Raw genomic sequence first — 72,089 nt, 5'->3', positions numbered from 1 at the left:
GCCAAAATTTTCTCTGCCCAAACAGTGAGTTTAGTGTGTTTGGCTTTGGGATGTGAATATTTTTACACAGCTTCTAATCTGCTGTTATTTAGTAACAGTTTTTATAGTGTTATTTTCCTGCACTACTTGGAGACTGCAGACAGTTCACAAAGATTTTTGGCAACTTTTTGAGTGGCCTATTCTTTACTGTGTGCATTTGTGCTTGAAAAACCAAGAACAAATCAGCCTGGAGGATAGAAAGCCTTTAGCACTCTTGGCTATACAGAAAAGCTTGAAAATATGGGCTGATTTCATCTGAAATATTCAAAAGCTAGAAGGAAATGAAGACTCACATATATTGTATTTAACATTTTATCATTTGGAGTTGGGAATAGCTGAATTCATGAATTTTGCATGTTTGGAAGAGCTCTTGTTATAATCATAGCTTAAATCAAATGTAAGTAACAATAATCAGATCTAGTTTGGGGAGATCACATAAAATGAAAAAAAAATTATACTACTTGTAAATGTGCAAATGAAAGCTTTCCAAATGACCAGATGACTGAGAGAGACAAAAGAATGCTGCAAAACACTTTTAAATTGGATCTGCAAGTGGTTTGATCATATATTTCAGGCATGTCCTACCAAAGCAGCTACTATAAACCCTCAATACAGAAATGAAATGTACAGCACAGGTCTGCACATCTCCTGCTGAAAATCAGACACCTCCTTTGATAAATGCCTGCCTTTTTCTGGAGTAGCATTCACTTCAAAGGCTAAACAAAAGAATTATTCAAAATAAAAACAACATCCCTAAATTTTCTGCATCTGCAGAGCTAAACAGCACCTCTGAGCTGTGTTTAGCTCTGCAGATGCAGGGTGTCTGCAATCATGCCACACACCTCAGGCTGTTGCTGTAAAACCTGAGCTTTCACCTCTACACAACACTTCTCTAGTTTTGATTTATTTATTTTGAACATAAAATAGCCTGTCAGTTGCAAAAATTAAGGGTATTGGAACACTGCTTTCACAACATTAATAAAAAACCCTTCAAGGATCTATAGAGGATGTGTTTGGAGTGTACTTCTTTCTAGGTTTTAACTGAATAGCTTTTATGTGCTAATTAATTCCATCACTATTTTAAGCTAAATGCTAAAATAGTTGCATGCTCACAAATGCTACATTTTTCATCATTGTCTCAGACAAATATCATACTATTGTGGAGCTTCAGAAAACCCCATCAACAGACCAAAACACAGAAAGAAAGAAACTGGTATAGATCTGAACATAATCACAGTGCAGGCTGAGAGCTGTGAGAATTGTGTCACCCACTTGGTGATCCTACAGATCTCCCAGCAGTGCAGGGTGGCTCAACCCAAGGAGAATTGTTGTCCTGCTATCCCAAATTGTTTTCTGGATGCTCCAGGCTGTTAGATGACTGCTATGCCCATCAGGTCTTGTGCTCAGCCCTCCTCACTTCCCTGTTCTCTTCCCAGGGGTGATAGGACATCACACCAGCCCTTCCCCATCAGCCCAGCAGTGGAGGGGCCATGGGGGGAGTGATGGGGAGCAGACTGACCCTGCAGGTGGAACTTCTTCCCTCTGTTGCTCATTTGTAAAATAATGGAGTAGAGGATAGCAGCACTGTCCTCCTACAGGAGATGTCCTGAGGAAAAATAGATTAATGGCCATAAAGTGTTTGGGTACTGTCATGGGCACAGCAGCACCCAACTCCCCAGCCTGCCTAAGGCTGCTTTAATCCTGCACACCAGTGGAAACAAGCCTCTTCTGCATCTGTTTCCTGTCTCCTTCCTCTGCAGCCCAATCCCAGCTTCCCTCCACAAGCCTTTGTGTCCCCACTCCTTGTCCTGCCCATGAGCTAGGTCTGTATGGAAATAACCTCAGCAGCACCTAATTCACCCCATTTATAGTGTGAAGAAAGTGCTGCTTTACAACACTAGCATTTTTTAGTTTAAAAATGGCATTTCAGTTATTGCAAATGGTCAGTAAACTGACAGCCATGTTGTTTTTTCTGTCTTACTACTTTCACCCCAAAAGGCAGATAACATTCTTGTTCTGCATTTAGAGATTTTTAAATTATGTGTCCTGAGGTCAAATTGTTGAGCTTTTTTCCAGTAATTAGCTATAATAGCAACCTGAAATTCCACTTCCAAAAATAAGTTAATTATTGAATTTTCTATATTATGTTAATAATTCAAATTTTTGTAAGAAGAAACTGTAATAGAGTTCTGGGAGCTTGATATTGCTGAAGTAAAATGTATATTTGATCCTGCTCAGGAGATTTTTCAAGTGCTGGAAGGTGGTTGAACAGGTACTGGATAATTGTAGACCCAAAAAGAAATAGTGAAACATTCAAAAATCTCAAAGTGAAACATTCAAAAATAAATGTGAAACCTTAAGACCATTTTTGGAGTGAAACAACAAGCCAAATGTTGCTGCCTTCAGCAGCAGGACAGAGGTGTGTCATGCCACTGCTATTGGAAATATCACAGGAGATAAGCATCTCAGATCTCTGAAAAAAAAAAGAAGGATATTTTAACAAAATGAGAGAGGAATGTATTCCTTTGAATTCAAGGGCTTTGAAAAACAAACAAACAAACAAACACCCCCCCCCAACCACAAAATAAACAGAGTAAACAAAACAAACAACAAAGCAAAACAAAAAGCACATACCAATGACCCTGGATTTCTTCTTACCTTATTTTATAAAAAAAGCATCTTCTAGATGATGCTGTATGAAATTTCCCAGTTCCACACTTCAAATCTGGCCCTGTGGATCACCAGAGAAAACCAAATCAAATTCCCAGGCAGATGCCCAAAAGATAAAGATCTTGTCCTTTTACCCATATTTAAGGCACCATGATACAGACAGCATCCAAGGCCAGTGCCTGAGCATCCAAGGGCATGCTCAGAACCATCATTCAGCCACCTCAGCAGTGTTGCTAAGACCTGTTCTTTGTCTTTTTTTCTTAGCCAAAGCTCATTCTGTTGTCATATCCATTTCCATAATAGGAATTACTTTACCAGACTAGTTTGCAATGTTAAGGACTGTGGATGGATGTACTTTCCTGTTTCTTACTGCATTAGAAGATTCAGTGCCTGGGTTTAGCTCTGCTGCCTTCTCTGCACATTAAATCCTTTTTAAGATGTCTCTTTTCCTTCCTCTGCAACTTTGACTTGCTTCCTTCTCCCAGCCCGGCAGATACCTCTTGATCCTTGCAGGCATTTGTGAGCTCCCTGGTCCTTTCTTTCTCCTTTGCACAGCCCCAGGGGCTGCAGGCTTCCCACCAGAAGGGCACATTAATGTTCTTTCCTCACTCTGACCTGAGGCACTCCCCAAGGCCTGTAAGTGGAGAGGATATTGCCAACAGCAGCAGACTCTGAAATGCCAGTTTGGCTTTGTTCGTCTCACTTCTGTCCTGGCATAAAGCAGGGTTCAGATCAGAGCTCTGCATTTCTTTTGGGTTTGTTGGTTTCTTTCTCAGTTTGTTGTTAGTCTGGATTCTCATTCAGAGGCTGCAACAATTCTTTTTAAACCTCTGTGAAAGAGCTTCTCTGATTTTGGGAACAGCTGGGTTCAATGGTTCAGAGTGGAAATCCAGACATAAATCATCATTTTTATGTTATCTTATCTCATGTTATTTACAGACCAGGTCTGCTACTCAGCCATGAAAGTGGAAGATAGTGTTGGTGCATCAAGGTGGTTTGGCTGCCAGCTGCAGAAAAGACCCCATCCCAACTGGTTTACTGGGGTCACTGCTTTTCATGATCTTTAGTGCAGTTAGCACTGAAGTTTCCTCTAGAATCAAAGTCTCACCAAAATCACTTGCTGGGGGCTCTGCAGCCTCTCCAGCTGGGACAAGACATGCACAGAGGGAGTGAAGGCAGCACTGCATTCAGAGTGAAGCTGGCCAAGACATGGCTTAAGGGGCACAACTGGTGAGAGAAATATTTGAAAGCCAAGATATTTTTTGGAACAGGAGACCGAAGAGCTCAGACTCCTTTTGCCATGGAGGGGAGGATCTGGGTCTCCTCTTTCACAGCCAGCCATTGCTGTCCCACACGGTGGGTCTGCAGCCTCACCCTGACACCCTGCATCCTTCCACAGCAAACCCTCCTACTACCTGTGTGGACAGTCTGCTTTTGGAGGGATATTTCCCATATTCACTCAAGTTTACTAAGAAAGTGGGTGTTTTCCAAAATTTGATGAATTGTAGGTGAGGAGGGTTCATTCTTTTATTTTATATGAAAGATCTCTAAGCTTTAAGTTGTACCCCTAATAAAAGATGCTTGCCTTTTTTATTTGTGGAGTTGACTCTGGGTCCTGGTCCTTCCAAATGCACAGAAGTTATTCTGAGAAACTGTAACGCTTGTTTTAGGGCAGACCAGCTTCATCCATTTTCACTGATGTCCTGGAGAAAACAATTCACTATTGTCCTGGCTTCAGAAAAAAAAACTCCAAACCTTTCTTGGACAGAAACAAGTGATTTGAATATTGGGGTGAACACTGAAGGCAGCCCACTGAGACATGCTGCTCAAAGACTCCCCTAAGGGGTGTGTTAAACCAAGAAGGGCACATTCTGACCTGACCCAATTCAGTGCCTTTGCAGGAGGGCCACCCTGAGCAGGTTAGGTGACTGAAACATCAGTACCAAAATCCCTACTGATGAAGGAGGAGCTTTTAGCAGAGCTTGGCAACCAAGCAATTATGTTTTAGCATCACCAGCCTGAGGCTGCTCAAGCTGGCAGTGAAACACGTTGGAGGCAGACTGTGAAAGAAGAACACCAAGAACTGAGGGAATGGGGGCTGGACGGCGGTCCCAGGGACACAGACAACCACGATGGCATTTTCACAAGTGCCACCAGAGGGCAATAAGAGGCAGAAAACGAGAGAACCTCGGGCTCTCTGGGGCTGGGCAACTCCCGCCTCCGGGCATGGAAGGTCCTTTGACTTGTCCTAGAGAAAAAATGTTCCCTGTGATTTCCCTGCATGGGAATGCGGGAGGGCTTTACCCCCCAACCCTTGGTAAAGGTTTCTGTGTGTCCGGGCAGTGAGCGGGGCGCAGGTACCGCAGAGCCCCCCGGCCCCGCGCTGTGCCTGAGGACGGAGCGCGTCCCTAAACCCGCCTCGTCTGGGGCAGCAGCACACGGGCTGCAACGGGCACAACCAGTGTTCTGCTGGTTTCGTTTCTTTCTTTCTTTGTCTTGTTTTCTAATGAGGTTGGGTTTAATTCATTCCCAGGAAAAGTTGGTTGGATGGCTGATGTGGGGAGTGAGGCTGCAGAGGGAACCAGACTCAACCTCAGGCACACAGGGCTGATGTGTCTGTGGAGCTGTGGAGCTGTGAGGATTTTCCATGTCAGGAAGGAGGCCATCACCTGCTCACATCCCTGCATCCTCCTCATCTTCACATCCCTGCACTGCCCTGCCTGAGCGCAGCAGCCCAGACCTTCCCTTCCCTTCCCTTCCCTTCCCTTCCCTTCCCTTCCCTTCCCTTCCCTTCCCTTCCCTTCCCTTCCCTTCCCTTCCCTTCCCTTCCCTTCCCTTCCCTTCCCTTCCCTTCCCTTCCCTTCCCTTCCCTTCCCTTCCCTCCCCTTCCCTTCCCCGATGCAGCACATCTGCTCCAGAGGGGCTTTCCCCTTTGGACACTGCCCTCAATGAGTGACTTGGGAGCAGCGATTCGATCATTTCTCACCATGGAATCCAACTGTGACCATAGCAAATGTTGCTTTTACATCACCCTTTTTTTCTCTGTTCCTAAAAGTTTAAAAGTAGTAAATAAACCAAGAGATGGATTTTCTGGAGTACAGCTAAGAGGACTATTCTATTTCCTATGCCTTTTCTTTGAGGAGGAGGGAGGAAAACAAATAACTTATCCTTTAAATAAAATAATTTAGAAGCAGCAGATGCAAATTTGTGAACTCATACAGAGATTTTTTTTGAATCATGGGGAGACTGGGATCTGGAGCCTCCCCCTCACTGGGGTGTCCTCACCCTCTCAATGATAAAATGATCTTGTTACCTAGTCTGTAAAGCTGAGCTTATGTCAGCAAGACTCAGAGGATCCACCCAAGAATATTATCACAGCTGAACATCAGGATATTTTCCTGGAGGGAGGGACAGATTCGGATATGCTGAAGCAGAGGAACGAGTTGTCTCCCACGCTTCATGACAGTCACTTTTGTTTCATTGCTTTTCATATCAGTATTCAAAAAATTAATATTTCTCTCCAACTCAAAGCAGCTCTTCCATTCCCCTCCATTTTTAATTTTGCTTTTGCTTTAAAAAAAAAAAAAAAAAAAGAGAGAGAGAGAGAAAAGCAAATGAAGTATTTGGAAGCAGCTTAGCCAAATTTTTCTCTCAAAACAACCCATGAGCTGAAAAACCATTATCTAGACTTTTTAACCCCATACTGAAAGGTGTCAAACAAGGATGTTTGAAAATAGAAGATGCCTTGTTTGTGGGTAAAAAACCATGCACACACAAATTCTAGCATAGAGGTGGAAAGAGTAGTTTAGCTTGTGTAGAAAATAGAGGGAAGTGGTCAGAAAGAGAATTAGCTCTTTGTGTATGTGGTGGCATACAAGTGGAAAGGTCAAGCCCTGCTCCCTTTCTATGGAATATGTATAGAGTTCCTTGGTGCACTGATGGACTATGGAATTCCATTCATTCTATGGAATATGATGAGTTCCTTGTGCTGTGTTGGAGGGGAAAAAAATAGTAATTTTAACCAAGAACTTAGGGGGAAAAATTACCTCTTTTATTTCAAGTGCTGTTCTAACCCATTTGATGTCTCGACCCATCCTAAAGTTACTGCTTCTCCTTGCACTGAACTGGCATCAGGAGAGGACCTGGGGATGGGAGCAGCCTGTCCCTCAGTGTGATGGCCTCTGGCCCTGGTGCCACTTGCTGTAGTGCCAGGTCTGGATGGCTGAGCAAGTCCAGGGAAGTGCCCACCTGGGCACAGTGGGGTGCCCTGCTCCCTCCCAGCTCACTGTCGCTGATGCCGCTGGGATTCTCCCTGCTGGCTCCAGCAGCAGCTTGACATGGACAGGGTAACACCCCGTCCAGGTGGAGGTTGCTGTTTATAAGATCTGCTAAAAATAGCAAAAATGCCCTATAGAAGTGGTTCCAGTTTTCAGGTGTTCCATTCTCACTGGAAGGACAGGATTTTAGAGGCTGAGAGGGCCACTAAAGAATGATCATTAAAGCCACAGTTGCTTTCTCTGCATTGGGGCCATTTGGGAGCCAAAGCAATTGTGTCTCAAAGATTACATGGGATTCCACTCAGGTCCTTCTGTGCTAGCAGAGCAACCCTTAATGAGCCCTTTTAAATGTGCCACAAAGAGGCACAAAAACACATTAGTGCAAAAAGAGATCAAGTCCATGACTTCTTAGCAATTCCTAATGATGTAATTCTTTTGCTTTGCAGCACTAATCCTCCTGGGTTGTTTGGCTGGAGTCACTTAGGAAACTTCAAGAAACTTTGGAAAACAGCACTGCGGAAATTGGAGGTTTCTCTCATATCTGTGGGGATAATATATTCACAGCAGAATTAATTGCTCTGGAGTTAAAATCATGTCCAGAAAATATAAGGGGTGGAGAATGGGGACATTCTGGAGCAAGAGAAAAAAGATATTTGGAAACATTTAAAATAGAAATCCTTTAGAAAACAGGTCACCTGGGACACAGAAATGATATCCTCATTTTTCATCATTTGAAAGAAACAAGACTGTAATTAAAAACACATTCCAGAATACTGATCTGCTTATTCACTATAGATGGTCTGAATTAGCAATGGGTTAGGAAACACAGACGCACAAGGATAAAAAAATAAGGGTATATAAGACTGGGTTTTTCCTTTTTGACTTCCATATCCAAGCGCAGACAAGTTTTTAATCTAATGATGCATGTTCTTCTCTTTGCTGGAGTGAGGTAGTTTACAGCTCCCAGCCTTAGATGGGAACAGGGCATGACTGTGATGGCCTTTGCAGCTTTCTGGCCTTGTTACCACTCCAACTTCTGCTGCGTTCCATGGTTTTCCAAATTCCTTTCTGCTCTTCATATTACATTTGTACCTTCATTTCCAAGTGGTGAAGGCTGAGCTGGGGGCTGGGTGAGGACAGAGGGGGGAGGTCCCAGCCTCTGGCAGTGTCCCTTCCTGGGCAGTAAAGCTGCAGAAGCCCTCGTTCCTGGCAGCAGCAAGGAAAGCGTTAGCACTCCTCTGCTCCCCTTTGCTCCTTTTTCCATGAACACCACTTGACCACACCTATGGACTGTTGGACCCTTGGCCTGGCTGAAACCACATCACTCCACCAGCCCGTTTTGGGCTGCCCCTCACTGCTGCTTCAGCACCTTCCCTCCATCTGCACCATGCTTTGCTTTACCCAAGCACCAAGCTTTGCTGTGAGAGCAGTGGGGTAGGAAGGAGCAGAGTTTCCAAGACTTTTCTCCCAGTTCAGTGCTCCACCAGCCAGGCTGGGCAGCCTCCATCTCTCCCACAGAGAGGGATGCTGAGCCACAGAACCATGGGAGGTGGCTGTAAGATTGATGTATCTTCTGCTTGAGGCACTCCAATAAAAACCTAGAATGGAGCCTGGTAGATTCTAGTCTCTGTTTCTTTACTTCAATGAAATATATCCTTCAAACCTAAATCAAACCCCATTACCCAGGTAAGTTTGTGCTCTCCCTGTCTCAGCAAGTGGTTGCAGTACCACTGCCCCCAGCCACATTCCTGAAAACTGGACCTGAACTGGACTGAAACATGAACTGCAGTATCTTGTACAACCCAGCATAGACAGGCCACTATCATTTGCTCTGGGCTAGGCAGCCTGCAGAGAGGAGGGTGATGATGCCAGGGCATGGCAACATATTCAGCCACTCAAGTCTAACCTGCTGCCTGATATGGGTGGGCACATCCCTACAGCATCCTGCTGCAGGGAGTCACTCCATCACTCCATCCCTGCTCTGTCACAGCCCATTCACCACCTCTGATGCACTCTTGAGCCCTCCAGTGACTCTTTCAGCTTGTTAATTAGGCAGGTGAAAGATCTAACTTCATGCTGGGAGTCCCAGGTTAATGGGCTCCACCAGCGAGGTGTCCAGCAAGTGGGAGACCAGCAACAGGAGCACACAGCTGAGCAGGACAGGGTGCTGAGGGGCAGACACCCTGTTCTTGGCATCAGGGATCTGCCAGATAAGGTCAGTCTGTCTTTTGGATTGTACCCAATGATAGCTGGTTCCCCAATGCCTGTGTGTTTGAAACCATAAGTGCGTGGCCCACCATGAGCTCATCCCCAATCTCCTGTTAGTAACAACACTCAGTTGCACAGAGGTAGCAGCAAATCTCCACCATGGCAGAACACCCTGAGGATTCAAGATAGGCATTAAACCCTTCAGCTGTGCCTGTGGAAGCTGCTAACTTAGACTTCTGGTCTTTCTGGTACATCTCTGAATGCATGATAGGCAGATTTTTCTGCTAACCAAAAATAAATGTTCCAGCTTTTTAAGATAAATTGCTCATTCTGGTCACTGCTGCTATGCTACCTCAACAGCTTTAAGTAGTCAAGCTAATTGTGACAGCAGTGATTTGTTTGTTCTGAATCAGAAGTTTCATTACAGAAAGTTACTGGCTATATTTTGTTACCATTAGTGTCAGAGAACTTGTATAAGTCAGGAAATGCGGAGAGCCAGCAGTCTACTCACTTGGAAAGGTATCTGCAGACAATAAAGTTTTATGAACAGAAGTTTAATGGCATGGATCTCTCCAGACTTTCCAAAGAGGCTAAACATAAATGATTTTTAATGCTGAATCCTTTTAGTTAAGTATCTGCTGGTAGCACAGTCTGCATCCTTCTCCACTGCTGTACAATGAGGCCATTCTGTACAATGGGGCCATCTGTAATTAATGAACCCTCAACCTTCCTGCATTAGTTTTGTCTAAGCTTTGGAGGAAGTGTCAATTAAAAATTAAAAGAACCCTCTTTCCATTAAATTAAAGAGCATTTAAAAAAAGAAATGCCACCCTCTGATAGCAGTTTAGCAGCCAGGAGGATCGTCTATCAGGCAGCCAGAGGAGGAACAGCAGAAATGAATATACATGCACATCCATATGTAGTGCTCGGTTTTCTTGAGCAATTGCCATTTTATCCTGGAGTAACCCTTGAATCATTTGCAGGAGGGTGTCAGATAATGCTTTCTTCAAACCCAAGCCAGCTGTATGTGCAGTCAGGGAGAGCCATATGGTGCCTCGTGTGCAAGGCTGATATTTGCTGGGTTCTGAAGATAGTTCTAAAGTCTGTCTCATGGCATGAGCCCTGAGCTGCACTTCGCAGCTGCCCTTTCTGCCTGGGAGACTCATGGATCCAGGGACACATTGGAGGGGTTGGAAGGCAGGACATTTTCTGAATTATGTAGAAAAGCTGTCCGTCTTCAAGGAGGAGATTTTTTCAGTTTTGCCATTCATACAAAACACTCTCAACAGATAAAGTAAATGTGCAATTTTTTAATGCTTTTGTCTTTCTGGTTACACAGTTCATTAATTCAGTACAATTCCTGTCCTTCTTGGAGGTATGCACCCTTTTCTTATCCAATTTTTTTTTTTTGTAGTGACTAAGAGTTAGAATTTAATCATGAGTTTTGAGACTGGGTAACTGTGCTGAGACTCATCTAAATGCTGCATTTCTGTCTGGACAGGTCTGCCAACATTTCGGCATAAATTGTTTTGCACGTACACTTAAAAATTCGCTTTTTTGTTGTTTGAATTGCTTTTGCAGTGAGTTCTTTCACATATGCTCGAGGCCAATAGAGTTTGGCCTTTCATAAACACCATTTTTGAGAGGTTGGTGTTCTCTGCACTTCCTTTACTTTTGAAGGATTCTCTCCTTGTAAAATGTTAGTAGAATAGATGCATCCCTTCACATCCATAGACTTAGTTCTTTTTTTTAAATAGCATTTTTCCAGGGGAGTTTTATATGCAGGTGAGCATGAGAGAGTTCAAGTCTACACCTCTTACTGTTCAGGACGGTGCCTGACCATCAGGCTATGCCCAAAGGACATTCTCTACCCACCTGTGTCACACTGCAGTGGAGAAGCTGTGGATCCAAGGATGACTGAGTGAATGGAAGCTTTATTTTCTCTTTAGCCCTGTGTTCAGTGTCCTTGTTTGGAAAAGGCATATCTTCATTCCAACAGGTGCTTTGGTACCCATTCCTAGCACTAGCAATGCTAGCATCAAAATAAACATAGCACCGACTCCTGCATTTGTTGAGGAGTTTGGAGCCGAAGACGTGGTAGATCTGAACAGGTACATGGCACAGCAGAGTGGGCATACTCTGGAGAACCTTGCCTGACAGCTGTGATTAAATTCCTAACTCTGTATCAGCTTGTTTATTGTAGGGGGATACAGTATGGATAAATGAAGGTGGTATAGAATGTAATCTTACCCCCTAAAGATTTGCAGCTGAGCCAATTATTAAGGATTAGGAGCAGGCCTGACTTCAACAGGCTGCAGCTGTAGCCAATAAGAAGAGTGTTATAAAAGGGTGGGTTGGTTGGTTTAGGAGAACTAGAGTCAGTTGGCTGCTGTGAGAAGAAGGAAGAGTCAGTGCCTAGAGGAGCTGCCTGTGAGAAACATCAAGGAGGTATGAAACTCTAGCAATATGGAACCCTTGCACTATAATGACAACAGTTTATCTCTACCTTTTTTCCCCTATTCGTGTTCCTGGGGAAAAAAATAATGGGTTAGAGGAGTAAAAATGATAGGCTAGAGACAAAGAAAATATGGAGTTTGGTTTTAGCCATGTTAAATTAAAGGAATTGGCAAGATAGTTTAAAAGTGTAGAGACCAACAGTAGAAGTTAGATCATTGTGCAAAACAGGACTATTAACTGCTTTGTACAGGGGTGATGGGATCACATGAGATTATTATTTTCCCCAAAAAGATTTATCAAAGTATTGTAATATCCTCATAATTTGTCAGCAATTGTGAAGCCTGGGCACCTCAGCCAACTTTTCAAATCTCACATAATCATCAATATCTATGGGAAATACAATGAAATATGTCCTGTTCTTAATTGATTCCTTTTGCACCACATTTTTCACACAGACTTGGCTGTTGGCCTTTCTTTGCTAAGTGAGGGTTTCAACAAGTGAAGAAGATGGATGGCCAACCCAATCAACTCCAGAATATGAAAAGGTCAAAGCACTCAGCGAGCACACTGCGGACTGCTTCCAGATAGACCAAGCATAATGAGTCAGATAAGTTTCTCTTAGAACAAACAAAATAAGGAAACTAGAAGTAGTTCAAGGCAGTAATGTTTTCTTTATGACCACTATGCATAGCACTGTAGAGTACAAAACAGGATAAAACTCCTTTCCTGATCTATCTTGTTGAAATAGAAGAGAACAAAACTAAGTAGTTTGCATTTGCAATGATGAATAGATTTGTGTCAACATTTAAAGTAAATTAAGACTGATGTGTGCAAGCAGAGAGATGTTGCTAACTTTTTTTGTGTATGGTCACAGCTTCCTTCTTTGTAAGGGTTTCAAATGGGAGGCTTGTAGAAACATGACCTCTGTGTGTCCTTAGCTCCTGGGCAATGGACACAGCTGAGCAAAAGGAGCACAGGAGGGCTGCCATGGGCTCTCTTTGTGGTCTCCAATGCCAACAGCTCTACACTGCAATAACTGAATTGAAGCCCAAGATTTAATGTTTTGGTGGGTAGTGCTGGGGGTTCAGCAGGGCTGTGGGAACTCCACTGGTGCCAGCAGAGCACAGATGAGACCCCCATAATGGCAGAGGTGCCTGGCTGCTGGCAACCCAGGGCCAGCAGAACCTGCCTTCTTACCTGGACAAACCCAGTGCACCTCGGAAAGGAAAACTGGTCAGAATGATCAGAGGAAGTATTTGGTTGCCAAATCCTCCTAAATCAGTATGTGTGCTAATTTTTAATGGGTTTCTGTTACTTTCAGGCTTATCTTTAGCTGCTGCTCTACTGCACTTGGCAGGAGAGAAATAAATATGAGCCATTACTGCTGCACTATATTGAATACCAAGCATGTTTTCATTCCATCTAGCTAACATGAGCAGAAGATAAACTGGCAGCTTATTCCCACTTTATGTACCAAAATAAAGGAGAGTGATAAGTGGAGACCTCGTGCAGAGGAAGCTGTGGCTCTGGAGGGTACATCTGTACCACCACATATGAGATAAAGACAATAATACTGCTCTGAAAGGGACATGCCTAACAGATGTGTATTATTTCTATTTTCATCGTGAACAGTTTGTGGGGATTCAGGAGAAATAAAAGCCTGGGTATTTAATGAAACATCTCTAACCTTGTGAAGGAGCTTCACCTCAGCCCACCTCATGTCCCACTCAAGTAATGTGGAGGTAGACCTTGTAACTTTCAGGAGGAACCTGTGCCCAGTGATATTACCCTGGCACTTTCTGAGAAACACAGATGCCCAGCTTTGGGAGAAGAAATACTTGGATCTGCATTTGATACAAAAGCCACTCTCTCTGCTTTGGGAAAACAGACTAATGAACAGAAAATTAATTAGAAGTTCTATACAAAGCATTGCTTTTTGCGGATATTGTCAGCTTACAATAGCCCCCACTCATTTCAGGAGCCTTTTAAATGTCACTGGCTTTCAGTGATGGACTGAGGTGTCAAAACAGCTTTGCAAGTCTGGGCTCTGGTATTTAAGACTCCTGCTGGAAAAGTGTGGTTGAAGGCACAAGGGAGGGGAGGTGGGGTGGAAAAACCCTCATCATGTGGAGGTGTAGGTATGTCAAGTGAAACTCCAACTACAATTTTAATTGCAAATGTGTAATGGAGGAAATGGAGCTGTAATGCTCTGCTCTGTTAAGACTCCAAGCCCTAACACTGGGGTGATCTGACTCACTGGAGGGTGAGAAATTTAATGTGCTGTACTGCTTGCCACAAACAACATTTGATTTCAAAACAGTAAGTCTACCAGAGTTGTCCCAAGCTGTTTCTAGCAGATAAGATTTAAACCCAGCATGCTAGCTTTACGTTGGTGACTAATGATTGAATGGAGGTGCAGAACAGAGGTATCTTTAGGTAGGCAATCTCACTGGGTAAATGAGATTTGGACTGTGTTTTCTAGCAAATTTAGTCTTAGAATAAATTATTCTGTTTTGAAAAATTACAGGCCCTGTTGCAATTGCACTTTGCATCTCACAGAGGTAAAAAATGCATGTGTAGTTAACCCATTAGTGCCTAGCTGCCTCCCTCAGGTACACAGCCCCAGCACCTGCAGCCATCTGGACATGAGCTGTTCCCATGGATCTGTTCCCATCCTTCAGCCATTCACTGGATCTCCAGGTGGAGGCACCAACTGAAAATCATAGAATGGTCTGGCTTGCAAGGGACTTTAAAGGTCAACTACTTCAAATTCCCTGCCATGGGCAGGGATGCCACCCACTGGACAGGATTGCTCAGACCACATCCAGCTGGTTTTGGACTCCTCCAGGGATGGGGCATCCACAATTTCTTGGTAAACTGTGCCAGTGCCTCAACACCCTTCCAGTAAAGGATTTCTCCTTAATATCATATCTAAACCTCCTCTCTGTCAGTTTAAAGCCATTCTCTCTTGTCTTATCATGACATTTCTTGTAGAAAGTCCCTCCCCAGCTCTCTTGTAGGCCTCTCTAGGTACTAGAAGGTGCTATATGGTTTCCCTGGACTCTTCTACAGGCTGAACAACCTCAGCTCTCTCAGCCTGCCTTCAGAGCAGAGATGCTCCATCCCTCTGATCAGCTTTGTAGCCTCCTCTGGACTCACTCCAGCAGGTCCATCTCCTTTGTATGTTGTGGGCCCTGGAGGTGGATGCAGAGTTCCAGGTGGGGTTCCACAAGAGCAGAGAGAGAGGGTCAGAATCAGCTCCCTTGACCTGCTGGGCATGCTGATTTCTGGGCTGCAAAGGCACATTGCCAGATCATACTGAGCTTCTCATCAATTCAAAAGCAGCACCCTTTAAAATGTGCCAGGACTCATCACAAAAGGAGAACCCCTTAAAAGCAGTGCTCCCATCCCTTCCTCTTCCATGGAGCTGTGAGGGCCAGGAAACTCAAACCAAACTGAAAGAAACAACAACAATGAAAAATCCCCCAATGCTCACCCATCAAACTAAACAAAAACTTCCATGTTCTTTGACATCTTATTTCTATGTAACAACCAATTCTTCTTCTCATTTGGGGCCACTGGACAATGACATGTTTTTGTTTACCGGGATGAAGCCCATCTTCTGTATGGGGGGACAATTAGGCTTCTGGGTTTTAGCAGCTCTGTGACCTCCTGGAGTGCACTGTGCCATTTATACCTGCCCACTGTCTCAGCACTGGGGCAAGATGAATCCTGAGCCCTTACACCCACATCTTGGCAGCTGAACTGAGCACTAAGTGGATGTGAATGCATTCAGCCATAGCTCAGGAAAATCCCAAATCCCAGCATCAAAGGATACTTCTCTTTTTAATGCCACAACATCATAATTCCTTCTTGCCAACAAAACAACTTCTTAGGGGTTCACAGATGAAGGATTTTGTTTGATTGTTGGTTCAGATATTTGTGTTGGAAACATCCTTTATATTTATTAAAGCCTGCTGCATCTTAAAACATTTTGTTCAGAGAAGGGACTTAAAGATGTAACCAGGAAAAATTATCAGCTGCTTGCCACATGAGAGGATTAAGGACCACAATTTGTCAAGGGTGTGACAACTCTATTCCTTAGAGCACGTGTAATCTCATGCAACTCTTATAAACATTCATGTGTTTTGTCTTCAAGATGCAACAATCTGTTATGCAACAAATGTCCACACATACAGGGCCATATGAAGACTTGCACCCACAGGTGAGCCAAGGGGCATTTGCTTTCCCATTGAAATTTCCCCAAGATGACTGATTTCTTTTTTCCTAACCCCTTTGTTGGCTGTTCCATTGTACCTGTGAGGACATGAATGCCAAGTTACCTTCCTGGTTCAGCTGCTGCAGCAGGAAGCTCAATCCTACCTCAGCTGTGTCTGAACAAAGCCAAAAGCCAGAAAATCACTGATCTGGAGAAGTGCTAAAATGTGAAATAGTTGCCGAGAATTGTAACTTTAGAGGGATTAAAAATGAGCCTATCACAACCACCAGTGAACAACCCTATAAAAATAAAATCTTTCTTCCAAAAAAAATTGAACCTGTGTTTTCTGTTGAACATTTAATCCTCCAGGGCCTGCAGAGGTCTTTGCAATTTCTCCTTCATTCTTACCCTTGCCTCCTTCCTCTGGTCTGGAAAGTCTGGTAAGCAAATGAAATGGATTCAACTTCTCCCTTTTCAGACTTTTTCTATGTTGGAGCTCACATCCCTCTCCCTCTGACAAAGCTTTAACTGCATCTTCCCCCTTAAGAAGAGGGAAGATGTAACCTAAGAGTGGAACTTCCAGCTGGTTCTTTAACTTGGCATTGTGCACCACAGAAAACTATTCAGGTAGACTTAGTGGGGATAAAATGTTAACATATTAAAATAAATATTTGATTCTAGTTATTGCTGCTATAAAATTAGTGTGAATAATCTTATGTACTACTTCACCAATTGCTACTTAGCCTTAGTCACATTCATATGAGGCAAGTAAAGAAGTGGCATTGAGGAAAATTCCCAGACCAGATCTAGGTATGAATCAGTGGCAAAGCCTAAGTTCATAATTCCCACCAGAATTCTCCACAGACCATTAGAAAACATGGGGTTTTTTTTTTCCAATCTGATGGGCAACATCCCTTGCTTCCCCAGAAAGACTCATCAGGAAGAGGAAGCACCATCTCATGCTTCCCTCAACAGAATCAGAAAGAGATCAACTGAGGGAATGAGGACAATAATCTCTGGGTAATCTTTAAAACTTCTGTTTGATTCCCACAAGGATGCAGGGCCAAGTTTCCAGAGGTGCCAGTACCTAAAAAGACATGCTTAATGCAGGATCACTAAGTGAAAATTAAGATACAAACCAGGAATATTGAAGTGACCATGATAGGATGGTATTTCTATTTTCACTATTGCTCACTGGTAACTAAGTTCACCAGCATACCCATAAAGCGAAATAAAAATAATCTGATAGAAATACTTTGGGGAGAAAATGAGACTTGTAAAATCATATATTGAAGTTTTCACAGCACCATATTATGTAACAGAGTTTTCTATATCCTGGTTATTACCATCTAGCACTGGAATGAAAATCCATTAGAAGAAAGGAAAAAAATTGGTTTTCCTTAAACCCTTTATCCCAAAACTGGGTAGTATTTTATCTACATTTTTGAATGCACAGGACTATTTTTTAAATTGCCTATTCAAAATATAAAATACTTAATATTTCAGTGCCATGGAAATTAGAACATTCAAACAAACAAGATCTTTCTTAGCTATATCACATGTGGCATTCCAATGTTGACTTGATTTTTCACAGAAGATTCATTTCCTCTTTTAGTGGCATAAAGCACCTTTGAAAATTTCAGTCTAATGTTTCTATCTTCACATTCATTAGTTTCACAAGAAAATATGGCTTACAAAACTGAAGCACTTACTAACAACCACATCACCCTCAGACCACCTCAGCATCAGCAGGTCAGTGGGATGAGTTTCCAAAGGTGCTGGAAGATTTGGAGCACAGCCTAAGGTGGGCTTTTCAGGACCCTCATTGCTTAAACAAATGTTTGTCATGGTACCCATGGAGAAATTCAGAGTCTGAAATTCTCCAAATCACAATATTTTATCATTTGTTTATTAGTTTGCTTGCTTTTAGCTTCTCTGCAGAGAAAAGTCACATGTGCAAAAGGGGACCTTTCCCTAAGTTCATAAATGCACACCATGTGTGTCAACCATAACTGGTTGAAATAAATTCCTTGCAAAGAGAAGGAAAGTCAAAATGGGTGTAGGCAACTCTCTTCTATGAACAGCACTTTACATGCTTCAGTGTCTTAATTTGAGCAAAGCAGGACAGAGCCATGCCCAGTCAGTGGGTGCCTTTGAAAACCATGCCTCTATCTTTCAAGTCTCTATTACTCAAGTGTCTGCCTCTGTTATTGACACTGTCTCAGAAGGAAGGATCATTGCCAGGAGTGTATTTTGAAAGTTTCCAAAGCACTAAGTTTGAAACTCTTCAAAATCAAGACATTTGTTATTTTGCTTGGCCACGACCCTCATCTTGGTGTCCCAGCCACCCTGTGCTGGGGGCACCCTGCATTGCACTGTAGAGAAAGCCCTGGAGGAAGCCCCTGGACCTCTGCCCAAAGCCTCAAAACCAAGGACTGGTGACTTGTGGCCACTGTGAGGACCAGGTTCCTTTGGGAGCTCTGAGCACTTCATGCATTTGAGGCCGTCACTTCCTGCATTTTGAAGCAGATGCTGCTCCTCCCAAATCCCATGCTGAGGGGACTGTATGCCAAAAGCAGCTTGGTTTTTTCCTCTTTCCTGTGCTTTTACCAAGAAGGAGACAGCTTAGCCTGTGATGCTGTCCAAAGATGATATAACATTACCTCAGGGAGGCTGTGCCCCCAGTCCTGTTAGGACTCTGTCACACCACATCAGTCTGGAGCACAGGCTTGCTCCTTGCTCCACGGTATAAAAGAAGTTCCTTCCAGCAAGAGTTTTACAGCAAGCTCACAGTTGCTTTAAATTAGAAAAGTTGGCAGGTGGCCAAGGAAAGGAGCAGGAGCTTGTTCAGCTGAGACAGACAGTTAGAAAACTCTGTAAGAGCATCAAGCCTCAGACAGGTTTTCACAAAGTACCTTTTTTTTGTCATCCCAGCATTTAAATTTCTTTTAAAGGATTTTGAATCACCAAAAATTACCTGCTGGCTTGAATCTACAACTCTTACACTACCCAAACAGAGTACGTTGCTTTCCCTGAAAAATCAGATGTCATCTACTCAACTGTGAAGGTAAGTTGTAACTGATTCTACTTTCCTGAACTGACTTCTCTGAAATGCATTTGGAGAAAGGAATGCAATAGAAAGATCTTTCAGAAAAATGCATATTTTTTCTGAGATACATGTAATTCTGTTAGAAATAGACTGTTGTGGTGTCTCGGTGAAATCTGCTTATGTATCTTCTCTTGTAAGAGATGAGTAATAAACTTGGACATTTATTGCATATCAGAAAGTTAGCAGACAGATTGTTTAAAAAATCAAAGATGTAATATTCTGGCAAAAAAAAAAAAGTTTAAAATGTCTACCTTTCACAGGGTTTAGGGTGATTAAATTACCTAAAACATTTTTAAATTATTCCTCTCTATCTAGCGTTAATCTTACATTCCACCAACCCAGACCAGAGATTATTTGGGTTTTTTTGCTCATGAATGATTCCATCATCATTCCAAATCTTCACTCTAACTGCAGTTGCTATGGTTTCATAGAAACTCATTTTGCAAAAAAAAAAAAATCTATAAATACCAAATAAACAGTTTTGCTTCAGACTTGCACTATTGCAAAGTTAAGCTCCTGCATTTACCTTATTAAACTCTTGAAAATATATCCATTTGTTATTTTGCTGCTGTGTTTCTTCTGCTTGGTTGAGTTTTTTTCCAGATCATTTTACTTTTTGTGTTTCCCCTGCTACCAGCAGTGTGCTTTGTGCCTAAGAGTAGGCTGGTGAGAGACTGTGTGCTGTTAAATACAGATGAAATGCTGAGTGTAAGTGATTAATCACAACCTTGGGCTGGGTAGGTGAGAGTATAAGTGGATTAGCAGTTTCAAGCTCCCTTTTTTCTGCTGGGTCTCTGGTTACCATTAGCCAGGCAAGGCTGAGGCAAGCATTGCCTGCTGCCCAAAACCTGATAGTCACAGTGGGGGCTAATTCCTCCATCCCACTCATTTGCAAGGAAATGATGAAGCTTTTCAGGCTGAAGTTTTAGGAAAATATGGGTGTGAGCACAGCATTACCCACAGCCCTTGGAGCTGTACAAGCTATGGAAATTTAATAACAGGAACCTGCTTCAGAAATCACACAACTCTTGTGTTCTGTAGCATGCTGTGTTTAAGAAGCAGAAAATCCCTTCCTGTAGTGCCTGTCCCCTGTTTTGCCTTGACGTGGGACAACTTCAGCTGTGCTTCTGGAGCAGATTTACCCTGGTGAGAATGGAGGGCTGTCAATGCCCCTATTGCTGTGTTCCCATGGATCACACTGCATTTAAGAGCAGAGAAACACAGAGCAGGGAGGGCAGGGAGAAGAGTGCAGAAAATCAAAACTGGAAGTGAAGGAGCTGATATGCCTGCCCACTAAAAGCCTGTTGACTTTGGAGCCACTGTGTTAAGTTTGTGCCAAAAGGGAAGCCCATTTTTGGGGCTTCCATCTTTGCTGAACTCTGGAAGGGTGGAGCTAGGAACACCTCCATCAGGTGTCTCCTGGGAGAGAACTACACAGTGTAGGGATTGGGAAGTGCATTGACTCTCTCAGTGCTTGCCTATTCCTTGTCTTTCCTCCACCATACCCCACCAATCTGATGAGTAGGTGGGAGTAAAGGTGGTAAAAACTGCTCTGTGTTGCTTATTGATCCTGGAGACAGGAGAGTTTCTGAAGCTGAATATCTCAGCCAAAGGGACTGCTTCTGGCTCAGCAGCAGTGACAGGGAAGGATGCAAACAAAGAAGGTAATATTTTGTTATTTCATCCCCTTCATCATCTCCACTGTTGCACTTATCCATGGTTCAGTCACAGTGGCAAGGTGAGGAGGCAGATGGAAATCCACATTTCTGAGGGCTGGGTTTGAGTGCCTGCAGGAGAAGTTCTGTCCCATTCACATAGCAAACTTATATCCTTAATTCTCTGTGACATGCCCGTTCACAGGTCCATCCCATGCACTGGTAAGCCTGATTTCAGAGTCCTTAAACAGATGCTGTATGAACATTATATATACTGTCATTGCATGATCAAATAACATCCCTGTTACCAAAGGATCACCTTGAAATGATGAAACTAAAATTTAGATTTACAGAAAAATATAACCTCACAGGGAAGCAAAAATCCTAAGGTTTCAACTTTTTACACAAGTAATGGTCATTAAAAAAGTGTTTCTGATTCAGAGACCTTGCTTGTCACATATAGAAGACAGTTAAACTCCATTTTCACTGCTGAAGTGGATTCTCTGTTAGCAAAAAGGACAGCAAAGTGATTATGTGATTGCCTTGGCAGAGAATTCTAGAGTCTTTTCAGGCTCATCTTCATGGTGCTACCTGGAAAACAAAGGCTGCAAATGAAATAACCACTGGGCAGAATTGTATTTTAGTTACAGATATTGGGCTGCAACTATCTGCAAAGGGTATTTATTTCTGCTCCCAGTCTCTCTAAAGTAAAAGGTGCAAATCACCTCTCTGCATTTCTCTGTTGGGCTGAAGAAGGAATCTAGATTACTCTGATTTCCCAAAGCTGAAATAAACAGTTTGTTTTCTTCATAAATTAGGATTCAGCTTTCATTTTTTGAAAAGCAGTGTGAAACTGTCTTGGTTGTCTGAGACTCACCTGATGTTGGATGCAGATGGGAAAGCCCAAAGTGATGAAAGCAGAACAGCAAAGCACCTGATTCAAGCCTTTAGAGATACTTTACAGTTTCATTACTCCTTCAAGCTGGGATAGGGCCACATGACAAGGAGTTTATACATTTCTGTGAGGTTTAGGTGTTGGGAAGAACAGAACTGTTTTAGTATAAAATTAATTCTTATCACAAAAGATAATGGCAACCTCCTTTAAAGGGGAAGAATAGGGTATGAATAATGGGAAAACACATCCTGGCAGTGAGAGATATACAGTTATAAAATAATCCAGAGGGAAAGAAGGGAAAAGTCTCACTGGCTGGGATGTTTCACTTACTCTGGGCAAACTTAGTAGAAATCTGTGGGGAGCAATCATTCCTAGGCTGAGAGATGTGATAGTCCATATGTTGTGCTGGCTTAAATATATTGGCTCATCTTCAGTCTATCTACTGTATTTGTCTTCCTCATCCATGTGAGTATCACGTCTCTCAGACCCAAATGGGGCCAGATCTCAAAAATTTAATGGAGATAGTTGATTATGTTTGGACACCATCAGGCCACCCATCCTATTTTCAACTCACATTCTCCCCTTCTCTTTTGGAGAGACCCCAAACCCAAAATCAGACATCCTGCAAGAAACAGGAACATCTCCTTGCCAGGAGTCCAAGGTTGAAGTTAAGGGAAGGGATAAAGAAGGTTTAAGGAAAGGAACTGTTTGGTTAAGGGAATGGGGGGGTTTGGATGCATTGTAATTCATGCACTTTGTTTTATTTCTCTCTCTCTTATTTTTTTTTCCCTACATTCTTCAATAAAGATATTTTTCTTTCAGGAAAAAATGAGAGTGGGGAGAGCATTAATAGCTGAGGTGGGACCTGAAATGTAGTTTAAAAAATGTGCAATAAAAACAGGGAGTGTCTTGCTATAAACCCAAGGAGAGCTGGACAGGCAGAGCTGAAGAGATGAGTGTCCAGCCTGCTCACCCCACCTCTTCCCATTGCTATGATGGCCTCGTGACTGGATCCAGGCCAGCATAGGAGCCCCATCACTGCAGCACAGGGAAAAGTGATTTGTGAGCTGCTGAGAGACAGACCTCCCCTGGGTTTTTTACCCCTTGGAAAAAAACAGAGAAACTTGGTTTTCTTCTGGATTTGTCCAGGAAAACTCTCCCTTTTCTTGGAGGGGGACTCTCTTGGTGCTGGAACATACATCTGCTATTCTCACTAGCAGTTACGACTCAAGACCAAAAGTCCTTTTCCTTTTCAGGAGTCTATAAAAACTTGATGTTATGCCAGCCTTGCTAGGCCTGCACTGATATTCCTGCTCAGCGCCAGTCTGCTGCCTCTCAATGCACCTGGGGATTCAACCTCCTTCCCCAGCACACCCCAGTCTGCTACTTCCAACCCTTAATCACTATCACTTAGGAGTAGTGGAAATGCAGAAAGCATGTAGATTACTCTTTGCATCCATTCCCCATTCTAGACACCATGTTGGTCTTTATTTTGCAGAGCAATTGGCTTCTTTGAGTCTCTGTAATTTCCAGCTCTCCACAGATGTGCTCTGAAAGTTACCTCCCAGAGACTGTCCTGTTTTGACCCCTAAACCTGAGATCATAGCCCTGCATTAGCAACCCCCACAGTCCCACACAGCTTTGCTTGTCTTCTCCTGTGAACAACCAACCTGGCAGCCTCCTTTTCACAGACCTTCCATTTTCCTGTCTGTGTGTTTCCCCAGGGTAAACCACTTTACTGCTTCCTCACAGGAGGTTCCTGAGGGGGGAAGCCCTTCCTCCCAAAACTACAGTGGATGATGGGCCATCCTGTAGCCTGCTCAAATGACCAGGGCAGGCACTCTCCAGCTTCTGGACAGCTGATTTCTCAGTGGAAAGACCAAGGCTGCTTTGTCCTTTCCTGAGTTATTGTTTGTGCCATTCATATTCCTGCTAGAAACTGGTGATAGGTATCTGCAGATGAACTCTGAGCACCAGCTTTGATGTGGGGCAGCAAGAAACTATTCCAGGGAGAGGCAGCAATTTTGGGAGTGGGAATAGGATGGCCTGCACTCCAGCAAAACAGCTTGCATAAAGCTGTGTGTCCTGGTGTCTGGATCACAGCTCCTGCTCCTCTCCTTGAAGAAGGGAATTTTCATTTCTTTCCCTATCTTGGATAAAGGGAAAGGAAAATAAAGAAAAAATGTTCCCCTTACTGACTCAACTTCATCATCATTAACTTCTCCACGTGTCTGAAAGTCCAAAATGGGAATGCAAAGATCAAGTAACATCAATAGTCAGACAGATGGGAACAGTTTAGGCAGGATGAGCAGGACCAGTAGTCCTGGCTAACTGTGAACCAGGTTATCCTATGCCCTCTCCCCTCCTTCCTGCACCCCCCAGAGGGAGGGGGTACTCGCTGTCCTGGCTTGGCCCCTGGGGTCTCAGAGTGGTCTGGCTGTGCTGCACAGCCCCCATGGACCTCCAAGGCTGTGCAGTGAATATTATTTGATTCTCTAGAGAAGGGCTGTATTTCTCTGTATTTCCAGGGTTTTGGAGGCTGCATTGGAGACTGCCTTCAGCTTTTTAAGGAGAATTGAGAATTTCCTCTGCAGAACTGCCTAGGATGGCTGTCTCCATGCTGACAGGCTACACACCTCAGTCCCGATTCAAAATTCCTGTTCATGGAATTTTCCAGACAGAAACACATCCCTTTGCACTGTGTCACACCTGAACAGTGCCTCCTGCACTACCAGGAGGTGCTGAAATTGCAGGACCTGTTCTGTACAGTGAGAGTCTGCTCTGAACCTGCCTGGAGTGCCTGCCTCTGACAGATAGGCACAATTTGTTATCAAATGCAGATAATCCTTAAACTCACCAGGAGAAAATATCCAGGAAAAAATAAAAGGGCACCTTGGGAACAGGAGCTGTTAGAACCTACTGCTTATCTTGTATTCTCCCTTTCTGCAGACCGGCTCTGTCCTTGAGAGTCAGGGCTTCTGTCTGAGACTTTTGATTGCCAATGTCTGGGAAAAAAAGTCTGAATGTTGTGTGTAAAACATCTGTTTCTGCAGCCCAACAGGGCATGTATTAAATCCCTGTAGTGAGAGTCAGGTCACAATTGAGGTCAAATCAGTCCTCACAGCTCCTTTCGTGTGTGTTACATAAGGACATGCACAGACTGGGTCTACTGTGGGTGCAGCTCCAGGGATGCAGCTCCAGGGCATATTTGGATTGCTGTATCTGGCAGGATTTAGCCCTAAATTTCCCCTCCTGCAGATAAGGACTTGTAGCCAGGAGGATTGTTTTCATACCTCCCAAACACCCATGTGAAGTACTTTGATGAGATGCGTCTCTTGGCCATGTCCAACCTGACTCAGCAATCAGGAAGTTGTATCACCTCTGCAAGGATAGGCCAGGGTTGTAAAACCTCTCTGTTCCCTTAGTTAGGTCCATTTTCTTCATCAGAAGGGATGGCTGGGACACTCAGTGCCATCAGTGCTAATGCTTGAGCAGCCTCTGCATTGACTCTGGCATGAGCTTTGGATTCCTTGTCATTAGGACCTGATGATCCCATAGCAGAAACAATTTTGTTTGCATGGAAGAACTGCCAAGACACCCTTAAAAGGAAGGCTCTGCCAAGATAACACTGCTGGAGGTGCTCAGCACTGCTCCCACCTCCCCAGGACCATCCTGAGCCAGCCCAGGGGTCAGGCTGTGAGCCCCAGGGCAGAGGGGACACCCTGATCCTTTCAGCCCCATGGCCAGAGGTGGGCAGGACATGGCCTGGCACAGAATCCCCCACCAGAGAGAGCAGCCCAGCCATGTTCTGTGCACGCCTCCATTCCAGGCTGTCAGCTGAAGCAGCTGTTTCTAATTTATCACTGAAACCAAACAACTTAATCCACCAAATATGCAGCAGTGGGGGGTGAGGGGGGAGCTTTCACTTAAAGCTGATTTATAAATTGGATGATTAAGGTTAATTTGTCTATGAATGAGGCAAATCTGTGTCAGATATTGTTACTAATGCTTCCTCCCTCTAATTTTTGCAAGTCCTAAATATCCAAAGCCTTTTCAACCTGAGGCAATGGGACACATTGCTGTTCTGCTGGCCAAAAGCATCTGGCACTCTTTCCTTTCATCAACAACTCCAATATTTATCTATTTAGCCCTTCAGAACATTATTTGGGTGTAACAGATGCTGCAGCCCTCTGTGGTAGGGGTGCCAGAGACAGGCCTCAGCAGCAGCTCTGGCATACACCTTCTTGGTTTTGGGGAGTTACTTCCCCTTGGCTGCCTGGCAGTGATGGCTGGAAGGCAGCCTGGCACCAGAGATCCTGTGCTGAGAGCCCCTGGCAGTGGGGACTGTGCTCAGGGCTTGACAAAAACTGCATCTTCACAACATGGCTGAAGGCCCTGATGGGAAGGCTCCTGAGTCCAAACCCATTTTGGATTAGACTGAGATAATGATTGGGTTTCCCTACGTTTATTGATCCTGGAGGTTATGGCCAGCCTCAGATCTTCTGTGGTTCAGCACATGCGCAGCTATTGATCCATCCAGCTACAAACAAGACACACACCCTGCTCCTACAAGCAATGCACATGTCCTGCTTCTGCTGACACCCATTTCAGACCACCAGTTCCTACTGCTCATAGCTTGTGCTGCAGTTCATGGAAAAGGGCTCTTCTCCAAGCAGCTGGCACTCAGCTGCCATGCACAGCAGCACTGAAGTTATAGCAATGCAGCAGCCTTAAAAAGACCTTAACAGCATCAGCCTTGTGTGCCTGTGAAAGGTGAGGGGGAAAGGCAGCCCCAGCCAGCAGCAGGATTGTCAAAGCAGCTGGGCATCCACAAACCAGAAAATACCTGGTGCAGGAATGGGAGAGGGTCCTTGTGGAGGGCCTTGGCAGCCCACAGACCCCCACCCTGTGGTGGCCAGGCTGGGAACACCAGGAGCACAAATTGGTTGCATGGGAAAGGAACAGCTGCACTGATTTGTTCAGCTACACCTCTAAAAATAAGTATTTCATTAGGTGTCCTTGCCTGGCAGACACTGCAGTGCTCCTCACAAGCCAGTGCCCCTGCTGCAGAGAGGGACCCAGTGGCACAGGCTGACCCCTGGATGTCCCACAAGAATGAGTCCCTTCAAGCCAGGGGTGTGGGCACCTGTAGTGCAGCCATGGCAGAGCACACTGCTTTTGGACATTTGGACTTTCAGGCTGGATTGCAGGAGCTGAGTGGGTTGTAAGGAAATACAAAATAGCCTCACGTGGGGTCACTGCAATGGTGATAAGGCTGTGGGATGCTGTTGCAATGACCAGTGCCCCCCTCCTCAGCAGTCTCTTCAGCTGCAAGCAGGATCTCCTGGGGTTGGAGCAGTCAGGAAATCCTTCTCCTCCATTATTTCTATTAAGTGGCAGCACTAGACAACATACCAGGATGTCACTGAACTTCTCTTCAAGTGCAAATATCAGGTAGGCTAAAGGGAAGAATGAAAAGGAGAATAGAAAAGCAGGAGGAAAGCAGCAGCAGCAGCAGTGGGAGCAGGAGTCAGAGCCTTTAGTGCTCTGCTACAGCTCCTGCATTCCCATCCCTCCTATACACAAAATGTGTAAAGCAAGCTGGAAAATAATGGCTTTGAGAAGAAAACTGAAGACACCTGGAACAACACTGATCTTGAGAAGAGCTGAAGCAATTCTAGTTTTTGTCTAAAAAAAGAAATCAATCTTTTTTGTAATTCAATCCAGACAAGCCTTTAGCACTTTAGGAGTTTTAAGCTACATGCAATGGGAGCACCATAAACAATTTATTCTGCAATGGTGCAGTCTGCTTTTCACTCATGAAGCCTTTTCCCAAATGAAGAGATGGCATTCAATTCACTTTTACCAGCTCTTTACTTGAGAGCTGGGCTGTGCTTCAAATGGTGATATACACTGTAGGTGGCTTCTCCTCTCCCTTCCCTCATTCTGTACCCATAAGGGATGGTCAGAGATATCCTCATGTCTGAAAGCTTTGTGCTTGCAGGAAGGAAATTAATTGCAGCTCATTGCAAGAAAAGAACATTTTACTTTGATGTTTTCGATAGCTTGGTCTGAAATAGCCTCAGCCTCACTCCAGACCTGATGAAAAGTGATGAATTTGAATGAGCAAAGTTGTTTCAAATTTCCAGATATATCTTGTACATGATATTCTGGGGCCCTAATTTTTATTTCTGCTTGTTTTTTTCCAAGGTTATAGAGAAGAAAGGGATATAGATTTAACTTATGGGAGACTTGATATGTGCATAAAGGACCATTTTCTTAAACTGTCAGAAGATCAAACATAATGTTTTGCAATCATGTTCAAGGTACATGAGCAGCAGATTTTTGATGGGAAAGGGACACAAGCTACTGATAGAAAGCCTGCTCTCTAATTCCTGGGGAGTTTATTTTGCCTTCCTACCTCTGATGAAGTAGCAGTACTTGAAATAGGTTTTGCTTTTGGCTGAAGATACATTCCACAATGGAAGAATGTCCTTGACTTAAAATATCTCCAGGATTCATCCATGTTTTCTGACCTCTGAGAGGAAAGGAAATTTAATAAGAAGTCCTTTCTGACCCTCGGATGGAAGATCACATGAATGCAGGCTCAGGACATTTATATCTGAGCGTGAGAGTTTCTTTTGATGGGTTTTAAAGTTATATGTTGTTGATGTTCTTGAATTATACAGCTCAGTGAAGCATTCAAAAACAAATGTTCAGCCCCCCTGGGGTATGTTCAAGGCCTAAGGATAAGCTTTGATGTGGATACAAAGCCATAATGGCTGTCAGCTCCTCAGTCATTTTCCAGTGGCACCAATGTGACCAGAAAGGGAATACATTTGTTTTCACACAGTTTTGAGTCAGAACTTCAACTTCTGCTGCTGCAAACTGAACATGCTGCCTTTGCAATCAGTGCAGCAGTATGGGTGCATGTCAGCTCAAGGACTGGCTGTTCAGATTTCAATACAGAACTTATATGGGCAAGGTATTACGCACAGGAGATTTGCCTTTTACATTTTAATGACATATTAAATAAAATTAAAAACTAAAAAGTCAGAATTCTTCCCTTTTTTAATGTGAAGTTTGAAGCATCAACAGGAATTTGCAGATCTTGAGGCCTTGCCCATTTTTCCTTGGTCACCACACTGGCTGAGACCACATTATAGCATCTTGCCTCAAGTGAGGAATTGCTACAATCCCAATGCTAATTTGGCTGGCCTGGCAGGCCTGAGCAGGAATGCAGCAGTGTCTAGAATGGGGGCTGGCAATATGGAACATCCACATAAGGGTTGCAAAGGAGCTTAACTGGCTCCCTCCAGGAAGCAGAACTAGTCTAGCATACATCTGTGGCCCATACTATATTTTTTTTCACAGAAGTGATACATCATTTCCCAGCCATTTCCCAGCTACATGCCAGATATATAGATATATATATATATATATATATATATATATATATAACCATAGTGGCACCAGGTATAAAATAGCATTACACACCAAAATCTAGATGTGAGATCAAAATGTGAGGGCCATGCTTATGAGCCACTCATTTAAATATAAACATTCTTGTCTTTCAAGAAAATGCTATCTTGCCTTTCAATTCTTCCCAAGCCCTCCTTATGTACAAACTGAATTTCAAAATTGAAATTGATTGCAGGTGTCTTAAGTATATTTTTCTAGGCCTTCAATTTAAACAAGTTACAGCAATACTCACCTTCGTACAGTTTTTGATCATTATGATATGAATTCTCACTGACAGCAATAAAGACCATGGGGACCTTTCCTCATTTCCAGAACCAGATTTTTTTAATTTGGATCCTATTTTAGACTGTCAGAAGGGCTGTTTTCTGAGGAGAATCATTCATTTGATGATCCCTAGTACAGCTGCCTACCACATGTACAGCAGCAGTGTTAGCATTTTTCATTTTCCCCCCTTTCAGCCTCAGCACTGGAACCCATTACACAGCTGGCATCTCAGAAGTGCCGTGTTACTTTGACCCTTGCTTCAAAAAATGATCTGTAATAGCAAGGTGGCTATTAATAACTAATAGCAGGAATGCACAGAGAGCTGACAGCAAATAGGATGGCAGCCCTGAGAGATGACCAGTCAGCTTCTTACTCTGCACAGATTGTAATCTCTGGCAAATACCATCCTTGTGCCCTAGGTCCACATCTGTAAAATGAGGTACAAGGTTTTGGCTTCCACGACAAATAAGTAGAATCAAATAACTGGGTTATCAGCTATGGCAATAACCACAAGTTTGTAATTACCTGGGATAAAAGATGCAAAATCCCTCTGGATCATAATCACATCTTGCTCTTGGAGGTAATGGGGGTCAGGTGTGCAGTATGGAATGGAAACCTCTGCATAATTGAGTGATCACTGAAGAGATAGCTGCCAGCTGATTGGACCTGCTTTTAGCAGCTGTTGGATGAGATGAACTCAAAACATCTCTTCCATCCCAAATTACCCCTGTGACTCTGTTCTAATGCTGCACCTCTGCAAATGCATCCCCTTGCACCATTGGAATGTACATGGACAAAGCAGTGCTGCAGGACACAGCCTGCCTCCATCAGGGACTGATCAAGCTGTGGACTGAACCAATTCAGGGCAGATTGATGCCTCCATCAAAAGCACTTTTTTTCTTGTGGCCCCAGGTTCATCCTAGAATGAGTATAGGTGGCCTTAGGTAGAACTGGGCCTCCATGGAGCCAAGCAATGGCAGGTTCATCTCCAGATTAGCTACCTAAAGGTAATGAAGGTTTACCACATTGGGGAATATGCTCTCTAGTTCACATTGACCTGCCATTTCATCTTACATCACCACTGCATCAGTGTTTCAGTCCTTCTTGCTCAGCCTTTACATGAAATAGCAAAATTAAGCCTTGTGGTTCCTATGGACTCTCTATGTGGCATCTCTCATGAAGTAATAAAGTGTGGGCTTTGTAAAAGCCCTGTACACTGACATTGGAAACAACACCTACTGGGATATATATATATATATATATATATATATATATATATATATAAATATAGTTGGGATTTTTTTAAAGCAGTGAGTAAAATGAGACAATTTTCAAAGTCTGATCAGCTCTCCCAGGCTGCAGGCAGCACAGCCCAACCCATCTCTTGGGTGGAAAGATAAATGAGAAACATAGGACACTTATTTATATATCAGGATCTACACTTCCTTGGGGGGGAAAAAAAGAAAGAAAAAATATTCTCATGTTTTTGATGTGGTTGACCATGACACAGACTTCACCCTACAAGTCTTGTACTTTTCTATCTGTGTTACAGCTCCTGGGGCCCTGGCCATGTTTGCATGCTCACATTCACAGTTGCAGTTGTAACTGTGACTCTTATGTTGGGAACTGTTTTCTTAACTCTGCATGAACATCTGTGAATGCACATACAATAATATCCAGTAAGGCAATGACATTTATAGTGACCAGCTGCCTCCAGTTGTGAGGCAACACTGCACAGGGCCACAGTAGAACGAAGCACCCAGAGGCTTGCAATGCTTACACAGTTATGGTGTGGCTGAATTGGGCTGGGGATAAATGACATCATCCATTCCTGGGGGCTGCAAGTGCACTGCCCAATGGCTTGTTGCTTCCTTAGTCAAAAGCCAAATCCCTGGGGCAGAAACCAAGTCATGCCTGGGAGTAATTAAATGGCGCTCAAATTAGTACTGTGGTTTAGATGTCCCTGCTGAATTCAACTCAGTTCAGCCCTCAGAAGTTAGGTATGTATTCTGCTTGTCTCAAAACACTTCAGAGAGCAGCAGGTCACAGGTCCCAGGCAGTTTTTGAAGTTTAGCCTCTTGTAGTTATGGACAGAAAGCTGGAGAGGATCCCGATACGCCCCACTCGTGGGACTGCTGCCTGCAGCCTGGGCGTGTGTGAGCAGGCTCTGTGCCAAGCCTTGCTCCTACACAACAGGTCACAGGGCCTCCAACATCATAAAACAGGACTGAAAGTCAAAAATGCCAGCTATTTTCTAAAAATAGCGAAGATGAGATGGGACAGAGGGAGAAGGCGTGTCCTTGCTGATGGTTTAGCAGTGGGGGAAGAGGTCCAGTGTGGCAGCTGACAACAGCTCACCCCAGCATGGCTGAGCAGTACAGCAATAGATTTCAAACATGTATTTAAATTAAAAAAAAAAAAAAAAAAAAAAACAGCAAATATTTTGAAATTCCAGATCTATGGTTTGATAATGCTTTGTATTTTGAAACTGTTAGTGGAGAAATGAAAAGTGAAAAGAACAGGAAGAGCTGAAAGGAGCCAAATTAATTTACTGTGAACTTATTGTTTCAGTTTTCAACAAAGGAAATGGATATAAATAGAAACTAAATTGAAACTGAGGTCTCTCTCATTCAACAAAATATATCACTGCTACTAGTCAGCTACAATGCAGAAAGACAATTTAATTACTTATAAACAACTTTGAAGTTATACTTGTGTTTTAGTGTCATAATAAAGCTGAAAAAAACCCAAAACAATAAAAGCTGAACTCAAGTCTTCAGGTTCAAGAAAAACATTGATAACACACATACAAAACGTGTAGGGAATTTTTTCAAGTCCATTGTTCACACAAGAGAATAAAAAAAGAGATCATTTGATCATTCTTCATTAAAAACTATTACTTCCTAAAGCTAGAAATGCTTGTTAAAAGTTTTGAGGGCTTTTTTGTTTGTTTCTTTTATCTTTACATTTCATAAAGCCATGAAAATTGAATTTACAATATTTTAAAGTTTGATTCTGTAAGCTTATTTCTCTTTTTTTCCTCTTTTGAAACTCAATACAATGGAACGAATGAGGACTTTGATTTCCTTTCTTATCTTTGCTGCTCTTAATATGGCTTTTTTTCATCTTCTCCATAAAACCCCTGTCCTTAGTGCCTGAGAATTACATGACTATATTTAAACTATTGTCTTTAGTCTTGAAAATGTAATTTTAAAATGGAACAGGGATTTTTTTTTCCTGAAATCTTACATTTACCTACTTTCTGTTACAATATCTTTTTACTTTTCTTCTTTGTCTCACTAGTTGCTCTACTGAGGACTTGTTGCAAAAGCTATGCTTGTTTTTATGAAATTTAGTGAGTTTAAGTAGAGAAAAGGGAAGAAATAGAGGGAAAAAAAGTAGTAAACATATCTTTCTTTTAAAGGAGAAAAAAAAAACCTGGAAACCACTCATTTTGCTTTCAGGTAATTAATTGAATTTATGATTCCCAAAATACTAAACTTCAGTATGGGTTACATTTCCTGGGTGGGATGCAGAGAAATTCTCAGAAAATCAGGGTTTGAAACAGAAAGCCAGCAGCAGCCTCATCTGGAACACAAGGAACCTCAGCAGAGGGGACAGAGCTGCCACTTGGGACCCACGAGCTGAAATAGAGAAGCCTGTCATCTTTGCTTTATTTTTAAGATATGTGAACAAATGAAAAGCCAGAAGGCAGCCCTGGGTTCGGTCCTGCTGTGGCTGTGCCAGCAGCCCTGCTCCCGTGCCCCGGCGCAGAGCACACATGCCACAGCTCCTGCTCTTATGTTACTGCTCAAGTATGCACCCAGCACAGAGCCAGCAGATACAGGAGATTTATTCTACTTGTTGAGATCAAGGACTCCTCTGCTTTGGATTCAGCAGAGAGGGAACTCTTTCCTCGTAGCACCAGACAGGCTTTCTGCTTTTGCATTCTACTGTCAGTGCGCGCCGCAGATAAAGAAACATCTGAGAGCGTTTTTAAAGGATTTATCCATCCAAAGCACTGGTGAGTTTTGTGCTGTCTCCAGTGTCAGAGTTAGGAGGCTTTCAGCAAGGGACAATATTGCACAAAGTGCAAGCCAGAGGCTCCAGCTGCTGCAAACTTTTGCAAGCCATGTAAGTAAAGGGCTTTATTTTGCTGAAACAAACTTTGCATATTCTCTTGCCTCATAAAAACACTGAGATAATATAAATTTTAGATGAATTTCCTAATACTAGTAATGTTGCTATCCTGCTGTGTCTTTGAATAATGCATGCATGTCAGCACAATAATTAAATATCTTACCTTGTTTTGCTTGTAAGGAGCAGAATCTGTAGCACCTCAGGCAGGCTCTGTTTGCTTTTCTGATCGCTTTTTCATTCTGTTTCTGAATCATTGCTGTTCTCTGTTTGTGATCAGCACAGAGACCTTTCTGATTTCTCTGATTTCTTTTGTTTCAAGGACAATGAGAAGCTGACAGGGAAATGAAAAGGCTGTGAAAACAAAGAGCGTAAAAGTAGTTTATAAAGTGTTGTCAGTGAACCCAAAAGTGGTGTGTAACCCTCATGTTGAACTTGTGGTCTTGTGAAATTTTATGTGCTTTATAGTGAGGTTCAAGGAGTCACAGATTATGTGACTAAGAGGAACATTAAGTAACAGAAAAAATATTTTGATTGTTTTATAAAATGATACTTTATGTTCATGCTCATATCTAAATTTGTCACTTTCTCTGTGGCTATCTGGAGCTTATGGCAGGGAATGGATCACTTTTCTCTGAGCTTCACAATGTAAACTAAAGTCATGAAATATTTCCTTGTCTTCTATGTAGTTCCTATACTTTTTGGCATCAATAGGCCTGGCAGAGGTTGAAATGCCAAATTTCTCTTCTCTGTGAAGTCCTCTCTGCCATTTTGATTGCTGCCAAAATGTAGACATAATGATAAATAAATGGAAGCTATATTACATTCGCTGACTAGGTACAGGTGGTAGTACCCTGAGACAGAAATTTTATGCACTCAGAATTCTCAGTGTCTTCCTGTTCAGAGACTCTCTAGTTCCTTTTTATTCCTTATCCAGAAAGCATCTGATCCCTATGACTTTGCACATTCTATTTGGCTCACACATTTTCCCAGTTCCCAATAACTTTTAATAGGCCCTTTCCTCCAGGCCCACATGCCTGAAAGGTGCAAACCCTGCAACTCTCCCAGTGCAAACCCTTCCCTCCAGCCCTTCCAGCCCAACTGGATTTATTGCAGATATGCCACTGCAATCACCTCTTGCATCAGGTGCTCAGAGGAACATAGATGCTGCCCTAAATAAAACCACTGCCACATCTCCCAGCCCTCCTCTTGCCCTTCATTTCCATGGCAGTGCAGGATCTGCACAGGGAGAGGGGTAATGCCCCTTCAGGGAGATGCCCACGAGTCTTTGGAGGCCATGGGAAGCCCCTCCCTGCTGTCAGCCAGGCAGGCAGACCTGGCTGCCAAAGCAGCAAGGGAATGAACAGACCTGCTGGGCTGGGAGATGCAGTTTGCTGCTTCCAGGAACACTGGGGAGTCACCTCCCTAGGCAAGCACAGGGAAAGGCTCTGCAGAAAGAAGTTTTCAGGGTAATGAGGATCACATCTTGAAGGTGCACTGGCAGGAGCAAGCCAGAGGTGAATGGGGCTGGTGTGAGTCAAACTTCTCTGATGATGGAAGAAGATGTTGCTTTTCAAGAGTGTTTGGAGAATGAGAAACAGTTTAGTTTTCAGCACAGAGATGGGTAGGAGCTGTTTTCTTTGCAATACAAAACTCAGTTATACCTAGCTGGTGCAACCACACTCCAGGGAGAAAACAGCAGTTTATATTATCGTTTTTGAATTTATGTATATTCATGTGTTCTCTTAGCAAATGCATCTTTTGAGTTCTAAATCTTTCTGAACCTTTCATATAGTCCTTTGCTTTGAAGCAACAGATGTCAGTGAGAAGCAGGTGGTTCTAGCTTTGTATTTGAACATCTTAAAATACTTTGTATATATTTTATGGTGAGGAATGCACTCCAGCTTATTATGCAGAACTGATGCACTAAATGAAAAGTATCCATGTCTGGGTGCTTGATGTCTCTTCCTAGCTCACAAACCAATAAATAATAAACCACATATTTTTCAGGATTATTTGTTATGAGATATTTTCATCTAATTATTCAGCTTGTGTTCTCAAGCTTGAAACAAACTGTGAAATGCTGTAATCTGATGTGAGTTCAAAGAGAACAAGCAACAAAAAGAGCCAAAGGAGCTGCTCTGGTTGTGAATTACATTTTCACTCTGCTGTATCCTGTGAGCAGGCTGAAATCTTCCTCTTGCACAGTTTCCCAGAAGAAATAATGCAGTGCCTATGGAAACAACTGAACAAAATCTTTTGATCTTTCTTACCCTAAACTTTCATTTTCAGGCAGTAGAGCTATGAAATTTGATGAGTCTAAGATCATAAGAATCTAAGAACATAAGATCTTAAATCAGGAATAAATTTTGGAATGCAAATAGAAAGAAGAGATTTGAAATAAGAAAACAACTCATTTTCTTTCAAAGAAAAGAAATCACACAAACAGGTTTCATCCAAATGGTTTGCTATTGGATCTCAATTTACTGTTCTAAAAAGTTCTTTTCTCTCTCTCTGCCTGATTTTCAGTCCTGAAGAGTTTATTTTTTAAAGAAATCACCTGACACAACCTGGGACATGCAAACTGTTTAAACTTTACTTAGCTGATCTTAAGAATGGATTATTGCACATATTGTCAAAGGCTTTATTAGTTGTAATGACATAAGAGATGTTATCAGTGCTTATACCTAGTGCACCAGCCTCACTTGGAAAAAGAGAAATGCCTCATTTCAACCAAACTCTGGAGCTTTTGCCTCCCTCTCTGAGAAGGAATGGGACTGTTGAAGGGTTCCTTGTGTGAGGGGGTGCTAGAAGGTCCCAGTGGTGATGCAGGACATACTCTTTTCCTCTTTTTCCCCCTTTTTCTCCAATTCTTCTTGAAACCTTTTCCTCTCTCCATTTTTCAGGATGCAGAATGTCCTAATGCCAGGCTATTCCAGAATAGAGGTTTTCCTCAAATCAGTGTCTCCTTACTCCACAGCACCATGGCTGCTGTTCATGCTCTGTGGAGTAGAGAAGGTTTGGGATGGAGAGGGGGCCTGATGGGGGCAGAATGCCCCAGCTGAGCCCAGCTGCTGAGTCCAGCTGTCCTCGTGTCTGGATTTCAGGGGCTAACCCCCATCTCTGCAGGTACAAGTGAAGTCACCCACATGTGAGCAAAGCAGGAAGGCTTTTGACTCTTGAAATCTGATGTCCAAGGCTAAGGGATGTTTTAATTACTGCCTTGCACTTCATTACTGCCTAATATTATGCATTTCCTGGTGGTTTCCAGAGCCAGACGTCTTCTGGGACAGGTCATTACCCAAAACAACAGAAGACTGACAAACCCAGTAGCTTGACAAAAGAGAACATTTCCTCCAGTTCCATCTTGAAAGTTTTAAGATCTCTTTTCTATCCAATACTGTAGAGTTAAAAAAAAAAAGAGAAAAAAGAAAATTATTGAGGTGTTCTATTTTAGTATATTATTTGACGATATCAGGTTTCCAAGTTTAGGAATCTACATACAAATGAGAAGGAGTTGTGAAAGCTTCTGATTGATGGACTGTCTTTCTTTCTGACAATTCTAATTATTTAAGGATTGGAAATGTTCAAATACTTCAAAAACCAGAGGCAGTATTTTGCTACTTGACAGCAGCATAACTCAGAGAGTGGCTCTCCCAAATAAATCCTTGCAATATAAAGAGGTTATAACCTGATGTGTGATGGACTTAGACTTCTCTGGTGTCTATCTCAAGCCTTTTTTCCCTCTGTGATGCCCTTCTATCCCTTACTGCTATGGTACAACACTTCAGCACATATATATTTATCTTGCCAACCACCTCTCAGGCTTATAGACCTGGGGCATGACTCAGTGACTGTAGAACTGAGATCTTACTAAAAGTCTGTGAAGATGCAGTAAACTGAAGGTAGTTTTCCTGAATTCTGGAAATATGTGTCCATCCATGGCCACCCATAGATAAACAGGTTCTTTGTAAAGAATGAGAGAAAACAGCTTTTAATCCTTTCCATGGTGCTGTGTGCCTGAAGCTTTGCCATAGGTTCAGAGGTAAAAAATAAAAAATAAAACCTCCAAACCCGCTAGAAAGCTCTAAATCTAGGTGTTGTACCAGATAATCAGCAAAACTGACCACAAAGTAAAATAAGTACCATAAGTAGTAAAATATGCCCAGATGAGCAGTGTGGAGAGCTGAGAGCAGTTAGCAGCACTGTGGTGCCTTGTCGGGTTCGGCTGTCTGTCTCTGCCCGGACACGGGTAGGGTGGTTCTTGGGTGGCACGCATTTCAAAGGATGAGTCTGGACTCTTCAGCTTTTCGATCTTCGGATTGTTTATTATTTCTTATCTACAAAATTTTCTGTCTGCTCAACAGAGGTCTGATCTGCAAGCAGTCACAGGCACTCTCTGACCACCCACGGGGCGGTCATGTCTTTTTATACTAATATCTACGTACATAATATTTACCTTTATTTCCCAATGCTTTTCACCCATGTTAGCAAGTGCACCTTCACCATAAACCAATCTCCAAGTGCCAACATCACTACAGGAGATGGAGGACAAGAAGAAGAAAGAAGAAGGACGAGACACGCCCTGATCCCTCCATCTTGTCTCCATAACCCCCCTGTACCAAAAACCTTAAAGTCTATATTTCACCCTCTAAATGTGTCTCTTTTACACCCTTCACTCTAAAGTGATTCTCTTGTCCTCAAACTCTTGTTATTTCTGTGGATGGATCAAAATCAAGCCACCAAACACTTCTGGCAACATTCCAGGATTTTCGAGACCCCCAAGGGTTCTCCTGGCCTCTCTGGACATCGGGAACGATGTGCTGAGATCCCACAGTGCCTGTAGTGGAAAAGCCTTTGGAAGGGCAGGAAGCAGTGCAGTGACATTCCAGTGTGCAGATGGAAAGCAGGGCTGGAAGCTGCTCTGAGGAGCTCCTGCAATGGAGGGTTGCAATGGGAACATGGACTTTTTGCTGTGGATCTGCAGGAACAAATACCATCATCCTTTGTTGTCAATTGATGTTTGCTCATGCAACTTTTTTTTTGAGTGACTGCCAATTTCTGAACTTCAGTGAAGTAACTTATAAATTCGATATCTTAAATATAGCTAGGGAAAAGAATGAAGGATAAAGGGGGAAGGGGAGGGAAATCTGCTAGCATTCATATTCCAGAGAGAATTAATTCTGTTTTATTTGTAAGGTTTCCTCTGTGGCTTTCAAGTTATTTCCTGAAATCTGCAATTACATTCATGCAAGATCTGCATCCAGCTTTTTCTAAAACAATGCTGAAGCAGAACAAGTGATAAGTAAACCAATTTTTTCTTTGAATGTCATCTCTGTTTTTTGTTTATCAGCTGATGCTCGAGCAAGTAGTTTCTGCCTTGAGGGGCTGTTGATAGATATTTCCTTGAGATAACTCAGTATCTCAGCTACCTTGTCCCTGTGAAGTCCTTTTGAAACACTGAGAAAAATTTCAATACTCACCACAAATCGATTTTGGAACTTATTGGTAGTTCAGATCCTTGACAGCACCGAAGGCATGCGGGCAAAGGTGACACTGCAGGGAGTCAAAAGAAAGCATTGGGACTGTTTGGGGGTTTTTTGGTGACAATCAGGACCAGATTCAGTTTCACATGGTCAGCAACAAGGCACTGCCAGCATGCCCAGATCACTGCCTCAGGGCATGAACAACCTCCCACCTTCGTGCACAGTCATCAGCATGGCCTCTGAATCGCCTCCCTCAGAGGAAAAAGGGAATCCTGGAGGATTGTATTTGTGGGGTGCCCCATGGCAGGAAGGAATGATGAATCTGACTCCATGTTCTCAGAAGGTTAATTTATTATTTTGTGATACTATTTTATATTAAAGAATGCTATAATAAACTGTACTAACTAAAGAATACAGAAAGGATACTTACAGAATGCTAAAAAGATAATAATGAAAACTTGTGACTCTCTCCAGAGTCTTGCCACAGTTTGGCACTGATTGGCCAATGAATGAAAACAACTCACCAGAAACCAATGGAACAATCACCTGTGGATAAATAATCTCCAAACACATTCCACAGGAGCAAAACAGAGGAGAAGCAAATGAGATAATTATTGGTTTCCTTTTTCTTGGAAGCTTCTCAGCTTCCCAGGAGAAAAATCCTGGGCGAAGGGATTTTTCAGAAAATGTGAATGTGACACTGGAGGATTACCCCTTCAGGGTACAAGAGAGCAACAAAATGAATGTCTGAACATCTCAGGTGGGCAGAATAATCCCCTCTTACAAAGCTGAAGATTTGGAAACTTATATGACTATTGTGTTGACCATACTGTGGCTGCTGTGCTCTTCTCCTTAGAGAAAATGCTCTGTATCCATGGCCATTTCTTGTTCAGGAGGGAAAATGTTCAGGAAGAGTTCTCTGGTCAGATTGGCCACCAGTGGTCATAGAAAAAGAGAGTAAGAATTCGTATTATCTGATAATTAAAATATTTTATCATTATAATTATTGCCAGACACCACATACACCTCGAATTTTTTAATCTACATATGTGGAGTCATCCTTCTTTTATTTATACCCACTTTTGAACATTAGTTAAATTCCTGTCACTTAAGTGGAAATGAGAGAAAAAACAATTACAACTTTTGGGGATTTCTGCTTAAATGATAGAAGTTAGAAGATGAGACACATAAATGAACACAATACCTGTGGGGTTTGACAGGTCAAATACAATCTTTTTTAAGAACAGACATAAACTCAGTGCATGAGGAGAAAAGTCATTCTGATGATTATCTTCCTGGTTGAAAAAAATTACAGTTTCAGGTCAACAGCATGCAGAGATGCTTGGAAAGTGTTGCCAAAGATGATCCCAACAGTGCATTTATGCTGTAAATATCATATTTGAAATTAGTCAGCAACAGCTATGTCATCTTGATTTGCATGCTAATAAGATGATGAAATGATGCTCTGGAGAGATGGATGTACAGCTAGCTGGCAATGAAATTTTCTACTTTTCTGAAGTACTGAAATTTTAGAATTCTCAGGGGTGTATTTCTCTGACTTTGCACTTAAATAAAGAAACACCCCACTGTGGACAGATCTAAGATACCACCTCTGCAAATGTCACACATTTCTTTCTGAAAACAGCACGTACAGAAACTAATATATGGACATTTTTACATAGACACGAGCTATGACAGAACTTTGCACATTATCAGCCTTCTTATTCAGAACAAGGCTACATTATGGTTGAGAACAAGCTGTGTTTCAGGGCCTACTGGACCCTGAAACAGAGCTCTAGACCCTGATCCAGAAAAATATCAGTTCAGGGAGAAATATGAAATGCCCTCTCATTGACAAGTGTTGTTTCCAAGACAATCTCTCTTTGAGGTACAGGGCATTTCCAAAATGTGAAAGGATCCTGGCTCCTTGCAGACAAGGGAAGGATGTGAAAGTCCAGAGAGGCGCCTCTGTGCACGAGGTGGTGATGAGGGTAGTCTTCCTCCTTGTGGCAGATAAAGCAGCATATGGGTCTTTTGACATCCTTTGCCTTCAGTGAAGCCCTTCCTCACTTTTTTTTCTCACATAAAGACTGAAAAGAAAATTCTTCAGCATCTAATCACTGAGAGAATTGTTCCACGCAGGATTTTATAAATCATATCTTGCTACATTTATGGAAGTTATGACCCACATTTCTGCAGTCAGGGCTGTAGGCATATTTACTCATACTAATTTCACTGTGATGCTAGATGGTTGCCCCTTGTTGTAATGAGGTCTCAAACATTTTCCCTGCTGCTCTGAGCTGGTATTTTTCAGGTCATGGGAGTACTTTCCCCAAGTGTGTTACATATTGTAGCAGTGTTATGTCTTTGAGGGCTCAGTGTTCATGCAGGTGCCTTAAGCCATTCTTGAAGATGATGCTCCAGTGCAGACAGGATGTTTGGCTGATTTCTGCCTCAGATGGCTTTTACCATCTTTTCTTTATTGCTGCCAGGGTTTTCTCTTGCTTCCCTGGGGACACCAGATGCATCTAATGAGTCAGTTCCAGCTTCGGAGCTGAAACGGGTCATGGACAGCAGCCATATGTTGTTCAGATTCTTGCATGGAAGGGAATTTCCTTTTTCTCTTGCTGGACCAATTCACTCAATAAGAACTTGTTTTAGATCGAACTGGTATTGCTTTTAGCTAACTCAAACCCCCTTTTCTAACCTTATCTTTAATTCCAATTTTTTATTATATGCTAAAATATGTTAAAAGAAAACTGCTGCCTTGGACAGTGTGCTTGCTCCCAGCTTAAGTGATAGAAAAATAACAATTTAAAGACAAAGTCACAGGCTGTAGCTGGTGAAAAATGACAGCATGTAGCTGGTGCCTCTGACAACAGACAGAGGCAAGCTTCTCCCCAGTGTTGCATAAGTAGATATATAATGTATAATGTACTGCAACATCACAGCAGGTTTCCCAAATTGAAAACAAAGAGGAATAAAAGACTGCTGTACCTTGACTCTTAAATCCCTGAATGTGTTGCCTGTGTTGATTAGTTACTTTGATTTGTGCTTCCCTGCACAGCTCATTTTTCCCTTTAATAAGAGTTTGGCTTGTAAATTGTCACTTGCATTTGCACCAAACAGTGCAATTAGGCTGGAGTGACGGAATATATTACATTGTTTGTTTTCCATTATGTTTATTCCAGATGGTTTTTGTCACTGACTCTTTTTCTGAGCTGGGCTGTTAATAAACATAGGATAAATCTAATGAATAAATTTGCCTGCTTGCTGCAGATCTGTGGTGGTGGCTGAGATGGGTTTATGCAGCTGAGTAATGGGTGCTCAGAAAAACTACAGAAATGTCAATTCCTGCTTACTTATGAGAGGCAAACTGTCCCCATGGTTCGTGAGGGGTTAAAGAAGATGATTGTGTGGTGGTTTTTTTCCTTTAAAATATATACATTTAAAATTTAAACTGAGGTTATGATGAGTTCATGGTTGTGATGCTTTATTGCTTCTCTGAACAAAGGAAATATTTTATGGTATAGCTACAGAGTGAGTACCCATTTTCAAGCTTTTGATTGTCAGGAAGCTCCTCTGTGCCCTTGAGTCAGCTGTTTCAGTTTTTGTCTTGGTTCCTGAACAAATACTTCTTTCCTTCTTCAACCATCTTGTCTCATCAAATAGAAGTTGTTAAAGTCCCTGACTAGGCTGGAGATACAAAATCAATTTTAGAAAAAGAACTGGAACATTTTGGAGAGAACATATGGGATAAAGAAGAAATGTGTATGTCTACAGGGCAGCAGGATTTGTCTTAATCTGTTCTCTTGCCAAAGTGGTGTTGACTGGAAAAAAAATGAGTGCTGTGACAGCAGGTCTTGGAAAAGTCATAAAACTTAAGGAGTTTTCCAGTAGTGGCTTCTTAGTTTTTTCATCAGGAAGGAGCATAAGAAAACCCAGAATAAAATGCAACATGGTCTGTCCTACCATCTTGCAAAAGTTTCAAAAGCTGCATGAGAAGAGGTGACTGTGGTTGCTCAGCAGTGGGATCTTGGTTAAAGTGAGTCTCAGTAAAAGAGCACATTTTTAGAAGATAAGCTAAAAGCAGATTATAGTAAATAAGTTTTGTTTCTACAAACATTTCCCATTTTCTCTGAACTCTTCCAGGGAGTTTATAAGCAGGAAGCTGCCAGCAGTGCTGCCTTTTGTCAGTACAATGTCTTCTCTCATGTCTGTCAGCTGCTTAGCTCTGCTCTGAGCAGCAAAAACAGCGTGTATGACTCTGGAGGTAGTGCAAGGCAATGCTGCCCCAAGTGAACAACCGAAAGATGAAGACTGGAAAGAGAAATTGTCCATCTGGGCTGACATGGACCCACTTGCAGCAGGCTGGGGGCCAGTCAGTGCCACGAGCTGGGTGGCAGAGGAGAAGGGAAAGTTCCTAGGAACAGGAATAAACAAGGAAGGGGAAGGAGAAGTAAAAGGTATGGGAACAATAATTGAAGAAGGCTCCAAAGGAATGCTGAGCTAAAAAAGACTAGAAATATATGGCTGTTTTGGTAACTGAAATATAAGGAAAATGAGGATACAGCCTGTACCCACGGCACTGGGTGCCTGGCCAGGCTGAGAGGTGTGAGAGTGTTAACTCTTCTGGAATTAATTCAGGACATTCCAGGGCTTTAATTCACACAGTAAAAATAAACCTTGGGCCAGGCTTGTTGCCTATGGGGCTTATGCTCTACTTTTTGATCCAATCATTTAGGAATGCAAAGCTCTTCTACCCGGTCTGGGCTTTAACAGCATCTTTGCTTTGCCATTACCAGTTGCTGACAGTGGAGCAGACCCACAGAAATTAAATCCATGGTAAAAAGGTCCATGACTGCCTGCAGCTGCTCAGTCAGGCTGTTCCTGTAGGGTCTGATTCACATCTGGACTGTGCTTTCCCTCCTGTGTGTCTCACCCACCACACTCTTCCTGGGCACCACTGCATGGTCACTCACACAGCAGGGCAATGGTGAGTCTGCTCCACAGGTGCCCAATGAAGGCTGAGTGTTTTCTGTGAAATAAGATAAATTAACTACTTGTACATCAGATTCCTGAGTGTTTCACTGGTAGGGAGAAGGAGAGTTTAGCTATCCCCAGCCTGCTCTCTTTGCATGCATTGTCACACTAAAATGCAGCAATGTGCAAGTTGGACAGCAGAACTTGGAGGCAGACAAATGGGGCTTGGCCAGGATAGGATTTGGTTTTTGTAATTATGAACAATAGTTCCTGCTTCTGCCACTTCATTTACCCCAGTTTCTGGCCCTTGAAGGCCTCCAATGAGAGTTGCTTCTCATTTTACATCTTTCACACTCCTTACTTTCAAGCTGACCATGATCAAACACTTTTGTGCCACTTCCCACACCACAAGGCACTCCTTTGGGTTGCAGATATCTTCAGATTTCAGAGTTATTCTTCCTCTGCTCCCCAGACCCACCAGCTTATTTTTTCCTAGGATCCTTGAGGCTGGTAGTACTCTGTAATTCTCACACTGACAGGTGGTCTTCTAAGAACGTACATAAGGGAAAAACATTGTGGTGTTGGTTTTTTGTCCTATTAAAAAATGGAGAAGATGTAGTGGACATGATATTTTTGTTGATTTACTTATGAGTAATTCTTAGACAAAAGAGTATACAAGAGAATCAAGGAACATGGACCAATTTCTATTTGGTTACTGCCTGAAAAACTGGAAATGACCATGATACAGTTTAATGATTTTCTCTGGATTTACACCAGTGCTAATGAGAACATAGCTGAGTCCACTGATTTTAAATCACATCCCAATGGACATGGACAATATATGCAGTGTGTTAAAACCTATCTGAATGCTGATTAAGAGTTCAATAACAATGAGGACTATTTAAAAATGCATTTTCTTGCTTCACTACTTCCATGCACTCTCTTTTGGTCTTCTGTGATTATTGCTGTATTCATTGTATACCTTGGCCATAAGAATGGGAAGCAATTCCAAAGTCTGTAGTGAACTTTGTGAAGTATTCCACACTTCTCATTTTATTGGTCATAGTATTTTGCTGTCAGCTTAGACTTTCTGAGTCTTGTCTTTTTAACTCCAGAATGCATCATTGTATTTGAAAACATGTAGAGTTCTCATTTCATGTAGAGTTTTGAAGGAAAAATAATTTATAACATCCAAAAATTATGCCATGAACCAAATTCATTTTATCCATCTCCTTCATGAAAAAGATATTTTAGCCTGTTATAAGAAATGTTGATAGTAATTATTGGATCTCAGCATTGACCTTGTTAACACCATCCAGGATGGTATTTTAAAACTGTTAAGGAAAACTGTTTCACTTAAAGATCAGCTGCATAGCAATTTTTGTAGCAAACTCAAATAGAAAAATGTTCTAGGTCTATTATTAGGCTCTATCCAATTCTACTCATGCCATTAAAGATGATTCATAAAATACTGCACATCTGATCCAAGCCAGATTCTGCCCTTATAGCTTGCATAAGCCTATAAACCACACCAGTGCCCATGTATCACTTGATTCCCATCACTACCCCCCCTTAGTGATGCATTGTAAAATGTCCAATGTACTTGAAGTTGATGACCCTTTCACCTTAAAAGAAAAAAAATGAAAAACTGCCTGTGCTCTCACAGGAGTAGAAAGCAGAAGAATAGCATTACAGCATGAATCCTCCATGGAGCTGGATGAAACAGGAGCTGCACCTTGCACTGAAGATTTCATGAGTCTTCTCCAATTTATTTTCATCTCTGTAATATGCTAATGTGTTAGCTTTACAGTGTAGCAAGCTGCCAGAGCATTGCAACAACTGCACTCAATGCCAGATGCTAAAAAAGCTTCTTGAAATATTACTAAATAAGGTATTGTGAATGTTCTTCGTGGGAAAAATAAGTCCATTCCCTGAGCAGCAAGAATAAGGGCATCTCTCAAGTCTAATAGCTGTTTGTCAAGTGCTTGTGCTTCTTTATGGTGTCTTTCTTCCCTTTCATTTAATTTCTCTAACTTTCAATCCCATCTTGATAATTTTTTTAAACTAAAATGATCTATAATTTACTATTGCTTTATTATTGTTTGAGATACATCTTGATCCATTTAGAGGAGTAGCAACATACTAAGATTTCAGTGTATAAAAAACTCCCAGTTTCTGAAGGCTGGTTATTTGGAAGAAAATGGTGCGAAGAGCTAGAAGTCAGTACTGTTGCTGGGTTTGTTACTGTATATTTCCTATATAAAAGGGGGTTATTTAGGACAATAAAAACACTTTCTGCAGGCTTCCATGATGGCTAACTGCCTCAAGCAGTCTCTGGCCAGAAGGAGAGCACTGCACTCACTTGGTGAGTGGGAGCAGCACCTGGCTATGAGGGAGGGCAAGCCATGGGTCCCAAAGGATTATGATTATAATGCTAACATTCAAAGCTGGAGCTCAAGATACTTTTTCCACAGCAGAAAAGCTGTGGGGATAATTAAGTGGCAGCATAATTAAATGCCTGCATCAGCCTGACTCAGTCCACTCCCAAAGGGACCATGCAATAGCCCTCGAGGCAGCACCAGCCTGCTCTTGCTCCTTGTCTGCCTCCTGCCACACCTCCCCTACCACAGCAGGCTCCTACAGGAGACCCAAGGGCCTTCTCAGCCCTCACCTGGTGCATGAACACTGCAGATCTGTCCTGCCTTGGGCTGGCAGCAAGGTTGTACAGCATGTGCTGGGTCTGCTGAGCCCACACAAACACAACGGGCTCGTCACTACAGGGGACAGGGCTGCCATACAAGCCCTGCTTCACAAAGGGTAATGAACCTCAGCCAGGGAGACCCAGGCACAGGGGCACCACAGCAGGAGCACAGCCATGAAACAAGCTGAGGAAACATCTCTGGATCTGCTGCTCCGTGTGAAGAACTCCTGGATACTCCTGAGGCTGTGAGGTGCTTGCATCACCTGGGCACAGCATGGCTTCAGAGAGAACACAGATAAACCCCTTCTATCTAAAACATCTTCTATCTGCTGCATCAGCTCTCCCACAGGTTGCCAAGATCATTTTATTTACTGTTTAAAATCTTTAATGGAAACGGAAAAATCTCCAAGACCATCACTAAAATGTGCAGTTGAGACAAGCGGAAAAACTAAATTTATCACTGGAAAAACAAAGACAATACTCTTGTGGGTGATTAGAAATCAGTTTAGCACTGCAGTTACAGTCCTTCAGTGTCTTCTTTTTTTTTATATAAAAATAGTTTTTCTCAGCTTTCTTCAAGCCCAATCAGTAATCATTTGTTTTGTTGGGTTTTTATTTGTCTGACAGTTTTCATGTCTCTCTCATTCACAGCCTGATTTCTCAGTTTGCTAAAGGACAGCTGATAAAACTCAGTTTCAGATAAACCAAAAATTACATTTATGCCATAAATACCCTCTGTGATTATGGGAAGACACGGTCAGTCTCTTTTCATTGGCAGTGAAATCAGTGCATGAAGTATGCTTGAATATAATTGTTCTTTGTTTTCGCAGGGACATCATGCCAAATTCCCTTTTTTCAGTACTGTCTTTATCTGAACCTTTAAACCCTTTCTTTGTAAATCATGAAAAGTAGTTCCCTGTATACCCTGTAAAATCCTTTGTCTCTCCTAGATCCATACCCACTACACTCAATAAAGAGAAAAGGAAATATGTTACCTCATGAACACAACAGTCATATCAACTGCTGTGGTGAGATTTTCCCAGTTGCTAATGATTTATAATGGAATCCTTATGCTTTTCACTTAGCTCCTAATAGTGTTCAGAAATGTCTTAGTTTATGGTCTGGGCTATCAGAAGTCATTATGCATATGCATTATGCATGGATTGCATATTTCAGTGGTAAAATCACCAAAGGTCTTGATCCTGAGGATGTACAAGAGATGTTACAGAATCACAGAAAGGGCAAGGCTGGAAGGGAGGTCCCCCAGTCCAACCCCCCTGCTTAATCAGGATTCCCTAGAGCACATTATTCAGGATTGTGTCCAGACTACTTTGAGAAGGAGATTCCACAACCTCTCTGGGCAATCTGTTCTGGCACTTGGTCACTTGCACAGTACAGAAATTCTTCCTCATATTCAGATGGAACTTCCTGGGCATCAGTTTCTGCCCATTGCATCTTGTCCTGTTGCTTGGCAGCACTGAGCAGAGCCTGGCTCCATCCTCCTGCCACCCTCCCTTCACACACTGACAGACATTGATGAGGACCCCTCCCAGTTGTGTCTTCTCAAGGCTGAACAGGCCCAGCTCCCTCAGCCTTTCTTCAGAAGAGAGATGCTCCAATCCCTTAATCATCTTTGTTTCCTTCCTCTGGACCTGCTTCAGGAGCTGCATGTGTCTCTTGTAGTGAGAAGTGTAGCACCAGCTCCTTTCACAGAGCTGGTCGCCTTCACAGTGGCTGCAAAGCTCTTTGAGTAACTGGGAGCTTTAATTACCAATTAACAACTGCACCAAAGATTCTTGCCCTCAGCTGGAGACAAGCTGGACTGTGGGTGGGGGCCAGGTCATGCAAGTCACCATCCCTCAGCATCAGGCTCTTTCTTTGTCTCAGAGGGCTTTGGAGAGCAGCAGCGAGGCTGTTTTCACTCAATGTGAAATTTCCATCATGAATTACACTGCAAACCCAACAACAATAAAAACAAAGTATTTCTTTCATTATGTTTCATATTTTTCCATACTCTATCATCATATTATAACCATCACAGTGTCTCAGCAATGGCAGGACAGTGCAGGATGGACAGGCCAGGACATCTCTCCCTTGCAAGTAGCTTACAATAGTTGTAAGTGCTTTTCTTCTCTCTGTTTGTGCTTTATGAGTATTAATTAACTCCTCTGGTATCACTGCAGGGCAGGAAATAATTGCCCTCCATATGGAAATAGAGAAATGAAGAGGATTATGTGATTTGCCCAAAGCTAAAAGGAGAATTGTTATCAGCCCTAGGACAAGAACTGATGCTTTTTCTTCGTGCCTGGCTCTGTAATGCAATTAGCAGAGCAGCCTCCCTTCCCCTCATCTTCTGCTGTGCTACTCTCCACCTGTGAATGGCACTGACTCCAGCAGTGCTCGATATTTGAAGCTGGATTTTGCTGTTAAGATTAATTTCCACTCAACAGGATGACTCCAACCAATACATTCTGGCATCTAAGAGAAACATTAAAATGTGCCTCTGAATTAAAGGGACATAAGAATCCCCTTTAACCACAGCATGAGCCTGACACTTAAGTAATTTTCCAGGAACAAGCTGATGCTACAGCAGCATTTTTTGTGCCATCTAGTGGTTGCAGAAAATCAAATGCCAGGCTCTGCCCCACTGTGCCACCCAGCACCAGTGCCACAGCTCCTGCTCCTGCTCTGACAGCCCCTGCCCCTCTCAGGGCTGCTTTTGTCCCTTTTCCTTTTGCTGCTCCTGTTGCTGCTGTTTCACTTGGATGGCTGGGAGCTGCTAAAACTCTGGAAAGCTGCAGTAAGAAGTGGTCTGAAAAAAGAGATAAGTAAATGGATGTTCTCAGGACTGCTCTCAGCTTACCTATATGCTGTGTTTCTATGGAATAGGGAACACTGAATAGGGAACAGATGGCTTAAACAGCTCATGGAAGTGGCAAATCTTCACTGCTTGGAGAGTGGGAAGGAAACTGTGGGGACTGAGGAAGCAACCAGTATACACAGAATATTACTAATTTGTTTCCTGAGGAGAAGGACACAACCAAGGTGCCTTGGAGAAGGGAGCTGGCTGTTCCACTGGGCTGGACACCTTCAGGGAGGACAAGCAACTCTCAGAGAGGACCTCAGGCATGGGACTTAGATCTGGGGTTATTTTCAGCCATCTTTTTGATTAACTTCTGAAAAAACACAGGTAGGGACTGATTTCTGCATATAGCCATGATCTTTAAAAGCACAATCAAAAGAAATAATTCTCTAGCAAGGGCAGTGAGGAAGGACTGCATCATATATGCTGAATTAAAAAGTGCCTCTCAGAGTTAAGGAAAGCCAGACAGCACCATAAGCAATAGTGACATTTTTCCTACATTTTAGTGGAAGATGCCTTTTGTAAGGGATTTAAGTTGCTTTAAACCTAACACATTCTAACTGAGAGTAGTCATGAGAAGAAATATGATAGTTCTTTATGCAGATAGAGTTTATGATACAAAAAGCAACACACAAAATGTGTTTATTTTTCACAGTTGACCTTTGTGTTGCACAGAAAGTCCAGTACTATCTGCTGAGATAGTTTTGGCCCAGTGAAGCTAAGCAGCTCACCAGACTTGGTCAACATTGTTTCATGCTTTGTCTGGACACACATTAACACATTTGGTAAAAATAAAACAGCTTGATGAGAAAAGCTTCCCTGTTTGGATTGGACTGCCCTTGACAATCCTTCAGCATCCCCACAGCTCTAGCTCAAGCCAATGCCAGCACCTTGGTAAATGAGCAGTCCAAAGACTTTGAGTCCCTGCCATTCTCCAAAGCTCCCCACCCAGAGACCACACACCATCACCAGCAGTGGGACAGGTTCCTGCTCCCATCCCAGCACAGGAAAGCTGCAAATCCATTCTCCAGATCCAGCTGTGCCAACCCCAGCCTGTCCCCTGTGTTCCCACACTGTCCCCTGGCTAGTCAGGGCTCCCCACTCCCTGACAGACACAATGAACCAGAGCTCTGTTGTTCCCACTGCACTAATTTTGACTGAAAGAGGCCAGGAGATGCTTTTGGAGCGCCCAGCAGAGCTGACTGTGCCCAGGAGGCCAGCGTGGGCAGGCAGGTAGTGACCTCTCCTGTCCCCAGCCCTGAGTGCATGTCTGCACCCTGTGGAAGCTGAGGATGGCTGTGCCAGCAGAGCTGTGAGGGCAACAGCCTCCAGCAGTGTGGCTTGTAATCTTCATCTGGCACAGCTCTCTACAAACAGAACATCTGTCCACAGCCTAAAGAGATGTTTCAAAACTGATTTAATTAGACCAGCACAAGCACCCATCTGGATGCTTTTAGCTCTTTGGCTCCCATTCACCCAGCAGACAAAGGCAATGGATAAAAATCGTTTTCACCTGCCCCAGTTTCAAAGTGGTCAAAAGGAAAGGATGATGCATCAGCCATGCCAGAATCCTAGACCTTTCTTTGACAAATACATCAGGTGAATCCTGATGAGGTGCTTTGTGAAGGTGCCACCCGAGATCTCCTGCTCAAGGTGGCCACACCTGCAGAGGGGCAGTGGGGAATGTGAGCCTGCAGCTGGGCAAAGCCCAGAGCTCAACCACTGATCCTGCTGGGGCCAAGGAGCTCAGGAGTTAACAGGGTTACATTGCACTGTGCCTTGGTCAGTCATCTACCACTGGGAAGCCTTCCCTTACCCTTCTGGCTCCCACTTTCCCCTACACAGCAAAGAATCCTGGTGATTTAATGCAGTGCCAGATGGGTTAAACAGCTCATGGAAGTGGCAGATCTACAAACTAGGGGAGCCCCAGCAGACAGACAGAATGGCAGCAACAAACTGAAGAGGGATAGTTACATTTTAAATTGGTACACAGGTTTTTGCACTGACAGACTGACTGTATCCTTAGTTTATTTAACTCCTTATTCCAGCTTCCAGGGCCAAATAAAAATAAACTGACTGATTCTAGATTAATTAAAATGTCAACCAAGGATCTGGCATTCATCTAACAAATTATTTGAAGATAAACAAATGCAAGTTTGAGGATAAACGTTAGAAAAATATATGGTGGAGTTTAAAAGAAGAGGAAAAATATCACCTATGAGAACTGAAAGCACCATTGCTTTTTCAGCACTATTTCAAGGTTGCAGATAACCCAGGTCTCGGTTAGATTCTTTTCTAAACTCCTAATAAAAAGCTACAGTTTATGTTAGTTTTAATGTATCTCATGCTTACTATCCAAATCCTTTTTAAGAAAAAATAATTGGAATTTTAACTAGCTACAGATGGTAGAGATAAAATTGGTCTTTACAAAATCTGTGTTTAAAATAGGATTTTCATGGAGAGGACTGTTTATATTTGCTAATATTATCCAGTCTGTCTATTTGTAAACAGGAGTCAAAGGTTTACAAGTTTAGCCTGCGATAAAAGTAAATCAGAATGAGGGAAGACCATGAGCAATGAAATCCCCTGTTATACTGGAGCTGTGTTATCCAGCAGAATAAAGACCAGACAGGCCATAGCAAGAGGCAAGCAATGAAGGGAACAGATGCCCTTCAAAAAATGTCTGTTGTTTTCATGGAGAGAATAGAATTGGTAACTCTTCAAATGGTCTTATCAGACTTCATGTGCCCTTGGCCTTTTCCTGCTATTCAGACTAGACCAGGATGGTAATCAGGCATGCACACAGTCAGACAGAGACCCCAGCATTCCTGGGCTGTCTGCTGTGTCTGGGACATGGTGCAAGCTCCTGGGCAAGAGGGATGCAGCACAAAGCCTCCATCTGGCCCCTGTGATTCAGCTGCCATTGCAGGTGAGGAGGCTGAGGAGCCTCAGCCATGTCCTGCTGCTCCTGGGATGAGCCTGTCTGCTGCTCACTCTTGGAACACAGACACTCCTCCAGGCTAGAGCACAAACTCCCTGTTTGCTCACCCCAGGGACACTTGCACAACCTCTTGCTACGTTGACTTTTCCCTCTCAGATTCCAAAGGCAAGCTGAGCTGCTGCCCACGTGCACTCAGGGAACAGCAGCCCCAGTGTTGTGTCTGTGCCACCCACTGCACACAGATCTTGGCTGCCCCAGCAGCTCCCAGCTCTTGGTGCTTCTGGGCCTGCAGCACACAGCAACAAGGCAGAAACATGGAAGGTCTAAAAAATTGTAGAAAAAAGAGATCCCACAACTTCAAGATCAAACTCCAAACCAGAACAACTCCTTTGGGTAATGGGATCCCCTTTTTTGCCAAACCCACTGTATTTGCTAATAGTCAAGGGTGAGTCATTGCTGCCCCTCTCCACAGCCAAGGGTCTCTGGAGAGGAGGCTGTTTTGGCTGTGCTTTCTTCTGTACAAGTGGTACCATCTGCAGAGCAGCTCAGTTTCCAGGGCTTAGAAGAGAGAACTCATCTTCAGGAGCCACAGCTGAAGGGGAGGCAGCGACAGTGCATGAGGCTTGGGACTATGTCCTACATCCCGTGGCCTTCCATCAGGTTCTTCCTCTGTAACTGCTGGCCTACTGCATCCCTGCCAAGGGCTGAAGACAGGCTCCAAACAGGGAGAAGTGACTGTGACATCTGGGCTCACCACAACTTCAACATTCTCCATAACAAACACTCTACTTCAGCCAGATTTCTGGCAGGAAAGGCAAGTTCCATGTCTGAGATTTCCATTTAAGGACTTTTCCCAACCATCTTTTAACTCAGCCAGCTACAGCATCCCACAGAGGAAAGGAGCCTTCTCATTGCCACCTTCCTGCTAACATTCCAACTTTTTGGACAGGTGCCTTTTTCTGTCCCATATGGGCATGGAAGAACAAAAGTTCTGGAGGAACAGAAGTGCACCAAGGTGGCCCTGGCTGCTCCTGGGCTTCCTTCCCATGCTGCTGTCTGTCCTTTCCCATCACCTTCAGCCTCATGTCTAGCAATTAAAGCAAAAAACACAGGGGAATCCACATCCCAATAGACAGGGAACAAAGGGGGAAAGGGTATTTTCCCCACATGCCTGTTGGGAGCGGGACAGATTTTGACTTTTGGGCCCCTGGTAGGAGAGCTCAGCAGTGCCAGGGGCTCAGCACAGAGAGGGGAGCTCAGTGCTGGCAGGCACAGCAGGAGAAGGAGGAGGAGGAGAGGGAAAGCCACCCTGAGAGGCAATGGCAGTGTCACCACCCTGTAACCAGCCAGCCCTGTGGCTGTGACATGCAGCCACCAGTCACACACTGTGTACAGCTGGCTACTCCTGAGGAGCAGAACCAGGGCCTGGACAATCTGACAGTCTGAGGTTAAAACAGATAAATAAACAAACCAGGTTTTGAATAATAATGAGACACATCTGTATTAAGAAATCATGATTGTTTTGTTAAAAGCGTGCCAATGAAAGCAGTATTTTGTAGAGTATTTGAAAGGCTGTCCTTTGAGCTGTTTGTAGCTAGCACACAGTTTATGCAGCTTTGATGAACTCAAAAGGGGTTTTTTTCTTCCTATAAGAGCCACAGATTTCACCTAGAAAAACATTATATATACGACTTTCCTTGGCTTTTAAGTCTAGCAGAATGACAATTGCTACAGTGGGCAGAGGCCAGATGACACAATTCAGGCAGCTGCATTTTTTGCAGCCTTTTTGTCAGAGATGATGGGTTTATGCTGACCTAAGGACATAACATGAAAACTGCTCTTGTGTGTCATTCACAATCTTGCTTACTAATGTTAATACACCACAGGAAAACAGCTCTTACAATTTGGTGGACCATATAATGGCTAGAATTTTAAATTGTAAATTTATAATACTAAACAAAGAAAAAGCTGTGGCTGTCATGATCTTACTACTGTTCTGAGAAAGAGAACATACTAATGAGCAGATTAATCACTGTCTCTTAAAGCAAGAAATAGAAGGAACTGAATGAAATTATTAGTTAAAACAATTTAATGGGGACAAAAAGGTTTAAGGGAAACAAATGCATTCTGTGAATAATTAATTTTACAAATTTACCAGTTATGAGAAAAGCCAAAGTTTAAGCTCCTTCCAAGTTTATGGATGAAGAGTCCAACAAGGCTGACAAGAAAGCAAGGAGTCAGAAGTGTCTCAGTTTGGAAGGCCTCAGCTGGAGGGGAACAGGCAGATAACCTCGTGCAAGCGTCTCTGTGCTGCCCACATCCCTGGGAGTGGTGCAAGGGCCTGCAGCAGGACACTGCCCCAGCCAGGGTGCAGGGCCAGAAGGGCTCCTGATCATATTTACCAGAGTCCTTCAGAGGTGACATGCATCCCAACCCAGAGACAGAATGAAATTACTGTTACAGCTGATTTCTTAATTGCCCCAAGAGAAAAAGTTGAGACACCAATTAATTTTATTGAGAAGGAACAGCAGTGGCTTATGAACTTCTGCAGAGACCCAGTTTCCTGCATTAACAAAATAAGCAGAATAGATAAAAAACCATAAAAGAGCAGCCATGCCAAGAAAATTGTCTCCAAATGAAGTGTTTTGATATTCTTTCCCATGAGTTGATAAATTTATGAGACCTATATTTTTTAACTTTACAGTGTCTGTAAAAATATGCAGATATTTGAACAGACATACATCCAAACTTTTCCAAAGACAGAGGAAAAATAGAAGACTCATAAGAAATCACAGCACCTCACAGGTGGAAAAGGAGAATTCTAAGCAGGAAAGACATGACTTTTGAGCATAAGAGAGTTTTCAATTGCAAATACCTGTCCAAGACAGGGTAATTTAAGCAATAAACAAAATCAAAAATATCAAACTAGAACTTTTTGCAGAGCCCATTGAAGATAACTAAAACAAAGATAAAACCAACAAAATACTTATTGCATGTCAGGTTACTGTTTATCAGCTAGAAACAAATCTAAGTGCATTGTAATTTAGGCCACCAGAGAATAGATCTGAATTAAAGAAAATTAATTCTATCAGTCAAAGTCAAATAGAAAAAAATCTTTAATAACATATTTTACATTAAATGTATCCACCATGCTCCAGGGTATTGAAGAAAAGCTAAGTGAAAATAGGACTGCTTTGGCTGGTAAATGTAAGGATATGTGTGTGCATACACACATGTACACAAACACTTGTTTTTCTGTGATGAAAATATGCCCCAGCTGAGGGAAAAGTGACTGCCTGAACTGATCTGAAAGATTTTAAATTGTAATATTTTTTTCAGTTTTACATCTTGATTCCATGCCATAAAACTTAAATAGAAAGAAAGAAAGGTCATTTTAACCAAGGCAAGAGAAAGCTTCTCCATGTTTTATGTATTTCAACTTTATTTGCAAGTCAATATGTTCTGAATCTCTGTAGGTTTCCATTAAAGTGGAAATTGCAAAACCCTTTACCCTGATGGAAATTTGAAGCTGATATGCTCTAAGCCCTACATGACTCCTCTTTTTAATATATATTTTATTTGTATTAACAATTATGTAAGGACATTTCTGGGGGACAGATCATTAGAAGTGATTCTGGCATACTGTTTGTCTCAAACATGCCAGAAATTCTTAAGAAATAAATTTAAATCAAGGTCACTCTTTGAAATGGAAAAAGGCTCATGGCAATCTGCTGCCATGGGATTGCAACTGCAAAACAACACTGAATTTATTGTCATCATTGTAAACTATATCTGGAGACACTTGAGAGAAACTCGAGCACAACTCCGGACACGACAATAACAGAGAATTTTATTCACTGATTATGGAATTGTGAAGAGGATTCTCTACAATCACTTCTCTTTGTAACAAATACATGTATTTTGGCATAGTCCAGCACATAGCAGCGCCTGGGGTTGTATTTGCACTGCAGCTGCATCCCCAGGCTGTGGATGTGACCGTGCTACCTGTGTGTCCTGTCTGCTCCTTGCCCAAGGGAAGCTCAGTGAGGCTGTGGCAGGATGTGCCAGCTGGTACCCCTGGCACAGGGCATCCCTCAGCCTGGGGTCACCCCTGGAGCCCTCCTGGCTGTGCACACCAGGGCTGCTGGGGGGTCAGATGGCTCCAGCTGGGCGATTGCTACTGGCAGCTCAATCAGTGAGGGGCAGAGCAGCGGGGCTGGGGACAGCCTAAGGTGACTCCAACATGCTGCGATTCAAGGTTAGGTGGAACTTGTTGACAGACTGAGATCAGGGGAAATTAAAGTGAAAATGAGATTTAACTGGTTGCTAAACACTCTGTGACCTTCAGACCATCTGGGAATGCCCACTTATGGCCCATGGAGACTGTGCTGAAATCACATCCCACCACATGCAAAGTAAAGCCTGCTCTTTACCAGGCAAAGGCCAGACTTTCCTGCTGAAGAGTGGCATGTTGACTGACAGCTGCAGATTTTTGTGCTCTTCCCTGCAGGAACCCAAGGAAACAAACCCTTCCCAGACAGGATGGATTTCAAAAGAAACCAGACCAATTGTTGTTGCAAGAACTTAAGTGAGAAAACCCCTTCTGTCAGAAATGACTGGTTATCAGATGCTAGACCTCATCTGCACTGTAATGAAAAAAACGGAAAGAATTATGCTGACTTCATCCATTTTAATCTCCCATGAGAGAATTGATTTGAAATACAAAATGGCACTTCACAATTACTTAAGAAAAGCAAAATCTGCAAAGTGCTTTTGGAATTACCTGCTTTTACATTAACAGAGCAATATTACCCCTGATGTTTTTGATATTGTTGTTTTACTGGTGAAGAAATAGAATCATGTAAGATTAAATAATTGCCATGGAATAGACATTTCTGATCAAGGAACAGAAATTAGATCTCCTGAAAGAAAACTCTGTGCTCTGTTTTCTTTCTTCCTCTCTGTGAATTTAATCAAATGCCATTAATAAAAGAGAGATTTGCATTTGATTTCAGTACATACAGAAGCAGGCTGACAATAATTATGTGTATCAAACTGAAGTTATTATATCACAAGAAAAACTGTCATTCTTCTAAGAGAATGTGTGTCAGACAAATTTCTGTCAAACAATAAAGACAAACCTCTCTCCTCTCCTCTCCTCTCCTCTCCTCTCCTCTCCTCTCCTCTCCTCTCCTCTCCTCTCCTCTCCTCTCCTCTCCTCTCCTCTCCTCTCCTCTCCTCTCCTCTCCTCTCCTCTCCTCTCCTCTCCTCTCCTCTCCTCTCCTCTCCTCTCCTCATTAAACTCTTTTTACAAAAAGAACTGTCAGGACAGACTGGGACTAGGATATATAGTAATCTACAGTAGTTACCAAACAGGTGGATAGACCCTCCAGAGTTCTATAGAACAGCACAAGTGTTTCACTTTCAAAGTTTGTACAAATTAGAAAACAAATAAATGAGATAATACTTCCATTTTCTTCATAAACTTTTTACTTGAAAATTTAAAACTTCTGCCTGGATAGTCCAAATCAGAAACACAGAGAAAAAAAAAATGTCAGTGTTATTTCAACATGAGAGCTCTTAAAACAGATTTTAGATTTTTACAATGTGTTATAAGAACATTCCAAAAAATTTTTCAAATAAGCAAGCTTGTCACTTCTCAGTACATGGCAATTCATGTACTAAACAAACTCTAAACAAGCTGGACTGAGACTCTACAAATCCAAACAGTCCAACATTGAAATGGTTCTCATTAGGAGACAGATGAAAGCAAGACAAAATTCTGAAGGACACAGGTTGTCTACGTGGCTCAGTGAATGCTTCAGTGGGGAGAGGCATAAAGATCCATATGGAATTAAACAACCTTTGAAAGCCTTGTTCTGAAAACTGTTAATTCCATATGTGTAGACTGAACACAATGCTTTCTTCCTCTCTGAATAAGTAGAACCTGCAGCCTCCCAGAGCCCTGTGGGGACTGACATCCCTGAAATCCCTGCCAGCCTGTCCTGGGGTGTCCCATTACCCAGCCCGTGGTCCAGGACCCCATTTCAGCCCAGCTGACCCCCATCCACAAGCCGATTTTCTGGTCTGGCCTTGGGTGCCCTGTTCCTGCTGGGGATGGGCTCTGCCTGGTGAGATCCTGCCTTGCCACCCTGTTCCCTGTGAGTTCCACCTCTCCCAGCCCCAGGGAACAGCCAGCCCTTGCCCAGCACAATAACCTGCACAAGATATGGAGCTGTAGAACATCAGCCTCATGAAGCAGAAGTGCAGGTCCTGAGTGTGCTGGGTACAGCTGGGTGCTGGAGATACCAAGGGTAGGCTTGGGTACAGACAGCACCCCTGGCAGGTCAGCTGGGAGCAAGGATGCATTGTCCCTTCTGCTTTGCTATGGAAACAGAAACCTTTGTTTCAGTGAGAAAATATCAAAAGAATTGAAATGGAATTTTATTTCACAGCTCCAAACTGTTTAGAGCTGTCTTTCTAATGTGCATGCCCTTCTGTCTCACAACAAGGTCAACCCCTCTGAAAATAAAAGGTTTGATTTAATCAGGAAGAAGCATCCTTTAAAAACCTGTTATTACCCAAAAGCAGACATTACATAAATTTTATTCTATTTTTATATCTTCCTGGCTCCAATCTCCTGAATCTGACACTAACCATAACAATTGCACATGTGACTAAACCAGGCCAAATTCTCCTTTTTCTGTTCCAATATAAATATGGAAGTAATACTGTTGAAGTAATAGCTTTGAGGTAGGTTCTCTCCACAAGAACAGGACTTTTCTCAGAACAGCCAGAGTCAGGAAAGTATGATGATTTTCAAGCCAGGTTTTTACTGACAAGTCAGAGCAGCAAAATGGAGACCACCAGGGTTGACACGAGAGCCTGTCAGTCCCAGAGGCTGGGGACACAAGCCAGTGTTGGTGGCACTCTGAAAGCACAGGAGGCTTCAAAGCTCTCATGCCATTTCAAAATGCCTCAGGCTTTCAGAAGTTCAAGCACCACTAATCTACAGTAAAACCTAACCTTTAAACACATTTATCATTTGGGCTGAGACACAGCCACTCACACCTCTGTGAGATTCAGATTCACCATCACCTCTCTCATGTTTGACTTCAGTCTCTTGAAGCTCTGTTGTTGCTGCTCTTGACCAAGCCAACTTTACACCAAGGGTCAGAAGATGGAGACCTTGCAGGGAGCACTGCAGTGCCCTGTGGATGTAGTCCTGCAAGAAAGCTGCCAGCATTGATGTGTCCTCAGGTTGCTAACACATTGAGCACTGTGAGGTGTGCACAGCCTGGGTCTCACACTGCTGTCCTGAGCATCTGTGCAGCCCAGGTAGGAAAAATTTCCAGTTTACCTCATGGAAAAGCGTTCAGCTTGGTTTGTTGCAAGTGTACACCTAAAAGCTTAACTATGACGGTTTTTGAAAAAAAATTACATATGTCAAGCCATGGACAGATATCCTCTTCCATTTACAGCAAAACAGGGACAAGAGACTGGCACTCAGCTGAACAGGGCTGCTCCCTGCCCCAGGGCACAGCCTCCACTGCTCCCCTGACAGAGACGTTTATGGGCACCTTCCCCAACTTGCTTCAGAAAAATCAACCAGCTTAGTGCAGTCTAAGCCTTTAAACTGCTCCTTTGGTCTCTGCCTAGTTCAGTGTAGAATGCAGTCCCTGGCTGGATGCCTACTTTTCCACACAGTTCCCAGAAAGGCACAGTGCCAGGGTGATATCATTTGATGAACTTCCAGAAGGAAACAATGTGCTGGGGGAGGAGTGTCCTTTTGAGGGTCTGGAAGCTTTCTTCTCTTCACATTTTTCTTCTCAAATGGTGAACACTGTTCTTTGGTGCCATGTGCTATACCAAGGGAGCAACTGGGTGAAGGAGAATCCATCTCCAGAGGTGTCCATGATCTAATAAATAACATTTACCTTGAGGCCATGAGAATTAAGCCATGCCCAGGGACTACAGCATATTCAGCTATATATCCAGTGAAGCTCCCAAAGTAGTTCTTGCTTTGCTGGCTGTCCCCCACTCCCGTGCAAAGTGATTGCTGCCACGAGGGGAGCTCTCTATGGACTTCTGTTCACAAAGCCCAGGTGGGAACACAAGCAAGCACAAGGTATGAGGCAGGGGAACTCTGTCCCCATGACTTGTGGCAAGAATCTGTGACTTTTCTTCTTATTTGTCCCCATGGGCCTTGCAGTTTGACATTTTATTTTTGTGCCCTGTTTTTCCTCTTTCCAGACCATCCAACATGGTTTACCCAGCCTGTTTTTTATTTCTCTTCTATCATCACAAGGTTGGCAAGGCAGAATGATCTAAGACAGGAGATGGGAATTTTCCTGGTAAGGGCTGGAGAGGAGCCAAGAGGAGGAAGTCTGCTTGAATTGAAAGACTTTTCACAGGAGATGGGCACACTGCTCTTGGCATCTATCCACATCTTTAGATGCCTACATGCTTCCATATTCTGTATTCCAGTCCAGATTTATAACCAACCCTTCAAATTCTAGGTCATCCCTGAAGACAGCTTCTAATTTATGGCTCCTGTCTCTTTTTCTTATTTTATTTTAAGGAAATAGAGAATACATTTCAAATAATCCTGTACCTGAGGTATAGGTACACTCATATTCTGAGTCTCCCAGTGTTAAATCCTGGCCATTTTTCTCCACACTGCAAGAAAACATGCTATTGTCTCCATGTCACTTGCCAACTGTAAGCAACTGGCCTCACTTCTTGGCTTTCTGTTAAAACAAATTCTGTCCGGTTGTATTTATTTGTGTGTTCTGGTACAGCTAGCAGTGAAACTGCTTTGCCTGCCAGCATTCTTGTTAAAATTCCCACCAGCTGAGTCAAGCTATCTCACCAATACACACCTTGACCAGGCTCTCTGGCATTTTTCAGAAAAACAACCTTTCAAATAATGGGAATACCTGGAGAGACTATGTCTAAAGACAGACACTGAGAAATAAAATTGCTCCCACTCTTCTCATACTTTGAAAATCAAGCATCCTAAACTTCTGGCCTTGATTATAAGCACTTGATTTTTAAGGCTTGAGACATGGTTGAAGAATCTGACTACATTCAACATAGTTATGAAGAAGATTGTTCAAACATGACTGACTGCAAACTTAAGTGAGTGAGTCTGTTAAATGTCAGCACTGCTAATGAGGCCTTTAAGGATTTTTTTCTCAGAAATATTTAGCTAATGGTCCTTCCCACTTGCTGATTGATTCCTTTGGGCACCATCAGCTGCTCTGGTACTGGGAGTCAGAAGTTCAAACTGCTCAAAAACTGTTGGGTCACTTTCGCCTTCTTACACAAAGGAAACAAAACAGTGCAAAGCCCTGTGAAGATTGCTGGATTGTGTAGGTAACCCAAGCAGTGTGGTAATGGCCAGCTGTGGTCTTGATTCATTAGAGTAAGGTGTGGTGTTACAGGTGAAGCTCTGGAAGTTCAGCATAGCCCCCATAACACAAAACAAGCTGGGAGGTGTATAAAGCTGTGACCAACTGTAGGATGATCATTGTAAAATCCATGGGAGAAAAATTCCATCATTAAGACGCGCATTTTAATGGCATAAAAATCATACAGAGCAAAGAAACTACTGAGTGTGGCATGCCAAACCATAAGCACCTGTTTCTAAGGCCTTATAGAAAGGTAAGTGGTGCTGGCAGATTGAATGGCAGGTTTGAACCCTTCAGGCATGGGGACACAGCTGACTTTTGTGGATCATGTTTTGAGAGAGAAAAGACTGGCACAGCCAGTGAGATTTCAAATAAATTGCTGAAGATGTCTCTCTGCTTCTCATCCTGACCTATTACCTCCTTATTCACTTTGTTTCTCCTACCCTACAGCTCCTGGATGGGAGAGTTGGGGAAGGTCTGTGCATCTCACAGTGAGGATTCCTGGTAGCTATGTGGGGTATCTGGGGCCTTTGCATTTGGAAAGCCAAAGGACACATAGAGCATCTTGCTCTTTACCACTAATCCATTGCCTGGGCTGCAGACAGAAAGGGCCCACAAGTATCACAATTTCTCATCTATGTCTTTGTGCACAAGGAAGTTAAAACACATCTTCTACTGCCTAAACAGCTGTGTGTACGTATTGGAAGTGAATTCAAAGCTAGCAAGGCAAGACAAAAGTAAGAACATAGCCAGGGTAGCTTGTGAATAATGGCTACTGGCACTTGACCCAGTTTTTATTTACAACAGATTCATGGGAAATCTTCTAGGATTGTTTCAAAACAATGCCAATTAATAAATTTTAGAATTAGCCCTACATAGTTGAACAAGTGAGAAAGATTAGATCATATACCAGAAAGTCTCAAAACTGAGAATTTCTTACAATCCCTGAATTTCTAAGTTTAAAAAAATGTTAGTAACATAGTCTGAGTATACCAGTAATGAAATGAGATTTCCTAATGTCTTGATGAAAAGCCTGTGCTGAGTCCTGGCTTCAGTGGGAATCTAACTTACAGAGTGTGTTCTCAAGGGGAATCATAGAATTATAGAACAGTTTGTGTTGGAAGAGACCTTTAAAAGTCATTTAGTCCAACCCCCCTGCAATCATCAGGCACATCTTCAACTAGATCACTTTGCTTAGAGCCCTGTTCAACCTGGCCTTGAATGTTTTCAGGGATGGGGCATTGACCACCTCTCTGGACAACCTGTTCCAGTGTTTTGCCATCATCAGGATAAAAAATTTTTAACTTCTGTCTATTTTAAATCTATCCCATTTTAGTTTAATGCCATATCCCCTTGTCCTATTGCAACAGGCCCTACTAAACAGTCTGTCTCCATCTTTCTCACAAGTACCACCTTTAAGTACTGACTCTCTCAGTGGGTTTCAGAGGAGAGGTGCTCCAGACCTTTGATTGTCCTTGTGGTCTCCTCTGAACCTGCTCCAGCATGTCCATGTCCTTCCTCACTGAAGACCCCAGATTTGGGCACAGCATTCCAGATGGGATCTCACAAGAGTGGAGTAGAGAGGCATAAGCACCTCCATCGACCTGCTGGCCACCTGCTTTTGATTCTTGGATCTGCCACCTTAACAGACTGCAACAAGGTCCAGAAAAGTTTTTTGAATGTTTTTCCAGTATTAAATGAATGAGATAACTTATAGAACTCACTTGGAAAATCTGTTTCAGAAACCATTCTGAGAAAACTTGTCTAGTGAAAAGTGTCCCTGCCCACAGCAGGGAGGCTGGAACTAGATAATCTTAAAGGTCCCTTCCAACACAGACCATCCTATGATTCTATGACTAGAACTGATCAGCACATCCATCATCTTCCAGTGAATGCCTTGATGTGCATTCTTCCTCTACCTAGAAGATTTGAAACTTACTGAAATGCCATTTCCTAAATGTGGAATAACATTATTCTAACTCTGAGATTATATCATTTTCATTATTATTTTTGGTGGTGGCTATGATGAAGATGTCTGTTATTGTTCTGAAGAATACCATGTGCTTATTCTGGCTTTCAGTTTTCGGAAAAATACATTGAACTCCTCAAATGTTGTTTTTCTCTGGAGACAAATCACTTGGCATATATAAAGGACTTTGTTTCCTACCCCAGTTTATGGACAAAAGTTTTTTATCTTTGAAAAGGACAACCAGAAGCCAAGAACAATGTGTTATTTATGATTCACGTTCTGCCTCCCAGTTAACTCTCTGTGAACAAATATTTAACTACAACAATAAAACTACAACAATAGGTGATTCCTGAGAAAGTGATCTGGGAAGTCTATTATACCTTCTAACTTCTTAAAACCCTGTGAACTGAAATCTCTGATTTTGGCCTCCTAAGTCAACCTGAAATTTCAAAAGCCATGCTCATATGTTCTTTTTCACCTTTAACTTTTCAGTGATGCTTTTAAGGGCACTCAGTGGGAAACAGGGGGCATGGGTTCAACACTGTCCTTCTTTCCTTGGTCTGAGGAGATTCCCTTTTGAGTCTCTTTCCAAGAGACTGCAATAACAGGCATCCCCCCTCCTTATAAAATGATTACTGTTATGTACAAAGAAATGCAAGAGTCTGAATTCAAAGGGCAAGAGAATTCCTGATTCTCTGGCTTAATACATGGTTTCCCAAATGTCATTTTTTGGCTACCACTGTTGGAAGCAGCTTTCTGTGTTCCCCCCAAGAATAAATTCAGGTCTGTAAACATCATCACCTGAACCATTATCATAATTTTCTCCCATGCCCAGCTCTGTTTGCCTAACTGCATTCTCACCATTCAGCCACACAGCCCTGTCACTCCTTAAGACCCCCAACACGTAGATGAAATCTCTGTATATTGTTCTCTATGCCTTCTCCATCCCAAACTGGTTCTCCAAACACAATGCCCCAGCCATCTAAGGCACATCCCTATCTCAACAACCCCATTTCCCTCACCTTCCCCAAATGACATTTTTCCCATGGTCTATTCAGAAATACATGTCCCAGACCAATTAATTTCCTGCAGCACATGAGAAGAACAGCAGGGGAGGTCTGGGAGCTGGAGAGAGCTTCACACATCAATAAGGTACTGGCCAGCCAGTGACAGGAGCAGCTGTGTGAAGGTTTTTACTCTGATTTGTAAGATATCCTTGACACAGGCAAAACTAGAAATCGTTGAGATAGTTTTTGCCTGGCTTACAGGCAGCACAGTGTGGGAATATCCAGCCTACTGATTCAGACTTTCATCTGGCAAAGGGCAGGATTTTTTTCCAGTCCTTGATCCTTAGGTCATGTCTGCTTCTTATCCATCAGCTTTGTGTAAAATGCATATGCAGCTTTAAGCATGAAGTCCCTCCAAGCTGTTCCCTCCTGGCTAAGTGTTTAAAGTTTTTTTTCTCTGCACAGAGCTTTTTTGTCCCTGATTTAAGTCCCATGAAAATCCATGAGGTTTATTTGAGCTTGCTCAGTAGTACATCAGAGCAAACATCACTGTGAAGTTTGTCTTGTAGCTAACAACTGCCTTGGAGTTATCATTCATTGCTCTGCTGTAATGTTCAGCATTCATATGCTAATCCATTTGTGGAGCCTGCTATTCCTGACTGTATGGTAAGGCTTTATAAAATAACAGCAAAATTATTAGTTTAGTTTCTGCCAATTTGATGCAAGATGTCTAAAATAAAAAGCAAAATGCATATCACTAAAGAGAATTTTGGAGCATTGTTTGTTTCTCTCCAAATATAATATTTTCATATTTTTCTGCATTATCACTGATAACCATAACATTTTCTAATTTTCCACTCTGTAAAATAAAAGATTCTTCATAAAGACTGCGTATGTGTACATGCATGTATATACATATATGCTGATCTTTTCTTTGCTGAATAGATCTGACCATGCCATCCATATACCAGTTGAAATATCATGAACTGCAAAAAAATGTAATGGCTTGTGGTTTTAAATCAGTTAATGCCAACCAGTATCGCAGAGGGGAGAATGAGAACAACAATTTCTAGCTTAAAAGGTTCTGCAGAGGGATCTGGACAGGCTGGATCAGTGGGCTGAGGATGGTTGTGTGAGGTTCAACAAGGTGAAGTGCCAGGTCCTGCAACCCCAGGCAGTGCCACAGACTGGGGCACAGTGTCTGGAAAGTTGCCCAGTGGAAAAGGACCTGGGGGTGCTGGTGACAGTGACTGAATACGAGCCAGTGTGTGCCCAGGTGGCCAAGGAGGCCAATGGCACCTGGCCTGTATCAGCAGTATCAGAATGTGGCCAGTGGGACAGGACAGTGAGTGTCTCCCCCTGTACTGAGCACTGGTGAGGACACACCTTGAAGCCTGTGTTCAGCCTTGGAATCCCACTTCAAGAAAGACACTGAGGTGCTGGAGCCTGTCCAGGGAAGGGCAGCAGGGCTGATGAAGGGCCTGGAGCACAGATGCTGTGAGGAGCAGCTGAGGGAGCTGGGAGTGTTTAGCCTGGAGGTTTGGGGGAGACCTCATCATGTTCTACAACTCCCTGAAAGGAGGCGGAAGCCAGGTGGGAGTCAGTCTCTTCTGCCAGGGAACAAGTGACAGGGTGAAAGGAAATAATGTCAAATTGTGGCACTGGAGGGTTAGACTGGGTAGCAGGAAATCTGTCTTCACAGAAAGGGTTGAGTAGCATTGGAATAGGCTGCCCAGGAAAGCGGTGGAGTCACCATCTCTGGAAGTGTTCAAGGAATGTGTGGATTTTACATTGTTTAGTGATGAACATGGTGATGATGTTAGGTGGATGGCTGGACTTGATAATCTTATCATAAAGATCTTTTCCAACCTTAATGGTTCTATGAGTCTATGATTCACTGTAAAAAAAAGATAGACTGCATTTTACAGATATTTTTCTCAATCACCCATTCCATTTTTTCTTTTTCTCCCCACAGAAACCTGTGGATTCTGATTTCCTCGAAAGCTGTAAATTAGCTCTGACAGAATGGACAGCTCCAACAAAAAACCCCACACAAATTTTCTGAGAAGACAGCAAAGGAGCTAGAAAAAACAGCTTGACTTGTAGGCTCTCACCTGACCCATGATTGACTCTCTACTAATGCAACACTGAAGTTAAGACACATTTGTATATCAGGTATTGCAATTACTCATGTCACTGTTTCTACACTTACTTTTCTTTAGTATCCCAGTATACAGTGGGACAGAGAAATCCAATTTCCACCCAATCGTTTATGAAAACACCCAAATACCATATATAAGGATTGAACCAATTTTCTTGCAAGATACTGTGACACAGTTCATTGTATATGACAGCCCAAGCCAGGCTTAAAAACCTCACCATGTTAGCAGCCCATTCACACCCACCATCCCCTGCAGGGCAGGGCAGCTGCCGAGTCCCACCTGAGGATTAGGATGAAGTGTTTATTTGTGCTGTTTCCAAGGGGCACTAAAGCTGGAGCTCTCTAACTGCCTGCCATCCTTTCTGCAGCTTCAGCAAGTTTCTGCTGCAGTTGTTTAAGCTGGAGATTCATTTGCCACCATAAGGGCAAATTTCAAAATGAAATGAAGGTGTAAGCTTTATCCTCACTACAGGCACATGCCTCTAGCACAGACTAACTCCTTCAGCAAGAGGGCTTTTTTCTGTGAAGCTTATATAGGGACCAAAGGCAAAATAATCTATGCAAAGGTCTTTGTATTGAAAAAATCCAGATTATTTTTTCACGTGTCAACATTTGGCCCCAAAAAGCTGATATTCACCAGTTACACGATGTCAGTCTACAGCTACTTATTTGAAAGTCACACAGCAACTTGTACAGTGCCCAGAAAAAGCTCCAACCTGACAGACTTTCCTCCTTGCCTCCTACATGGATTTTGGTAATGCATAAATTCCAGGTTGAGGTCTGGACCTCTACTTGTGTATAATGCATCACAGTGTCAGAATTATTTGCATATTCAGAGCCATTTCCATGTGAGTAGAGTGTCTGACTAATTTTTTTTCTCCAGATCTGAGGATGTTTGTGCTGCTGTACATTACAAGTTTTGCCATCTACACAAGTGAGCAACCTCTTCAAAGCCAGACCAAAGGAGAAAATTACTACACCAGATATATCTGCAGCATCCCAGGTCTGCCAGGCCCTGCTGGCCCCCCTGGAGCCAGCGGATCCCCAGGGCCACATGGACGCATTGGTCTTCCAGGAAGAGATGGAAGAGATGGCAGGAAGGGAGAAAAAGGTGAAAAAGGGAGTGCAGGTATTGAATATTTGTGTAAACTAACACAGTAGTACAAGAAAGCAAGACCTGTCATCATCACTGTCATACATCTATCTCTATCTCTATCTCTATATATATGTATATATAGGTGTCTATATATATATATAAAACATATATATACATATATTTATTTCTTTATATATGATGAGTGTGTGTATGTGCCTGTGTGGGTTTAAGTGTGATGCATATTTAAATATGGTGAGAATATGCACATTTATCAGTGTAAAGAAATGTAAATACACAACTTTCTTCACAAAGATGCTATGAAAAAGATTGGAAAGAATGAAGTGTGCGTGGTCTCAAATAAATAGTCCCACCTGTGCCATTAGCCAGGCTTAAAAGATTAGCAGGTGCTTAGGTATGCACTAAAAATGCTCTATTTTTAGGAAATATTTAGTGCACAAGTATCACTACATAGGTGGTCATGCTGCTGTCCCTGCCATCAGTAGTGCCTGGTAGTTCAGGCAGCAATAGATTGATTACATATAATATTCTTTAATGTGTAATCAAGACACATGAAGATAAGTAGGAATTAGTGGCATTCCTTTTGCAAACTTACTAGAAAATTTTGAAAGTATTTGTAGAGTATTTTGAAATTCTGACCATGTTTTTCTTGTTTGTTCGGGCACACACAGTAGCCCACACAATCATTTACTGTTGATATGTGCAATGATTAACTAACTTAAAATGTTTTTGAAGGTTTAAGAGGAAAGACTGGGCCATTAGGACCAGCTGGAGAGAAAGGAGACCAAGGTGAGTCTGGTAAGAAAGGACCTGGAGGATTGACTGGTGCCAAAGGTGACGTAGGTCCAGCTGGACCACCTGGACCTAAGGGAGATAAAGGAGACCGAGGAGAGCCAGGAGCACCAGGGGTCTGCAAGTGTGGAAAGATAGTGCTGAAATCTGCCTTTTCTGTTGGCATCACCACGAGCTACCCAGAGGAAAGACTACCAATTGTATTCAATAAAGTCCTCTTCAACGAGGGGGAGCATTACAACCCATCCACAGGGAAGTTCATTTGTGCCATCCCAGGGATTTATTATTTTTCTTATGATATCACCTTAGCAAACAAGCACCTTGCTATTGGGCTGGTTCACAATGGCAAGTACCGGATCAAAACTTTCGACGCCAACACCGGCAACCACGATGTCGCTTCTGGATCCACTGTGATCTACCTTCAGCCAGAGGATGAAGTATGGCTTGAAATCTTCTACACTGACCAAAATGGTCTCTTTTCTGATCCAACGTGGGCAGACAGTTTGTTTTCTGGATTTCTCTTATATGTTGATACAGATTACCTTGATGCTTTATCAGATGAAGATGAGCTCTGAAGCAGATGGCAAATGACATTCAAACTGGAGGCCCCAGCAAAGGATTTTATTCATCTGTGTGGGGAAAACAAAGTTGAAATGAAAAAAAAAAAACTGGGAGTTCATTCTTGTTTTGATTGGAACCAAATCTGAACTCATAAGGATGTTTCTAGAATCTAGGATGGATTTTTTTTTTAATGAACAGCAGGGATATCAAAATGAACTGTAATTAATATAAGACTGCATCACTCCAGGACTGACTCTTCTCTAAAATTACATTTATAATACTATTTAAACAATTCTAAGATCCTGTACATTGGACTTTATATAAAATGTATTAATTTGCAATTTAGAATGGCTATTTTGTATATTACATTAAAGTAAAATTGAAAATTCCCCGCATTATCATCTTTGGTCATTTTAAGACAGGCAATACATTAAAAACAGATGGGAGAGGAATAAAATAGGAATGAGTGTTTCAGAATGCCACTGCACAGGTCTTAAGAAGAGTCCCATCTGATATTTACACCAACAAACAGCATTCATAACTAACCAACCTCACAGTAAGTACAGGAAGATTTGTACTAGCTATCAAACATATAAAGAAATTAAAAGCTGGAAGATCTGGAAACTCGGAGATAGTCAGTATTCAGTGGGTATTTTCAGTGTAATTCTAAGTGTCTTTGCTATTCTTTAAATGCTATCATCTTTATGAGAAATGTGGAAAAAAACTTTGAACTTTTTGCTGAAGATAATTGTGGATGCCCAAAAATGACAGGTCAGTAATCACTAATCAGAGTAACTGATATGAAATTAAGTGAGTAACACCATTAAAGCAGAAGTTATGTTACAACATGGTCAAATGCAATGAAATAAATGTAGGTCACACACAGGATGAAAATCTGCATTCAGCAAATCAATGAACTTGGAAAAGGTACATGGGACCTCATGGATTATCAGCTAAATAGAAGTAATAAAAGTAGGCTGTTGCTACCACCCTTTGGATGTATGAAAAATGGAATTAAAAGTAGAGATGAATAGTGGTTACATAGGAAGCAATTACTTCTGAAAATGTTTCAAAAACTTGAAAGTTGAAAAAAAATGTTTATACTTCTATTCATGGTGCTTACACAAGACATGTAACAAAGTCAATTTACTTTTCTTGTCAATGAGGTTAAGAGATGATTTAGTCACCACCTGCACCCATCTGGAGGTAAAATATCTGGTAGTACCTGGCACTTCCCTCTATCAGATAGTAGCACAGCAAGGTCCATTGGTGAGAAACTGTACCAATCCACACTGGAAATGAGGAATCCATTTTACCAGTGGCAGCAACAATCATTGTAAAAATACCTAGGAACATCATGAGTTCTCCAGCACTCAACACCAGTCAAGACTGGCAATCTTTCATTGGGTCCTTTCACTTTCCACAATTTACAAACTTTTATTCATCCCAGATTTACAGAGACCAGCTATTTCTAACAGTTATTCAGATCATGTTAAATGTTAGTGATCTGCGTTCCACAACTCTTGAACCCGTTTTATGACCAAGGCAGACAGAAGTTTCTAGGTTTTTTTCTGTGTATTTGATGGATTAAAAAAGTTACAACAGATTAAGAAAGTTACAAGCAGACAAAATGACACAAAGATGCTGCTGAGGTTGCAGGACCAGCCAGAAGGTTTTGTATGGAACATCAGCCTGTGCATTCTGTACCCTTGCCCTCACTTCTCCCACATCAGCATTCATGGCTGTGAGTGCAGGACTGCTGCTTTATGCAGTGAACAGGTGCAAAGCCTGACCACAAATCAAACTGGCAATGCTTGTACAACCATTATTTTATTTGGCAGTGAGAGATGTCTGATAGAAGACAATAGTAGATTATTTTTCTAACTAGACACCTAATTTATTAGTGTCACACAAGGGCTGCTTTCTGTGAAAAATATGGAAAAGAACACTTGGAGATTCAGTTTATCACCCTGCTGTACAATCATTTATACATCTGCAAATTAAGGACAATAGGAGTGCAAAATGCAGTGCAATCATAATTTACAATTATGATTGATGGTGATGCCTCACAGCCATCAGTGCCTATCTGAGGCACAAAGACCATCAGCATGGCCCAGTGCTGCCTGCACTGAATTCCAAAGGACAAAATAAGGATCATATCCAGCCCATGACTTCCAGAAGCATAATTCAACAGATGCAGGACTGGACCCAAAATACATACCATGCAGCAAAAGCAACTAAAATAAATTTTTAATTAGATTATTATCTTATAAAATACAGAAATAGGTTTATGACATTTGAATCAGTATAAAGTTTATGTTAGGAGTAACAAATTAGTTTTACTAGAATTAGAAAATCTGATAAGCCCAGCCTTAAGGAAAGAGTATGACTGATTTTCTCCAGACTCCACAGGAATGTATGGTAGTTATAATACATCTGGAAATTTTCAGACAAAACTAATTTTTCTCAATTAAACAGAGAAAACATACAGCTTTATAGTGAAATATTGTTGGTTGCAATCCTAACTATAAGCAAAGTGCTCCCATGTAAAAATCTGTAAAAATGAATCCAATATAAAAGAGGTATTTCAACCACACCCATGCTGAAAATGACACCATGGGAACAAGTAAACCAAGAGTTACTGCTTTCCTCTTTTTAGCAATTTTAGATTTATGTTTGTACAATT

At 42.5% G+C, this 72,089-nt stretch overlaps 1 protein-coding gene across 1 annotated transcript; it reads left to right on the top strand.

The window, feature by feature from the left end:
- The first annotated feature begins 18,822 nt into the window (after positions 1-18,822).
- Positions 18,823-69,644, top strand: C1QTNF7 (C1q and TNF related 7). The gene is made up of 4 exons (XM_066548607.1): positions 18,823-18,937; positions 66,751-66,950; positions 67,820-68,065; positions 68,786-69,644. The coding sequence occupies exons 3-4, from the start codon at positions 67,828-67,830 to the stop codon at positions 69,415-69,417; spliced, it is 870 nt and encodes a 289-aa protein (XP_066404704.1). The 5' UTR covers positions 18,823-18,937; positions 66,751-66,950; positions 67,820-67,827; the 3' UTR covers positions 69,418-69,644.
- The last annotated feature ends 2,445 nt before the right edge of the window (positions 69,645-72,089 follow it).

The sequence above is a fragment of the Molothrus aeneus genome, chromosome 4 (genome assembly GCF_037042795.1).
Source record: "Molothrus aeneus isolate 106 chromosome 4, BPBGC_Maene_1.0, whole genome shotgun sequence".
NCBI classification, from domain to species: Eukaryota; Metazoa; Chordata; class Aves; order Passeriformes; family Icteridae; genus Molothrus; species Molothrus aeneus.
The sequence above is the reverse complement of the archived record's forward strand: the minus strand, read 5'-3'. Positions and strand labels throughout refer to the sequence as shown.

Bases quoted from the DNA above. Each gene is read 5' to 3' on its own strand.
- C1QTNF7 (XM_066548607.1), top strand. From the start codon at position 67,828: ATGTTTGTGCTGCTGTACATTACAAGTTTTGCCATCTACACAAGTGAG. The intron at 68,066-68,785 runs GTATTGAATATT...ATGTTTTTGAAG, and splicing joins AGGTGAAAAAGGGAGTGCAG to GTTTAAGAGGAAAGACTGGG.